This window comes from Eurypyga helias, unplaced genomic scaffold (assembly GCF_000690775.1).
Source record: "Eurypyga helias isolate BGI_N326 unplaced genomic scaffold, ASM69077v1 scaffold8899, whole genome shotgun sequence".
Lineage (NCBI taxonomy): Eukaryota > Metazoa > Chordata > Aves > Eurypygiformes > Eurypygidae > Eurypyga > Eurypyga helias.
This window is the reverse complement of record NW_010270125.1, coordinates 18135-71983: the sequence shown is the minus strand read 5'-3', so window position 1 is coordinate 71983 and position 53849 is coordinate 18135. Positions and strand designations below refer to the sequence as shown.

At 39.1% G+C, this 53849-nt stretch overlaps 1 protein-coding gene across 1 annotated transcript; it reads left to right on the top strand.

Moving 5' to 3' along the window:
- The first annotated feature begins 13665 nt into the window (after positions 1–13665).
- Positions 13666–49270, top strand: DENND4A (DENN/MADD domain containing 4A). Its single transcript, XM_010158329.1, has 30 exons — positions 13666–13997; positions 14623–14872; positions 16450–16519; positions 18058–18227; positions 18909–19150; positions 21330–21396; positions 24628–24686; positions 25338–25482; positions 26064–26239; positions 28045–28145; positions 30061–30279; positions 30523–30668; positions 35401–35534; positions 36295–36430; positions 36674–36880; positions 36972–37100; positions 37367–37511; positions 37837–37956; positions 39506–39646; positions 40540–41633; positions 42510–42693; positions 43759–43853; positions 44931–45106; positions 45196–45342; positions 45767–45977; positions 46223–46477; positions 46998–47115; positions 47775–47937; positions 48855–48919; positions 49134–49270. The coding sequence occupies exons 1-30, from the start codon at positions 13690–13692 to the stop codon at positions 49268–49270; spliced, it is 5610 nt and encodes a 1869-aa protein (XP_010156631.1). The 5' UTR covers positions 13666–13689.
- The last annotated feature ends 4579 nt before the right edge of the window (positions 49271–53849 follow it).

Here is a 53849-nt window from a genome sequence, read left to right as displayed (position 1 = left end):
GCTGCTCGGGGCGCAGAGCCGCCTGCGCCTTGGCCGAGCGCTGCCTGCTGACCTGCCATGTTACAAAGACAGGGCAGGAGCGTGTGGCGGGCTCGGAGGGCTGCGCGGGGAGAAACCGGCCCAGCGCCCCAAATAAGCGTGCGGGTCTTCCACGCGGCGTGGGCTGCGCCAGCTGGAATTGCACAGGTAGCGTTCAGCCTTGTGCCTGTTCTCAGTGCCACTTTCCCTTTGGCTCCCGCAGCCTGGGTTACTGTACACCTGGGTTAATGCGGCACGATGGACACGATGGTAAAAGTTACTCCTGACGTTTTTATCTTTGTTCTGTCGTGATCTCGGCGTGTAGCCTGAGTTTCTGGCCAGGGCATGGCGATATTTAATAACTTCCTAGCAATGGTTGTTATTCTGGGTTGATTTCAAAGGGGCTGCGTTGGAAAACGTGCTGCCTGGGAGAATGTTGATTTGCTAAAAAATGAGGGCTTGACTTGGCGCTTTGTTCTGAAGCTCTAATTTTTCTGAATTAACTGAGTAGAAGCGTGGTGCTCTCTACAGCTTTTCACTTCGTTTCACAATTTTTTCTGGAACTGTTGCTCAACTAGAGGTTTCCGTAAAGAGTGTTACATTACTGTAGACAATCTTTCACTTTCTGAATGATTGAACACAAATATTTAATCTTGGCAAGTTTCTGTAGTGGTTCAGGAAAACGAATGGAGTTAGTCTAGCCAAGGAAGGTCGAGGGGGAGTAAATGGATCATTTCTGGTTTGTGTGTCTAGCATGTAAGTCTTACTTGGTAGGAGTGTCTCATTTCTCTCTTTTTTAAAAAAATAATGTATTCATAGTATTAGTGAAACTATTTTGCTTTTAAAGTATTGAGTAAGATGGAGTAGGGAATGAGTAAGCTCATTCACAGTGAACATTAAAGTGGAACTGTTTCTGGTAAAGGAAGCGAAGTTTCCTAGGGGTGATCGTGATGTGGCACTGAAATTGTTTAATTATCAAAAAGAGAGCATTAGAGTTTTTGTGGCTAGCTTTTGGGGAGGGGCAGAATTGCATGGAGCCTTAAAGACAGAACAAAAAAGATTAAGCTTCTCTGGAGCCTTAAGAGCTTGTGATGTACATATTTTACTTACTCTTGAAGTATTAGGGTCCAGCTGGATGAGGTACTTCCCTCAAGTTTGAGCAGCTTCTGCTCCTTTGGAACAGGCTTTACCCAATAGCCTCTTCTAAACAGTTAATTCACTAAAAAGTAGCACCAAACATAAGATGTGTTTCTGCCAGCAATAAGCCAAAAGGCACTAGGACCAGTTTTTAAAGTACAAGCTGACTTAGAAATGTTTTTCCGGGATTAAGGATGTTCATACATGTGTTTTCCTACCTCCTGTAGCAGTGTGGTTCCAGGTCCACGTTTCTGGTAAGCGGCTTGTTCTGTACGCTGTACTTGGATGTAACACTGGTATAGCACTTAATGGAATTTCTATGTGTGTTAATGGCAATATTGGCAATTTTGTAGGTATGTAGCCAGAGTTAATTATTAGTTAGTAAAAGCATAAATATTGACACAAACTGGCACATAACTGTAGGGCTCAGGTGAGTGTAGTTGACTCAGGTCGACCATTAGGAACAATGTAAATAACCTGGTTCTATTTAAGATACGTGCTTAAAAGGGAATGTAGCAAGGTAGAGAGAGAGTAGAGCCTAGCTGGTGCTCTAAGGAGAACGAGGTTGTCTCAGGAAGGTGTCTACCTAATACTACAGTTCTGTCACGCCTGCAGAGGAGCTGTGGCCACCACTGTTGAGAAGGCAGTCTGGCAATTTTTAATCTGCAGGATTTTGCTTCTAAGGGGTCTTACTAATTTCTGGGTAAACTCCTGCTGTAGTGCGTGATAGAGAAAACTGTCTTGTGATTCTTCAGAAGACAAAGAGGATATCTAGACCAAGCTGAATAATGATAATGGGATTTGTTAATCTTGAGGTTTTAAAACTGGAAAAAGAAATTTGCAGCGTCACTTAAATATTCAACATCCCTTTTTGATTTCCATCATACTTCCTAGCAACTGACTTGGAGCTAATTTTGCAAGTCATAGTGGGTTGAAAGGCTTTTTATGACAGCGTCTGCAGAAACAGTTGCAGTCATAGTCAAAGACCAGCAAGTTGTGGAAAGGGAATAGTGCAGTAGCTACTTACTTAAAACCTCTCTCAATCTTAAATATCTCCTGAAATTAAGACTTGCAGAAGCCTTCTTTCCATTCATTGTCCTTTACTCAACTTTGACCTTGTTTTTAAATATGTTGTTGGCATGACCAAAAAGTTGGAGTCTAACATGTTGCACAATTTATACTGGATTAAAAAAAGGTCAGTGTAACCTTGCTCAAACATCACGTTTCAAGTGTCGGTGATTTCCAAGTATCTTCTTGTCTGACAGAGGGTTCAGGGTTTGATACATCTGTAGCTGTGATTTTATGCTATTTGTTCTGAAGTTTCCTAGAAAGAGCTGTAATACTTCTTAAAACAAGGGGGGAACGACCAAAAAAAGACACCAAAATAATTTCTCTTTAAGTGCCATAAACGCAGTTCATGTGGATTTGTGTACTGTAGGTTGAGCTTGCATAAAAAGCAAGCATAGAGGTGTGGTTTAGTGGGCTGAGTTGTACTCGTCCCTCATCCTTCTGCTGCAGCCTTGCTGGGTGGTGTTAGGCAAGAGCACAGAAAAAGCCCTGCCTGATATCAATTCTTTATATGAAGTATATTTACTGCTGCAGCACAAATCATGGCAGAAACTTTATGCTGTACTAAAAGCAGCCATTTATGCCCTGCTTTAATTGAGGATAGGAGGTGAATACGTATAAACAGGGAATGCATCACCACTGTTCAACTTTTTAAAATCAGCTATTTCTCCCAGTGGTACTGACCAAGCAATTACTTCAAGGGAACAAGGTTCTTTGCTCTATTGCATAATAAACCTTGGGCATTTTCTGCTGTCCTTCAGTTCAGGCTTAGTCTGTGCCTGGTCTGGAAGCTTGGTGTATGAGTGATCTAGAAATACTCTGCTGATGAACGTATGCTTGTGAAGTGCCCCCCCAGACTAGACAGTCAGAATGAAAACGCACAGTGACGGCTGTGCGAGGCAGTGACGCTGGGAGGTTTCATCTAGAGCAGCCTGCGGTGCAGAAGTAGTCATTGGTAGTTCCCTAAAGAGCTCAGAAACAGTACCGGGAGGAGATTGTGGAGGAGAAGTGGAAACGAAAGACTTCAGGAAGTGTCGGCCCGACTCTTTTAAATGGCTTATTTCTACCTTTTTGAAGGGTACTTTCATGTGTTAGATACAGGGTTACTGCAGAGGCTGACACAGAGTGACATTTAAGTAAGCAATAAAGGGAAGGGGGGATGAAAGAAGGAGGAACTATGGTACAAAAATAGGATGCAAAGGGTAAGGAGGAATGTTAGAAGTAAGTTAGCCAATTATATCCTCTCTAATTTTTACTTCAAGACTTTTATTTGGGTTAGAATAATTATTACTAATTAACCAAATTATTTCAGTTGAGCCATCTGAAATAAAAGCGGGTAAGCAGCAAGTGTGTTGTTGTGAGTTGTATGTACATATATGCAAATGAAAAAGTCCCAAGAGGAAACCCCCACTTCTTGTGTGTGCAGGCGTTATGCAAACGAAGTGAAGGGTGTTGTGAGCTGGACTCTTGGGAGTTGGTTTTATCTTGAGCATCAGAAGAAACTTGTGAGCTTAAGGATTTATTCTCAGTTGTATAACTGAGATCAGGATCTGGTCCCGCTCTGGTAGCTTCCCTCTGTCAGCAAGTTTGTCTGCATGATATTTTGACTATAAAATTACAGTGAAAGAGACAAGGCTATTCAGGTCCTGATAGTGCTAAAGTAATCAGCTTGGCACAGCACTGTCAGTTAAATCCCGGCACAGGAGCAGTGTTCTAACAAATTGTACAGCTTCGGAGTTACCTTGTGTGCTGGTGTATACTCCTATTTAGGACAGCGAGACTTCATTATATAGAACGCCAGGAGCAAACCTTTTGGCAAGTACTTTTCTTGTCATCTTTAGCACATAAGGTGACTCTCCCAGGCTCAGTATGCTCCAGCCTTTCTTTTAAGGTTCTGGTTATTTAATAATTTTGACCCAAAAGATGGGGAAGGAGTTTTAAGTTATGTCTGTTCTAGGTTACAAAGGTATTTTGAGCTGACTTTGGAATCCTGAAGCAGTAGTTGCCTGAGCATATCATTTCACTTCAACTAATGCACTGTTGTTGTTGGGGGGGCGGTAGCCAGCAAAGCAACATAAAGCAGCGTTACACTAACCTAGCCAGGAAACTGCCACAACAATAAGGTCTAGTTGAGAGAGAGATTGGTAGCGGGACTGGTAGCAGTACATTCACACTTACTTTCCTGTGGAGTAGATGATGAACGCTTTGCTAACTGGTTTTAGAGATTTACTAGGTGAAGGTTGTATTAGTCAGGGTTATCTCTCCATTAAATCTTTCCAGTGTGGTGTAGATGATGTGCAGACAGCAGTTACAGCCCTGCAGTTGCAGTCTATGCATGTCGTCCACTGTGTCTATAATTTGCAGCATGGCTTGGTCCAGTTTTCCTACTTCACAGGACATTTCTGCTGGCCAGAGGAAAAAAAGAATGTCAAATATCTAAGTCACAATTAAAGTGTGTTTGTAAACATAGTAAAAAACCCCATTCAAAATAGGTCCCACCTGTTTTTCCTTCTGCCACACCATGAATCCAAACTTTAACTTTGGATTTTGGGCTTCAAAGCTAAGCTGAAGTTGACGCATGTGTCCAAAAGTGTCTGGGTGAAAGTAGGCCACTTCTGTCAGTCTTGGTTGATGCACTTTGACGTTTTCAGTGGCAGATATTGGGTTTGAAGTTCAATATTGGATGACTTGCTGCTTTCATTTGCCTTTATCTACTGTGCCAGGGAAAACAGAACATTCTGTTTGGGGGACTTCTCCTTTTAAAAAGTGGTATAATAAGTAGTTGTACAAAACCCATGGACTAGCTGCCCTCCTGAACTGTGCTTGGGATGAAGTAATATTTACATTTTATAGTGCTTACCTTGGCTTCTCTCCCCCTCATGTGCTATAAATTGTTTTCTACATCCCTCCCTACAAATACAGTTGTACTTTAGAAATTGTTTCCATTCCTTGCTTGTGCTTTTTGGCCATAACTACTGTCATCTAGAAAGAAAAGTGGTAGTTTTAAAACCAGCCTTGTCCAGATTTGTCTCTGTCATGAATTTTGTGGGATATTTGAAAATCACTTTCCTGAATTTTTGTAGTGAGGGTTGAATATTGTGGGATTTTGCTGTGGCACAAATGGGATGAACACCTAAGTAGCCTGTGCCTTGTTAGACCTTCTTAGTCTCAATAAAATCAAAGCATTTACTAAGCCGCAATGAAGAACAAGCAAATGGAAGACCTGGTGAGTAAAGGTGAAATATATAGAATATGTAGAAAATGCCTGATCTCTCCTTTGGGGTGAAGTCTGTTCCTTCTTGCCTCTCATCCAGCTATTATGCTGCTTCTGCTAGGTTTTCGTACTCTAGATGGCTAGTTCTTGCTCATTGACTGCAGTGATCCCACTGAATCTAGATTAGCCTCTGAATTTAAGCCTGATTTTTCTTTCTTCCTAGGCATTGCTGAACACTTCTGCTTGTTCCCAGTTCTTGGCCTGCATTCCAGTTTTCTGTTCCCAAACTCAGTCTTGTGTTCTGTCCCTGCGCTCTTACGCAGCACTTTTCTGTTTCCCGGGCATCTCTTAGAGCTCCTTTGTTGCCAAGTTTTCTGGGCTCTCTTGATTTATCTCCTCTGCTGTTTGGATGAGAGTGCTTCAACCATGACTTGGTACAAATGATTGTGAATGGGCCTGTGAAAAACTTTTGAGAGCAGTTCTGACCTACTGATGTAGGGACAGGACAGTGTTGGGTTTTTCCTTTTTGTTTTTGTTCTGTTTTGTTTTTTCATATGCCAATATGTTTCTTAGTACTAGTGCTACTATTGCTGCAGCATCAAAATTGAGGCCTCTTATTAATTACTGCGTTGCAATTGATCACTTTAGCCCTGTTTGTTAGCAACTTTCTCTGTTGCTGTTATTTGTCATTTTGTAGGAAATGTAAAGAAAAACCATAGGTAATGTCCTACAATAAAACAAAAATGTTCTGTGAAGTTTTGGTTGTATTGGGGTAATAACGTAGGTCCTTTGCACCTTGTTTCTTGAACAAGTTCTTTTACTTGATAGATGGAGGACAACAAAGTAGTTATAAGTATGTTCTACGAGCTTCACGTACACTGGCAACAGTTCTCACTGTGTTCTTTGAGATACATAAATGCATATTTTTCTTTTAACTCTCCTCGTTATCTTTCTAGGTAGGTGACTAGGAAATATGGTTTTTTTGAAGTGTCCATGGGGAAATTATTCATGTGTTAATGTTACTTATTTCTTAGGCCTTTTGCAGCTATGCTTTAGGTCTGTGGGTGATGCCTAAAATTATAGTTGCTGACACTCCTGGAAACTTTATATTACAGATCAGGTCATTGTACATAAATATGTAGTGCTGCTGCATGCTCTCTTTGTAGTTTTGTGTAAAAATGTTCTAAGTCAGTTACTGGAGAGTAACTGGCTTTAACTGGTACGAGTCCCTAGTCCGTATGGGTTAGAGACTTGTACCGGGGGTTCTCTAGGCTGTCACCCCCTGGCTCTTTGAACTAACGGTGCTGATTGCTTCTGCGTGATCTGAAATAAGTTGTCTTGTATTTGGGGTTATGAACAGAACCTTGAACTTCGCGCTCCCAAAAATATAATTCTGATAATGTAGTGTAGGGTTTTTCCACCAAATTGTTCTGCTTCAGGAATGGAAGCAAGTCTTTCATGGTTTGCATAAACTCTCCTGAGATGTGTTTTTCTCCCCAGCCTTGCTTGTTACACGTTGTTTTCTGAAGTCTTTTCACCATACTCTTCTAAGAGTGTTCTCCAAGTCTTGGCAAATAGAGGCCTCATTTAGACAAAGTTTATTTTTGACTACAGCCTTGCTGATGCTAATGAGCCGTTCTGGGAGATTGAAGTCTGAGAGTGTCTCCAGTGACGTATTTAGTCCTGTGGTGGAAAGCCGTTTCTTCAAAATGCTTAAATGTAGAACAGGCTGCCTGGCTTGTACGTATCTCCCTGTAAAACACAAGCTCAAACTGTCTGTGGTCATAACGATGCTTAGAAGTGGTCATGCTCATGTTTAGCATAGCTGAAGAAAAGCAGTGAACTGCGACAGTAAAGGGGCAAGAAGGCTGTAATGCTAGGTGAAAGAAGGGGGAGATGGAACAAGGTGGTTATATGGGGGAGTACCTGTGTGTTGCCGATTGTGGAGAAAGAAGGATCTGCTTAAATATCAAAATCTTGCAAAGAGGAACAATGTTTGAAGTAGACTTTGGAAGGTTATTGATCTAAAAGAGCACTTTGATAGTTGGCTAGCCCCTAGGAATAGACGTGGAAGGTATGTGTCATCAAAAAAGAGTGGAAGAGTTGAAATAGTTTGGAGTGGCTGGCTCAACTGTTTTAACATTAAATGTTGTTTACATTGTTAAAATATCAGTACAACATAAAACTTGATATTCTGTACCTTAAGTTCAAAGTCTGGTTTCATACGCTTTTTAGTAGCTCAGTGACAGTAACCTGGTATAGACAAGCAAGTCCTGCAACAATTCCGTGTTCGTTTAACGTGCCTGGTGTGGTGGACTCTGCAGTACGTTTCAACAAATGTGTACTTTGCTTAATTTTTGGTTTTACTGTTTCTATAGGGAATGAAACTTTAACGAGAAGTCTGTGTTAAAGCCTGGCTGACAGCAAGAGAAGCAAAGTGTGGAAGCAATGCCCTGATGAAAAGGTAGGGAACACAACGGTAAGGTTTCCAGAAGGCTTGTGTTCTGACTTGAGAGAGTTCCTGTAATATTTGAGGTGCTTCTGCTTTGCTCCCAAGATTGTTTGCTTGCTATGAAGAAAATATTGGGAAAAGGCTTGTCTGTCACTTTTGCCAGGCAGCTTTGGAAGTACAGGGATGGGGTGAAGGTTTTTCCCGGCGTAACTACATTTATTCACGTGTTCTCAAGACTGTTGAGCTCCCACGTGATGTGCACGGTGTCGTGGCTGAGGAATGGTTCTGCGTAGCCGTGGCAGGTCTGGCTGATGCAGCTAACTTCCCTTGGCTCTTGCATGACTAGCCTCCACGTTTCTGTGTGTTGGCAGTGTACCTCAGCAGGATCATGCAGCAGTACACATAGGAGGCTGAAATGCGAGGGGCTGATAGAACTTTACTGGCGACTTTTAAAAATTGGTGACTGATTTGTCTGTCTGTCTACTCTTTGTGTGTCATCAACAGAAGAAAGTTCTTGGAATGGGGTTATATGACAATGCTTTAAAAAAAAAAAACCACCACCATTTTTAGGAAGCTCTGAACTGGTTTACAAATGGTGTGTTGCAGTGCCCTGTACTGGTTTTCAACCTACTCTGGGAGTCATCTGTTCCTTGTTTACAAACAGAACATCCCTTTGGAGTCAGGCTAACAAAGTAAAATGTCACCCTCTTTAGACAGCAAATGGACCTAATAAGGAACTCAAATTAATAAGCGATTTAATATTCTCAAAGGAAAATGCAGGAAGGAATTGGAATGAAGGCAAGGAAGATTAAAGGATTACAAGGCAGTTGTTGTGTTTGTGTCTGCCAGAGGTGGGCAGAAGATGGAGTCGGGTGGTCCTTACTGTGGTCTTTCACAGGTCATATGTCTCCTGCACAAGTGGAAAGCATACTCCTAAACCCTTCTGCTGTCTGGGAAAGCTGGCTCCTGAAAAGCAGCTGGCACTGCTAGAGCAGTTCAGTTTGCAGCCCGTGTACAAGTTACCTCTACGCAAGTCTGGGTAGGAGCACATTGTACTTTTTTTCCTTGGACATGGTGTAGTGCATCTGTAGTAAACTCTGCACTTCATGAAGCGTCATGTCTAGTGCTGCTGCCCAGATGGAATGTACGGCGCTTCCGCATTAGTTCTGGTCACGCAATGGGGAAAAAACTGGTGTGAATTTCCCTCTTAGAGTATTTGAATGAAAAATGTGATCTGTTCAGCAAGCTTGGACACAGTTTTAGTTGATTTATCTGAAAATATGCGAACTGATATAAAATCATGCCTTTTAATTTTTGTTTGCTTTCTATAGACAGTTGCAGATAGCTTATAACAAATAGAAAAAACTTTGTTGGAAGCAAAATAAGTTAAGAGTGTATGCTCTGCTTTCTGAATTCAGGGTTAGATCTAAGTCTCACCAGTATTTTATCACAAAAGGTCAGCTACATGGAACTCCTGTAAAGCTCCTGATCATCTTTCTTCTAATAGATTATTTTGCACTTTGCAGCAGATTGGTTCTCTTAACACTAGCAATAGCTAACTTTTCAGATAAATCTTTTTCACACTTGCTAAAATGCCTGCACCTATGACTGACAGACAGTGAAAAGTATTAATCAGTGTTTCATAAATGTTATGAAGAAATACAGTGATATTAAAAGTTTAAATTGAATAAACAATGAAGCTGAGTTTACACTTTGTCTTTGAGCAATCAAGCTAACAAGTCCATTTGCTGTCTAATAACTTGTGGATCTGTGGCAGGATTGTATGTTTCCCCTGTCCCCATATTTCCAGATATGACAAAAAGCCATCTTCTCCGACATCTATATAGTCGTGGTCTGCAAACTCTGTGCGTGTTTTCAATCTGTTCTTACAAGTCAGCTTGTTATTTGCAAGGATGTTTTGTTTCTTACTCATGTTCATGGTGTTTAATTTATAGTGGTGTTAATTACGTGCAGTCCATTAAAAATTACTGCCATGAGATGGCTCAAAAGCCATTTATTGCACTTTTGTTTCCAGGGACTTTTGTAAGAGTTTAGTGTTTATGATCCCATGGCATTGTCTTCAAAGCGCAGCCTTTAGCCCTCAGTGACTGAAGTGTAGAGAAGCAATAGTAGCTGCTTAGCGTGGCACTGTTAATGTTGAATTTCACCTGGGAAATTGAGTCTTGTGCAGTGTCAGTTTTTCTGTTGTGAGGTTTTTTTCCTTGGAAGTTGACTTGCAGTACTGTGTGATATAACTGGAATATCTTCCCAGTAAGAGTTTCTACAGAAATTATTCAGATTGCCAGTTAACGTGAAATGGCTCTTCACAGAATGATTGTCACTGAATCAGCTCACATTATGTACCTTCTTTCTGGGGTCTGTTAACATAAAGTTTTCATAATCTGCTCTCTCAGTAAACAGATGTTGAAAACTTGCTCTCACAGTGGCTCTAGTAAAGTCTGAATTGGCTTGTTAGCACTGAATTGTTTGGTATCTTTTGCAGTTTATCCCATTTTTAGCTGTAAGCCTTTGTATCAGAAGGCAAAGAAGGGATGAAAAAAAAAAAGCTGCATTAACTTATGAGAGTCTTGCTGACTTGTGTATTACTTGCTATAACCTTAGGAAGCAAATTTGTGTGATAGCAGGTGTTTGCATGTAGGGGATTCTAATTTTAACTGGCTCTAAATGAGGAGAGCTTGTCCCAGTTTTTCTTGAAGGTGCTTTTGGGAATAAATGAATGTTTGAATTTAAGACTTTTGGTATAAACTTAATACCAAAAAAAACCCTATAGTGAGGCTTAAATTGAGATAGGTACGATTCTTCTGTGTGATGTGTATATAAATCTTTCTGTTTGTTTGTAGTGCTGTCTTGGCTAATTAAACAGGAATAGTGTGCTGCTAATACATTGAGGTTATAAGGCTTACTTGCAATTTTAACAGTCATAGTTAATATAATTTTTGATTACCGAATATTGTTTTCAACTTAAAGGGCATTGTGAAGCACTTGAGATTGGTTGCTTGATTGGTAGCTTTTACACAGCCAGGCCTTTTTTCCTCAGCAGATCTTGAGAAATATTTTGGTTTATATATATATATATACACACATACGTAACTTTAATCCACTCTGTCTTCTGAGCAGTCTTTGCCCATAGCTCTTTTCTGATATATTTTATGAAGTATTCTTTTTTTCTTTCTGCATTTCTTGATGCATTTTCAAATGGTACAGCTTTTTAAAAGTGACAGCTTATGCTTGTAATTTTTTTTTAACTTAAGATCAAATGCTTGCCCAGTGTACTACAGCTTTAACACTGCTGTTACAGCTTACCTATTGGTTTAGTGTGAGTGATGGTTGGTAAAGTTTCCATGACAGTCAGAATGTAGTGTCCCATAGTGAAGCTTCACAGAGAATTGTTAATGTTTACAAAATATTTAGAAGTTCAGTCATGTTAGCTAAGAGATGTTAGTGTTTGGTCTTATGTTGGAGTTTAAAGATGCTACATGAAACATCTTTGCCTCCCCACGCATTTGTTGGTAGCCTGTTCTGGATTTGCTGCGGCCAGATGTACAGTGAAATAATGGGCAACATATGCAGTGGTTGAATTTGTGTGTCTTTGGATGTATCACTCAAGCAGGAGCTTGAGTTTTAGCTGTTACTCATATACTGCTAATTAAGTAACACATTCCAGATTTTTTTTAAATAACTGAATTTCGGATAAATTAAGCTTAGTTTTGTAACTGTTTTCTCTCTCAGAAAAAACCTGAACATTTGTTTATAACCTATTACACTGCTATATGTTGATGATGATTCCAAATAATCATATGTTCTAAAGTGTCCAATATTCCTTATTAACCATTTAGAAAGGGAGAAAAGTCTGATAGTTTGGGTTTTTTTTTCTGACATTTTCTGGAATAATGTAAATAAAATGGAAACTGTTACTCATTTCTTTGCACTTCTAGAAGCTAGTCAGGTCAGTTACTGCAGCAAAATAGAAACCACCTACAAAATAAGAGCAGGAAGCTGGGGAGGGAACTTTTTACAAGGGCCTGTAGTGACAGGACAAGGGGTAGAGGGTTTAAACTGAAAGAGGGAGATGGAGATGGGACATCAGGAAGGAATTCTTCCCGCAGAGGGTGGGGAGGCACTGGGACAGGTTGCCCAGAGAAGCTGTGGATACCCCATCCCTGGAAGTGTCCAAGGCCAGGCTGGATGAGGCTTGGAGCAACCTGGTCTAGTGGAAGGGGTCCCTGCCCATGGCAGGGGGGGGGAACTAGATGGGCTTTAATGTCCCTTCCAACCCAAACCATTCTCTGATAAGATGGAATTGTTTCTTGCACTGGTGTGTGAGGTTGACAGTAGTGATCAGGCAGATGTTGACATTCTTCTTTCTTGAGCAGGGACTGGTGCTGGAAATCTGAGGTCAACTTGGAACAATTTGATTAAATGCATGGTGTCAACTTAGGACATAATTTCACTAATTACCAGTGAGAGATGTCGAAATTTATTTTCGCTTGTTTTCACAAAGATTTGCTGGTAAAAATCCAGGAGTCATGATGGTATGAAGTTTGATAAGACTTACTACTTTCTACCTACAGCAAAAATAAAGGGAGATAAAGCAACCGGAATGATGATGACATGAAAACTGAAGTGTTGTACCAACCATTCAAACTGTTACAAATTGTTTGTTGAGTTTTTGAATGTTAGCAAGCTCTTGAAACTCCTGTGTTGTAACAGTTTCTCTTGCAATAAAATTTTACACCCAAACAAAATTCAACAAAAGGGAGTCTTTAAATAGCCTGTCTGGTTTAAAAAGTCTGGAACCTGATGATAGTAAACTTCCTGAAGGTACTTCAGTGAGGTTCCAGCGCATATGGGTGGCTTAGATAAACATTTTTAGCCCATTTATCCATGTTCCATGAAAGAGCAGGAAGTATTTTCTTTCTTTGCAAAATCAAGGTGTCAAGCAGGACATGGGATATGTGACTTGCAGAGGTATTCAAGAGTCTCTGACAAAGCAGAAACCAATTCTCCTGATACGCAGTGCACTGCACTGTTTGCAAGGCCATTTTTTCATCCTACACCTACTGCTTTGTCCTGTGTTGAAGTTAATTTACAACATTGGCAGCAAATACTGAAAAAAAACCACTATACAGAAAAAAATCATGTTTGTTTTTATCAATATGTTTCGGGAAGAAAGAATGCCATTTCCCAACATATTTTGACTGAACAGCAGGACTGTATTCCTTGTTGTGTATCAAGGGTCTGAGCCCCAAAACACTGTAAAATAAGATGGAGTCAACTTCTAGCCTGCAAAAATACTCCAAGAACATCTGACTTTGGTATCTGATCTAAAATCCCATAGAGTGAGCTGGCTGCAAATATTATAGTTGTATTTCAGAATAATCAAGAAAGCCTTAGCATATATGTTTAATATTCAGGAAGCCAATCAGTTGCAGATCATGCCTTAGAAGATCCATTGTCATGGTGAATAGAGTGCAGTAACAGTCTGTAGGCAAAATATGCGGGAACTACTTTGTAGCTCAGCCTGGAGCTTTACGTAGTGAACTATTTGCAAAACTTTGCATAGTATTTTGCTGTTGCTGTTCCTGATGGTTCAGCTACTCTAGTGTGTAAGTGAACAAAAAGGCTACCTGGGCTTTCCGGTTTTTTTTCAGTTATATTATTGCAAATTTTCTGGTTTTGTGAGTAAGCATAACCTTATTATTTCTGATATCTGATAATTTCCTTTAAATATACTGATGCATATTTCTTTCTTACCAGTTGTAACGTCTTGTAATGGAAGATGGAAGACAAAGGGGCTCGTGTTGCTGACTACTTTGTTGTCGCAGGATTAACAGATATTTCAAAACCACTAGAGGAAGAAATCCACTTCAATGATGCTTGCCATAAAATCGCTAAACCAAAAGAACCTATTACAGACGTAACAGTAATTAATAAATCTCTGGGGGAGGAGGTTCCTCAGGGATATAAATGCATAGATGTTACGCCCTCAGGATTGTCTGCGGATCTCAATAACGGCAGTCTTGTAGGGCCGCAAATATACCTTTGTTATCGCCGAGGAAGGGATAAGCCCCCGCTTACTGATCTGGGGTGAGTGGTTTTTCTGTTCCAATAGCGACTCTGGCAGTTTTATTTGACTAATGAGGAAATAAAGAAGGTTTAATGGCATATTGTAATTTTAAGATACAAGTCAAAACTCTAAACAGGAAGATGTTTGTTGTCTTGAGCATACTGTAACCGTATATGGTAGGAAAAATGCATGCTGAGTGCATTTTAGTGACAACCATAATCCTATGTGTTTTGGAGTTTTCAAAGACATTTATGATTTTCAATATATGTATTTGGGTTGAGATATGATGCTTATCCTATTTAATACAGATTGAAGAGAGGTGAGTTCTTAGGTGACATTCTTAAGATCAGGCAATGAGTCTTTTAATAGAAATGAAAATAAACAGTATTGCAGTAAACAAAACTCTTAAAAGCAATTATACGTGAGGAAAACTAGTACAGTTTCTTCACGAAGCTTTTCTGTTAGAATGCAGTTTGGTATAATGTGACCTGAACTTTTCAGTACAAATGTTTTGATCAGAGATGAGGCAAGAGCTGGTGTTCAACTAGTACTATTCAGTTATAGTTCTTAGCACAGTATTAATATTCAAAGTGTTGTAAAAAAAATTATGTGTCTTCTGACTTTTGTTCATCCATTTTTGACCAGGGTGTTGTATGATGGGAAAGAAAGAGTAAAGCAAGGTTGTGAAATAATTCAAACTACTCCATATGGTCGTCCTGCTAACATTAGTGGCAGTGCCTCATCGCAAAGAGTGTACATCACTTACCGAAGAGCATCCGAAAACATGACACAGAACACGCTGGCAGTTACGGACATATGTATAATCATACCAAGTAAAGGAGAAACGCCTCCACATACGTTCTGCAAGGTTGACAAGAATCTTAGTAATAGTATGGTAAGATTCAAAACCTGGATTTTGAACACTTGATATTCAGTGATGTAATGTTTGTGGAGCATTTGTGACAGTTCTCAGACTACCTGGTTAAAAATTTTGATAAGCACTCTCCAAACATAAATCCAATCTTGGAAGAGTTGGAGGATTACATTTCTTTGTTCTGCTTGGAACAAAGTCTTTTTGGAAGTCTTGGAGGAAATGGTCTTTTTACTTCTGACTTGAAAATGCTGACTTCAACACCTTTGGATTAGTCCTTAGAACCTGTTGTGTCACCATGTGTGTATCTGGAGGTTTCACAGATGTGGCTGTTTCTGGCACTGATTTTATTGTTGTGATGGGAATTCTGTACCCAAGAACTGCTTTCTGGTTTGTTTTTAAACTTCCTTATTACCTACAGTGCTGTTTCATAGATGTCATCCTCGGCAGTTTCACAAACATTTCCTCTGAAGAAATTTGCATGGAAGTGATGTTGGATGCTGTTGACTCTAAGCCTGTTTAAATGCTTAATATGGTTCCAAAGCTAGACCTGCTGAAATGCACAGGCCTCCCAGCACTTCGTTTTGCAGAACTTAGTATTTGGATGTCTGCTAGTTAAATGCTGTTTTTTTAGGGTCCTCAAAAGGCAGCATGCTGATGAGGATGCTGACTGCATGTGTAAATGATGTCATGCAAAAAAGATCATAGAAGTGACCTGTACTTGGTTTTAAATAAATGTCTGTAAACATTAACAGATTTTTTCAGTCTACCCATCCTTGTATGGGCTGGGTTATGGAAGTGCTGTCTTACGAAAGTTGCTGTGTCTTTCTCCCATCCATAAAAGCTTTGTGTGCTCTCAAAGGGTACCCGTCTTTTCCATTCTGTGGCTTTCCATATTCTTATTGTCATGTCCAGAAATGGAGAACTTCAAAAACATTTGAAAACATTAACAAGGCCAGAAAGGAAATTGTTATTTAGAAGCTGCAAAAACCGTGACATTATGCTGCAGTGTTTCACAGACTGTGAAATCACAGAGGGAAGAAGGAATCGGGCTTAAAGAATAGCATGAATAAAAGAAAAATGCAGGCACAAAAGGAGCCTGTTGAGTATTTAAGGTAAAGTAATACACAGATGTGGTTAGTGACAGACACATTGCACTGTGTGTGTATACATATGTGTGCGTGTATCTGCCTACATAGCGTTTAAGCTGGAAGTTTAACAAAGTGGCGAAAGGTTTAAATATTTCTACAGATGACAAGTGTACTTAAAATTCTGTCGTTGTGTTATCAAATGTTTTGGAGAAGAATTTAGAGATGTGGTTCAGTCTAGAAACCAGTTCTGATTTGGACATCAGGCTGATGCCTGCCATGGGTTGGTTCGCTCAGGCCTAACAGGGCTTCTCCTTCAGTTTTATGTTTCTGGCTGTTGTCAGAAAGGAGAGTGTAGCAGGCCCAGAACTCCTGTACCTTAATGCTCTGTGGTTTTGTGCATAGGTTATGGTCCTTTGTAAACAAGGAAGAGGAGGTTTTCCTCTGCTCTTTTCTGCAACCTCCTTTTGTTACACTTCATTGCATAATCCAGTTATTTCTTTTGTTTTACAGTGGGGCTCAGCAGTATATTTATGTTATAAAAAGTCTGTGGCAAAAACCAACACCATATCCTATAAAGCTGGTATGTAACTAGCTGTTTTATTTTCAATTTAGCTGTTTTATCTTCAGTTCAGGTTGTATAGGCTGATTTGTAATGTCATGCATCTTTTTACTGGAGTTACTTGACAAGGACTGTGTTGGCATTATCCAAAAAGGAATCTTTCCTTGAAGAAATCTTTTAACATAATGTCCTAAAATCAGCCTTAGAATTATGTATTAAGATATTTTGTTTTAAAATTTGCCCCTAATGGGAATCTCGGTTGTGTTTTCATGGGTTTCTACACCGCCGTTGTTATTGTTGGTAACTTATGGATGTGTGCGTATGTATGCAGAAGAAAATACCACGGACAATATCTGAGGAATTTTCATGATCACTTTCTTTAAGAAACATTTTGAAAAACACTGCAGCAGTGCCATTTAAAGATGATACACAAACCAAAAATACCTATTTATCTTGTTTTATTTATAAGACAGTGTTAGATTGGCTGTGGCTCTGAAACATGTAGGGTTGGTTTTTTTAAAAACCCTGATTTTGTTTGAGTGCAAGTCATGAGCATGATTGAGACTTTAGCTTTTGTTCACTTATGTCCCTTTGAGATGTTGCTGTCTGTAAACAACAGTAGTTTAGGACTAACTAAAAGGTGGACAATGTATTTGTAAATAAATAAAAATTTCTGAAGGCCCCACACCTGGTAGTAGCTTGCACAGAGCTTTGCTTCTTGCAGGGAAGAAAACCCACTGCCCTTCTTGATTACCAATTTTTATTGCTTACTGATATTTCACTGTATATTAGAAAAGAATGTGTAGTGATTGTGTTCTCTAATGCAGAGAAATCTTAAATCCCTTCACGCAATGCTCCGTCTGAGTTTGGAGTCCCCTGTGTGGGCGGTAAGAAAGGAGGGATTGCCGCAGCTGTACGATGTAATTGAAGACCTGTATATTAAGAGGTCTGCGTTATTCTCTGCGTCAGAACTTCATGTTTTACGGCTATGTTTAAAATGAAGTCAAAACACATTAGTCTGATAGCACATTAGCTGAATCCTCAGCTGAGGTGGATCCACATTGGTTTGATTCTATTGGTATTAGAAATCTATCCAATATCTAACATTACCAGATTTTTTCAGGAAACTTCTGTTGGCAAGAATTAATTGTTTTCATAACTGAAAACATCAGTCTTCTCAATTATTCAGGCTACCGTTTTTTAACTAAATTTTATATCTTCACACATACTAGTGATGAGTGTGAACTGTTGTAATAAGAGCTGAGATGCACACAGCCTGCAAACAGGAAAAGATAAATCAGTTATGAATAGTCTGTAGAATAGTAAGCAGGAGTTCAGTCCAGTGTTTTAGTCAGCTGGTTTCTCCTTAGGCCCTGGAAGCATGCTGCCCCTTTCCAGCTATTTGCCATGCCTGGTTATTTACAGCTTGCCTTTACTGCTCTTCTGACGTTCATGTGTGCTCACGTACAGTTTTCTGGTCATGCTGTTATGGAATGAGCTATTCCAACTGTATTTCTGCTGTTCCTTACAGAATGTCTCTTTACGAATTGCCTTTACAGGTTTAATATGCAGATATCCCGAAGAAGATTATGAATCATTCCCATTACCAGAATCTGTGCCTCTTTTTTGTCTACCTATGGGTGCAACGATTGAATGTTGGCCATCTAACAGTAAATACCCTCTCCCAGTTTTTTCTACGTTCGTACTAACTGGAGCTTCTGCGGAAAAGGTATTTTGAAAGCTTAAAAAAATCATTGTTAATAAGTAAGAAAAGATTGGTTGTTTATTTGTTAAAATATGCATTATTTTCATAGACAAACTGGAATCTATCCCTTTGGGCATAATTCAGAGACTACTTTAAAGAATGACTTGCAGTTATTTCCCAGCTGGAGTGTTGATCATATAAACCTGTACTCCTTTGCTTTCCCATCATGTTAGCCTGTGAAACTCCAGAGCTATAAAAATTCTGACTGCATACACATGCAAGTATACTGGTTTTATTGCAAGCGTGGAAACAGCCTTGCATGTGTACACTTCTTTTTAAAGAGTAAATTGAGAGGAAAACTGCTTTGAGTTGCTTACAAAAGATTCCTAAAATAGCTTTTAAGGCAACTGCAGGAGCTGTTGACTGTAGTTGTACTCTGTAAAATCATTATTTTTCTCTCACTTAAATAATTTCATAAGTTACTCTTTTTCATATGACACCAAGTGTTTTAAATAAACTATAGACAGTCTGGATTTTTACAGCCTTAAGAATATTCCAGAATAGATTGCTTCAAAAGCTGGTGCATTAATGTAACTTTCCCAACAGTAACATAGACTTGATTTTCCTTGCATGTCTAGGGTTTGCTAGATTGTTTTGAAAATTGAGGCAGATTTATTGACCTCAAATCAACAATGTTGTTTGCAGGTATATGGTGCTGCTATTCAGTTTTATGAACTGTATCCTGAAGAGAACCTCACAGAGAAACAGAAATCTCAACTGGGATTAGCAGCTGCTGTTGAGGGGAAGTCAGACACATGCAGAACAGTTCAAACAAACAAATGCATCTGTCTGCTCTCTCACTGGCCTTTCTTTGATGCTTTCAAGAAGTTTCTTACCTTTCTGTATCGTTACTCCATTTCTGGTCCACACGTTCTGCCCATTGAGAAGTAAGTAACTTCAGAAATTCATAACAGTAAGTTCAGTTGATGAGAGCTCTTATTTTTACTTCTAACTTTCCTATCATATCCGTTCGATTTTGGTCATCAAACATTAAATATAGTGGTCACTCTAGGTGAAGCACTTTTCTCCATTGAATAAATGTATCTTTACCTACTTCCTGAAGAAGTCTAGATTTTTATTAGTGATTTAAGTGTCTGCAAAGGTATCTCTGAAAGCCTTTTTTAATTACCTTTGCACCCTTTAGCTTAGAGATTAGGAGGAGCAAGGTTATAAATCTTTCTTAATGTTGTATACATTAAGTTAGGAGAATGAACTATGTAGTTTTTCATTTTTTCAAATGCCTATTTGTTGTGTAATGAAAGATAATAAAACAGATTGAATTTTTTGCACTGGTAATCCTCCTCTTTGTGATAAACTTTCTTTCTTTCTTACATAAAGATTTCACGTTTTAAAATGCAGAGGAAACCTTTACATTGGTGGTTGATATCCATAATTGATATATAATACTGTTTAACATTTCTAGTCTAACGGAATGATTTAACACATAAAATTTCAAGTGCAGTATTTCCTTTTTTATTTTATTACAGTCCAGTGTTTTTTCTGATTAAACTTCAGTATTGCTTTGTGAGACTCTGACATTGTGGATAAAGCATTTTTTGTTTATCTACTTGGTTATTCCACTTTGTATCTACTATACTTGTTTTAAATTTCTGATTGTGTAACCTTCCAATAATGAAAAATCTATTTTTTTTTAAACAAGTAAATATAATTAATGCTTTTATTGGTTTTGATTTTACAGATTTATTTGCTTATTCTGATTTTTCTCTGATTTGTAAACTGATCAATTTACTGTGGGTAATTTAAATATAGCTACACTGTCTTGCATGAGGTTAATATAGCAGGTAGTCTGGTTTCTTCGGCTGTTTTAATGATGCTGAAGGTTGTCTGCGCCATTCATGTGTACGTGAACGTTTTTGCTCAGCTTCTGCAAGCACCAGGCCTTTCTCTGTTCGCTGTATGTCCCATATTTCTGCCACCACCTTCGTACGCTGGTAGTAAAGACAAACCCCCAAATCCATTGGTAGCCTGATGCCTTTCCTGTTCTCATTGCCGTGTGGCTGCACGGACATTGATGCTGATACAAGGGATGTCAGTTGAGTGGTGAAGGGGAGGCACGAGAGTGCTTCTGGTTGATGCAAGTTATGTGATTATAGAACTGCAACAGAAAGTTAAGCCTAGCATACCTACACACGTAGTTAAAAATAGGGGAAATTAGGGTTTAGCATACATCTATTGGTGTAATACACAGCTACCATGAAATACATGTATGAAACTTTTGATGAGAAACATAAAAAATGAGTTTGCTGTATAGGTCAATGCTTGTTTGTCACTTTTTTTGATTCTCTTCAAAATTTGTTGGTTGTCTGCATCATCATGATAATGGCTAAAGTTGCAGAAATGGCAGTTACGTATGTGCTGTAGCATGTAGTTTAAGATGGATTGCCTGTTTCTTCCTGAGCTTCTACTGATTGTGTGTAGCTTCTTTTCATGTGAAAGTCTGTATTGTGTACAACTCCTATCCTTGTACAACTTGTAAGTTTAATCAATTTTATAGAACTGAGAACTTACTCAAAGGTAAAACTTTTTTTTGGAATTTGCAGTATATGGAAAAACTTAAACACTTCTTTCATCAGAAATCTTACATACCATTTTGTATTTGGAAGTGAGGAAAGTGGATGAACTTAATGACTTTCCTTGATACTCAGCTCTGAGATTTTTTTGCAACCAACCAGTGCTGGTCTCTGAGGGATAGTGCTGTTTCAGGCCAATCTCAAAAGCATGATTGTAGAACGGTATTGTGATACTCAAACATCAGTATTTCTTTACAGATTTTTTTAAAGTGCCTTGTAATTTTCCATTCTCACAAAACAAGCTTGCAGTCTGAAAGGTAACCTGACCTGCCATTTTGGTTGTCCCTAGTAGAAAAATAGGTTTTCAAGGTCAGAATATCCCTGTAGGATTTGGGGCTGGTTTTTTCTTGCTTTGTCTTTTCAATATGTGTGCGCTATTTTTATATAGTAATTTCTTTTACTGGGAATAATTTTGGCTTGAGGTAAAGCAGTTTAAGCTTATTTCTACTAAATCAGTATTTTTCTTTTCCTCTAGACACATTTCCCATTTCATGCATAAGGTTCCTTTTCCATCACCTCAGAGGCCGAGGATTCTAGTTCAGGTAAGTGTAAATTTCTTATTAATCTGTGTCTTAAGTGAAGGGAGAACAGCTGTTGAAGAGGCCAGTAAATGGAAAACAAAATTTTTATGGTCATGTGTGTTTTGGGGATTTTTTTTTTCCCCCCCTTTAAATTTTTTTTTTTCTCCTAAATTCATACACTTGTGTTTATAGATTTCTCACTGTTCTGTTTCCTGTTCAGTTAAGGACTTCAGTGAGATATTACAAGATACTGTTCAGTGAGCTTAGAATGGAAATTTTTTTCAGAGTATATGGACGTTAATGAAAAACTACTCAAGTTCGCAGCTGGTCTGAGTTTTGCAATAATGTTTTGAGCTCTTTTCCTCTTGCTACTGTACGAAGGCTGAATGTAAAATAAATAAGTAAAATCAAAGGCAGATGTGAAGTGTATAGTCCTGATTACCCGTTTTCCCAAAGGGCTTCGCGCTGTCCCCTAAGTAATGGATAGCTTTCGCTGACAACTGCAGGAGCACGTTCAGCAGAGGCACGCTGTATCGCACGTGGGCAAACTCTGTCCTACCTGCCAGACTAGCGTGTTGTGTTTTACTGTGTGTGAGTGAAGCGGTGTAATTGCTAGGGTTAGGCTACCTGTTGTTTGAAATTTCACCCCTGTCCCTGTTGGGAGGGGAGAGGAAATCCCTATCTCAAACACTTAAGTGAAGCATTACTAAATGTTGATGGTTTTCTTCTTTCTAAGAGGCAAAACAGGTAGAGACGTTAAAATCTATTGCTGATTAAAGACAGCTCGCTCTCGGTTGTAGTTATCCTACCAATTCTGTGCTTTTGAACAAGTTGTTACAAAATGATGTTACTCCCTGTAACAGAGAGCCCTTGCAGTTTTCTGTCTTAATGTGCTATTGAAGTCTTTCACAGTAAAACCAATCTTGGCTTCTCTCTTTGTAGAATGACTTGAATATTAAAGATCCTCTTTAACATACTTGCATATTCTAAAGTGACATTCATTGCTGTTACTGAAAAAGGGTTGGAGAAATAGGTAAACTGTCTCTGACACTTCTGTCACTTTTGAATTGCATTTTAGAATCATAATAAACCCTGTACGTTTACACCTTGGGGTTTTTGTGTTCACCTTCAATAAAGTATTTGTGTTAGGGAACACTAGACACGTTTGCAAAGTGTGAAGTGAGTTTAGAGAAAAACGTTTACCTATTTTAGTCTGAATTTTTAGGGAACTATGTCAGAGTGTTCACGGGTGTATATTCTGGAACGAAGTCTGAGGGCCTAGATGTAATTGATGTGAAATTATGTCTGTTACACCTTAGTATCACAATGCTGTATGTATCAGGTTAGTACAACTTCAGTAGCTGATAGCACAGATGGAGAGTGCACTGCTTTTAAAGTAGGCAGTGGTAGTGGAGCTCTAGGAGTACGTACTTCCTTCAAGCTGCTGTCGGGGACTTTGTGAGTTGTGTTTGATACTGCACTGAATAAAATCACCTGTGACTTTGTTTTCCCAAAAATAGTGAGGGAAATGCCTGTGTTCTTGGAAATAGGATTCCATTTTGGTGAAGAAATAGTAATTTCTCTCTAAAGCTTGCTAATTTAAAACATGATAGTCTTTTGCTAAATAATTAGTGTAGCAAATCCTTCTGAATGTGTGCTGCTGTAGAATATCTTGCAACCTGTTGTGACACAATATATTTTCGTAACTGCATGTATGCCAGTCTGGATGTGTAACCCATTCTTAGATCCTTCTTAGCATCTGTTACAAATGAGAGGGAACATGGCATGTGTCTGACTTAAGTTTCAAAGAAATCACATCCATTAGTAAAACATTCCTGAATGTTCCTGATGGCTAGTTTCCAGCTGCTGTAGTTGATAAGTTGTTTCTGATTTGAAATCTGCTTGATTCTGTTCTCCATGTCCTACATCCCCTTATGACACAGATACTCCTTCTCTAATGATGTGTTCACAACCTGCGAACAAAGCAATACATTTCTCCCTCTGAAGGATGAGGACTGTAAGTGCCTCTTCTGCCCAAGGGAGACCTGCTCTTTGAGTAATGTTCATTGTGTTTATCTGCTTTTGCTGAAACACCAAAGTCATAGGACACTAGGCTGCTGCTTCCTTGCTGAGGGTAGTTTATGAAGGTTATCTCAGGCTGAAAAAAAAAATAATTGAGTTCTTTGAATTGTTCACTGAAATGGTGTTTGTTGGCCCAAGCTGACTTACCTGTAGACAAATCTAGCATGTAGAGCGGTGTGCCCATTCTCATTTGTCACTGAAGCATTAGCCTTCCAAAGCTCTGTTATGTGGAATACACAAGGAAGCAATTCTGCATCAACTTTGTGATGTTTTGTGTCTGTCCAGGCACAGCGATAGGTGTTAGTGCTTCAGCATTAGTGTTACTAATTCATCTGATCATATCACTTCTGATGTCTGGTCGTCTGCAGTGGGGTCTGAAGTGAAACAGGCTCAGAAATGAAATGTTACTAAAAGTTATATAGGTAGAAAATGCATGACCACTTAGCAGGGAGGATTAAGCAAACTGGTACCTTGTTACCTTGGATTTACTGTGCCTGAAAATGTCAGTTGAGCTTTGATAAATTGATTGTGTATCTGTATCTTGCTCGTTTGAATCCTCCTATTCGTGCTGAGTATGTGAATGATTTCTCTTGAAGTCCTATCACTCTAAGAAAGGAATTTGAATTAATAAAGTCTTTGTCTTGGATCTTTAACTAATGCAAATTTTAAAGATTTTTATCAAAGAGCCAAGCTGTTTCTACCAGCTATGAGCCTAATTCTCATGTCTTCCAAAGAAAATATTACTTAACATTCTGATCTGCCATCTCTTCCCTTCATGCATTTTATCCGTCTCTTTCCCCCTAAATCCAAAAAGGACCCACCTTGGCCCCTGAAAACTGTGTGAACGATGGGTCCTCGCTTCCCTTAAAATACAGAACGCTTCATTTTTTAGTAGTTAATGTATTCATTTTTTTGCGGTATTAGCTAATTTAAATTCCTCTTTATGAATATGCAATGTACTCAGTTCTGACTAAGAAAGGAAGAGCATGCTTTGCCTTTTCTTAGTAAAAGATACTGATGGATAGCATTGCATGCCACTTCTTACAGTGCTGTGCAACTGGGCAATATAATGTTCAGCTTAGCTTAAATTTAGTTTTTAGCTGTTCTTTGTCATAGTAAACATTTCCAAAGTTCAGAATAAAAACTATGTATTTTAAACCCTTTTTCTAGCTATCTCCACATGATAACCTGATTCTTAGCCAACCAGTGTCATCACCCCTTCCACTGAGGCAAGTAGCAGTATCTTCTGTTTAATTAAAAAATGTATTCTGACGTACGTAGTGCAAAAGGTTTGGTACTTTGAGTTGTAATTATGCAAATTACCTTGTTGTTGTCTATTGTAGCTAGTGTGTCTGATGTTTATTTATGTGATTAGACTTGTGCCCTGACAAGGATACATACTTAATGAACAATATCTGTGTATTTTCAAATTGGTTTAGTGTTCTTGAGGCACACTACAGATTGTTACATCCCTTTTCTAAGAGTTGGTACCTGGGCTCCCAGGGCAGTGCAGCTTTTGTATTGCAGGGTAGCTGAAGGAGTTCTGTCTGAACTTCCGTGTCTTGGTGCAGGAGAACAATTAAATGCGTGTTGTCTCCCCGTAAATTGCTTCTCAAAAAGACAAGTCGTTGTGCACATGTCCTGAAAATAGTCTAGACTGAAAAGTCTCAAGGAGTCACAATTACTGTTGGGAAGCGTAGCCATTCTTCGCTGAACAGTCAAGTGTACCATGTAGTCTGCCTTGCAGTCATCTTCGAAACAAAGATTTGCAGGCTTAAGTGTGTAAAATCCTACTCCAATGCCTTGTTTTCTGTTTTGTTATTGAACTATTTTTTTTATGGTCCCTTGTAACTCACCAGTGTGTTTATGTTCTGTAACAGTGGAGGCAAGTTTTCTACACTACTTCAGAATTTAGGACCTGAAAACGCAGTAACTCTACTTGTATTTGCTGTGACGGAACATAAAATTCTCATCCATTCATTGCGGCCTTCTGTCCTTACTAGTGTGACAGAGGCATTAGTCTCTGTAAGTAATGTTCCTTTAATCATATACCTTAGGGGGGAAAAGGAATGCTTTTTAGATAAAATCAAAGATAAGTGGTGGTGCTGTTAGGCTTAAAAGGTTACTTAAAAATAAGAATAAAAATAAAGATCATTTAGAGAGAAGGATTTACATTGCTGATATCCGATGAAGGCAGAAGAGTAACTGTTGTTGATTCTTTGTGTATAAATATCATAAATAAGCATGCTGTTTGGTCATCACAGTGCACTGAGTAAGTGTTCCTGGTTTTCCAACATAGCACTGTATTCTCTCTTGCAGATGAACTTTAAATGTATGTTCTTTTCCTCAGTCTTCATTGTTTTCCTAGCTCTACTATATAGTGTCTATTATTCTGAAGAGCTTTCTTTCTACAAATTCAACACGTTAAATGTTAGAGAAATAAGTACATTTTTACATTTAATAATCTGCAACTAGATTTTTAAGTAACAATTACCTGCCAGGTTAAATAATTTTGAAGCGGCAGTTAGCGAAGTGTGGTTTATGTACTTGCATAGACTATATGATATATGTTTCACCTATGTTTTTGTCTCTGCGTATTTCCAAAGATGATATTTCCTTTCCATTGGCCTTGCCCATATATTCCTCTCTGTCCCTTGGCACTGGCGGATGTGTTAAGTGCACCGTGCCCGTTCATAGTGGGAATTGATTCAAGATACTTTGACCTCTATGACCCTCCACCAGACGTTAGCTGTGTTGACCTAGATACCAATACAATTTCTCAGTAAGTATTTATTGACAATTTTACTCTGTGTTAATTTTTTTGTTTCCTGTCTTCAAAGGCAAAAACTATCTTTTTAGCAAAACTTCAGGGGGTTTTGTTTGTTTTAAACCTCTGAACTATGCAATATACCATCCTTCTTGAAACGAGGATGGCAGAAATGATCATCTGTTCAACACAGCAGAGTGGAGGTACACTCCTCATGGAACATTATTGCCTTTTATTCTGTTACATTAAAATATTATTGCACGTGTTGGCACATTTCCTGGATTAACCACATTGTGTCTCACTTCATTGTCCCTGGAGGAGAATAGTAACTTTTGTTTTTCCTGATCAGCTTTCTTATTGTTGAAGAAATGCTGGCATCTGCTTGAAAATAGTAACAATTAAATCATACTCCATATCAATGTGAAGCATAGGAACTCTATGTTGAGAATTAGAGATGTGAACTTTTATGGGTGGGAGTCTTAAGACGTAGAATCACGCCATCGTTAACAGACTGAAATAACAGTATTATAATATTTCTCTTTCAGAACTGTAGAGTACTATGCTTTTCTGTAACACTAATTGTCTTGTACCCAAAGTACTTTTAAGGGATAGCAGTGCTCTGCTAAAACCATTGGGAAACAGTCCATATTGTTATGATACTCAGTACAAAGTATTGCTTATGTTCTTGTGATGATGTGATACAAAACCAGAAGAGGATGAGATTTCTAATTCGAGATTATAAAACCCACTATTAAACAAACTTGTATTTCAGAATTAAACTTTTATTTCAGCATCATGTTTAATATACTCGGTACATGCTCAGTGTAACTTCTCAAAGTCTTGTCAGTTGTTTTTTGTATCGCCTGCTGTTGTCTTCTGGCATTATGATGCTGAAAACTAGAACCATTTTTTCTTCCGAAATTTTCTTATTTCTGGGTTTATTTTAGCTTCAGTAGTTCTGTGTGGTTTTAGAGAAGATTGTATATAAATTATGTGTAAATAAAAACTTTGAAGGGTTTTATGCTGATAGCGAGTGTGTATAGCAATTCTGCTCAGAAGTTTTTAGGAACTAGTTCAAAGTAGACTATGATAACTTCAGCTGTGCTTTCGTTACTTTTTGGGTTTGCATTTCTTCTGGTATTTGTCTAACTAGCTGCATATTCTTTAATAGAAAATAATTTATTTACAGTTATTTCTGGCTTCATTCTACTTTTAGCTGATTTTCTGTGCACATTCTTAAACAGGTTAATTCAGTTTTGTTGTATGGAAGAATGTTTAAATAAATGCTCACAATCTTTGCAACTTTGATTTAACAGGGTCTTGAAACTTGCTGATGCCCCCCATTGTCAACATTAATTTTTTTCATCATGTTAATGATACAGTGAAGTCTGTATGCACTAAACCCAAAGCAGTTATCATAGCAAATTGATTTTGGGTTACTATGAGCATTCTAGTCATTATCTCTATCCTAGTTTAAGTAATTACAGCTCAGAACATTGCACAAGCAACCACCACACATGCTATGGCAGGTGCTTAATACTATTAATCCATCTTTCCGTGAGTTCTTAGTGGATTGATTTCAGTGCTGGAGTGTGGCTGCATAAACATCATCCTGAAATACGGGGCACTGGTTGGATGGCTGTGATCAAATCTCTGTATGGTAAATGAAACTTGACTTGGTTGGTTGGCTTTCAATCCTGCTCAGTCCTATTTTGGTGGAGCAAATCATAGATATTCTCCCATTTTTTTGGGATAGAAAAATCCTCTGAGTATAGTCCTATATACACATGTCTAAACTCATACTTTTTTTTTCCTTCCAGAACTGGAGATAAGAAAGCTATTGCATGGAAGATCTTACCAAAGAAACCTTGTAAAAATCTGATGAACACTTTAAGTAATTTATATCAGCAACTGGCAGAATGTGAGTGGGAAAGTACATAGTAAAATCTGCATTGATGTAGTGTGCCACATTAGCAGATAAATATAGCTAATGAAATAATGTTCTTAAATCACCTGTAACACTAAGGGTAAAACCTGTGCTTTAAGTCCAGATATCAGAACCTGTTCAGGGGCTTTTGGGGTGAAGGAAACTTCCATATGTATAAGGCAGTTCTTAATAGATATTGCTTTGTACTGATGTTTTCCCTGTACTAAAAAAAACTGCAGAGCTTCTCTGACAAGGGAATAGTAAAGCAGAGTAGGCCAGGACCTAATAAAGACCTGTAGTTTGTCTTCAAAACCTGTTTGAGTCTGCTGATATCTTGACAATTGAGAGAACTTTGACACTCAAGCTGATAATACTTTTTGTTCTGATTCTGTGTTGCTTTGCAAGTTTATCTTGAGGATATTTGAATGTGGTATACTGAGGGAAGAAAGTACCTAACACCTCAACATGGAATTAACGAATGTTTCTAAACACTGGGGTTTTAAATGTATTGCACTGAACATTTCTAAGAAAAAAATGGGCTGTTGATGAATCCTCAAATATTGCAGAACAAGGAATATTGAGCCTTGATGGGGAAGCGGAAAAATGGGTAGACAGGATGTTAGTGAAAATCTTTAAAACAAAACTTTTGGAAGTGTCAGTGTAAAGGCCAGCTGATAGCTATTAGGCTTTGTGAGGTGGGAAGGACATCCATCAGCACACTGTGACAACACCTGTCCGCTTAGAAGATGATTTCCATAGAATTGTAAAATCAAGTTGCTGTAGCAGGACAGCAAGTAGTTAAGACTTAATCAGAGTGTGAAAAGGATGGGGTTCATCAACACTGCAGTTTGAGGAATAGGTACCTGGAAAGCGCATTGCATAAGACCTTGGTAATTGTCACCTGGATTTAGGGCAGTTGTTGTTTTTTTTAAAAGCTGTTTACACCTTCTTGGCTATTGAGGTTACTAGTATTTAATTGTTTCCTGATTAGAATGCACAGAAACAGAATTTTATTGGTGTGTGCTGCACGAAAGTGTATCACTGATAGGTGATGAAAATGGTCCGTTGCATCAAAATTTTGATATATTTTACTGTGAGGATTTCCTTAGGAAAAAAAATTAAACCTTATGTTCTCTATAACCTATAAAAATACTGATGCTGGTTTTAAATTGTTATTACTGAGTAACCTGCTTAAACATGACATCAGTGTAAGGTTGGCTGTAATTGTGTGAAAGACTTTAATGAAACCATCCTTTCACTGTTTGGAGACATTATTAGAATGTTACCATGCTCTGTGTGTAGCAGTGAAACCTTAGCTAGAGTTTTGATGGCTTTAAGATGTTGATACAAGTATCTACGTTAAGAATAAGGCTTTTGCTAGACCTTTTTTAAAAATGCCTGCTATCTCTCTGTCAGCCTGTTGTGTTGTTTTGATGGCTGCACTTTGGACTGGGTGGTTTTCTGTGTATATAGGCACATGGTATGTATAGTCTGCTTTTTGGGAACACTTGGAAATAAAAGGCACTGTAAAAGAAGTGATACATCCCATCTATGTCTCAAAAATACGCTTCTTTAATCAGCTCTTACATAATTTTTTACATTTTTACGAACAGCTTACTTTGGGGGCTTTTTATAGTTCTCGCTGTTGCTGTAGTAACTAATGTGCTGAAAAGGTAAATGTATCTTGCTTTTCATGTTATCCAGAGGTACGTGAGTTGTGTAAGGTCAAGCCGAACTCATTGTCGCAAGTCATGTTTGAATTTAACTTAATTGTACTTTAATCTGTTCCAAACTTAACAGAGCTCAGTATCAGTGAACCTCGTAGGATAAAGAGAAATATTTTTATCATAGAATTTTTACCACTAGTGAGGGGGAAGTGTAAAGTGTATCATGTTGGTTTTGTTCACAGTGCAACAGAGACCAAGAGAAGATGCATTAATGGAATTAGCAATGAATGACTACGATTTTAATTCTGGGAAGAAATTGCATCTGTTAGATTTGGAGATCCAGGAAGCATTTCTGTGTTTTATGGCCTCCATACTAAAAGGCTACAGGTCTTACCTCAGGCCAATAACAGAGGCACCCTCTGAAACAGCCACCGACGCAAGTTCTCTCTTTGAACTACAAGGTGAAGAGTTACAAATTCATTTTATGTGTATTAATTCATTATTTTAGATTCTCTCATTTAAAGAATAAAAGCATTTGCAGTGTTAGTGTTGGGAACGATGGTAGAAACGTAAGTGCAGAAGGACTGCATAGTATTGGCAAAGGTTACAGGAAGGTTATCGCTCACTGGCAGGATACCTGCTGACTTTGGGTGAGGGCTTTTCAGTTTCCGGCGTTCTTCCATGGTTCTGATTTCTCTTTATAGGTTTCCTCAAAAGTCGAGACCGTTCACATCAGAAGTTCTACACGCTGATGACCAAAACTCAGATGTTCATCCGCTTCATTGAAGAGTGTTCTTTCGTCAGTGACAAGGACGCCAGCCTTGCGTTTTTTGACGACTGCGTCGATAAAGTAAGCACGTCTTCACCTGCATGTCAGCTTTTAACTTCCGCTGGTGCTTACATCATCTGCTCTCGTACAAGTGGAGTATGTTTGAAGTGCAAGTTTATTGCTGTTTTTAATTTTACTTCCTTTCTTGTAGTCACTGGAGCCTTCCATTTTCCTTTTGTGTTGGCCTTTTGTTTTATCTACACTTTCAAGAATTTGAAGCAGAAAATAAAGTATCATGAGAACAGATTAGAAGTGCTAATTTCTACACGTATGCAAGCTTCTGAAATACTGGCCCATAGTAAGAAGTGTAGTATTCTGGCTGTAAAGCAGCAACTTTGAGATTCTTTATCAGAGAATTATATTCCTTAGATGAATCTACAAGCATTTTTAGAGATTGTGTAATACTTCATGCAGTCATTTAGGCATGGAGATGATGAGCAGAACACTGAAAGGTATAAGGTAATCTCACTATTTTTAAATCACTATAAATAGATAGTTCCTTGACCATTTTTTAAGCAATGTGCTGGCCAGTTCTTTTTAATACTAATTCTTTAGCTCTTGAAGAATTTTTAGAAGGCTTGTGCTAAGTGTAAATAATTAAACCCAATCTTTATCACTTGTCCTTTCATTCATACTGCTGTCACTTGCTTCCCCCAGTTCAAAACCAGCTTGCTGATGTAAATATTTTAAATACAGTGGTTATATTGATGCTCTTCTCCTTAATACTTTCTAATGACCTTGTAATCCAATATTGATGGATATGAAATGTACGGCTTTCTTAAAGTAAGCAAGATTTATTATGGTGTCACACACAAGCTTTGCATAAGCTGATGTTTTTTGTGGGTTGTTACTCTGTTGTCGTGTTTGTGTTGCAGTAAAGGGACACCTTGCTCCTTGTTGCTGTTCTTGTCTCTCGTTCATAATGAGAAGGAAAGGCAGTTGTTATGTGATGAGTGTGCAAGTGCAACGTGATCACAATTGGCGTTTTTCTTGAAATAAGCTTAGGAGTTCTGCTGGACCAGAGCTTGCAGAATGTTGGATTTCCCAGTCCAAAGCAGATCTCTTTTTTTTTTTTTTTTTTTCCCCCCCAGTTATTTGTAGAAGTACCACTCAGATTTTTTTTTTATCAAATCCTAAGATGTTCATAAGGTCCACAGTAGTATAGTGTTGAGCACTATGAAGGACTGTTTTCTAAAAAGGACAGGTATATTCACTTCTGAAAATTCGTAGTATTTTCAAACAGCAGAACTGAAACCCACCCACAGTCTTACACCCCTGTTTGCTTCTTTTGTAATATGAAAGAAAACTTTATGAATATTGTAAGAAATTTCACGCCTACTTGTCCTCTTACTGGCTACCTGTACCTCTGTTCTGGGGCACTGATGTTCAAGTAATGCGTATGTCTAGGATTTCCTGTAAAGTAGGTCACCTGCTGTTTGCTCCCCAGGAATTAATACTGCAGACTAGGAAAACTGCTGTTTACAGTTTCTGTTTATGGCTATTTCTGCTGTGAGGGTGCAGAAGGACTAAAAGGAGTTGTTGCTTTGAAAACAAATTTGAAAGCAGTTAAGTCTGAGAGAAACACAAAAGCATGATCTAATAGTACTTAATGCTCTCCATAGGTTTTGCTAGTCTCAATATGTTAGTAGTAGCAGTTCTCAGAAGTGTGCTTCAAGGTTCTACAGCATGATTTGCAGGTATTCCTGGGTTGCAAATTTAATTAATTACTAACATTTCTGCAATGTTCCCTCGATTATCTTATAGTTCAGTTAAAAAGCCTTTGACACATATTGTTTGCTTTACTGTGTGCCAGTTAGTGTTTAAAAACAGAAGGTCTCGTAGTCACTGGGGTATATTCCTACCTAAACTGTGTAATGTTTCATTTTATAGAATGCTTTATGAGGGCACTAAGTCGATGCCCCTGCTAAACTTACCTTGCCTGGGCATTCAAACAGTTCTTCCCAACAAGTAGTGTGTAGGTTGGTGATGCCGCTGTGAGCCTGCACATAATGTGTGGAGCTGTTGGAGCTCTTACCCTTTTCTAAAAGCTTAGGTAGCCACTTGGACAGCTGAAGCACACACTCATCTGTTCTAATGCCAGCTGTTTTGCTAGTTGGTGCTGTGGGCAGCTTCTTCCCACCGTAAAAACAATGCACATGACAGCACAGTGAGAAAAAGTTATTCTCCAACTTGTAAATCTGCGAGTTTTATTAACGGGACAAATACTTATGCCAGGGATGACTGAGGGGAAAGTGAGACACTGGAATTACTATGCATTTAGGGTTTGCCATGGCTGTAGAACTGCTTGTGTAACTGTTTTCACTGACACAAGGGAGTGGGTTCCCATGTAGGATTTCTTTGAACAATGATACATTTGCCTAATCTTCTCCTTCCTGCATCTCTTTGATTGCTCTTATTTCTCATACTGTGCTTAACAGTAACACACAAAGTCAAAATATTGAGGTATACCAAGGACTGCTGTAAGCTAGAGATGTAGCTAGGATGCTCTACTTTGACCAGATGTCAAACTTGAATGATTCCAGTAAAAGTGAATATTTATGTATATATTAATGTCTTTCACTAGGTGAACCGGTACCTGAAAAAGTGATGTCATGGGTTGAAAAATGATACAACACTTTCTTATGAGTAGTTATAAGCCACTGGGTTGATACAGTTTTATGTACTGTGAAATTAGCTGTCTATAAAATATAATCTAAGCCCTGCCTCAAATAATTTATAAGAATAGTTTAAGATGAAGAGTAATCTCTTCTGCATGTTATTTTATCCTAGACAGCAGCAGCAGAGGTTGTAATTGATTGCCCATTTTGTCTGCTGAAAGATGTGGTGTAATTGCCTCCCAGGTTTTCATTTTTCCAGGAATTCAAGAGTTATCTCAATTCAGTACATACTGAAGCTACTGGCTTTATTGTATTTGACTGGTGAAACTTGTAGCTGTGGGGTTTTTACACCCTTAGAAGTATTTAAATTGTCAAGCAAGGTTTCATTTATTTCTCCTTTCCAGGAGCCATATGTTCTTGCTACTTGTCTGATTCAATTTGCTAATACTTTCCATCTGTCTCATGCAGTAAAATGTGTAATTAAGAACACATCTTTGTATCTTGATCAAGTTTTAAATATTCAAAAATTCTACTGAAACTATTTGATATGTTTTCATCTTACTGGAGGGAGCAAACTGTGGAATATGCTGCTTTTTGTACATTAATTCTCTGTTGCTAAACTCTGAAGGCATGAAGAACACGCATCCTTGGGTTCCACAGGTTGCTTATTCATTTGGCTGTCATTTGTTTGCCATTTAAACCACTTGAATAATGGCTACAAATGTAAACTGTGACAGTATTTGAGCTGAAGGCTGGGGCTATCGATGTGAATAAAAAGCACGTGCTGTGCGCCACAACGTAAATAGCTTCTGATAGTGCCAGCGCTTTGAGATGGAGCCGCGTCTCATCCTGCAAGCAGAAGCAGTGCTTGCGAGGTGTTGGAGGAGACACAGTTGGTGACAGAAGATCAGAGACCAAGCAATACAAATACCAGTACAAATATCAAGTAAAAGCTCTCAGGTGGAATGTAATACATGTTATATTTGCTCTGTTCCTAGTGGTTTCTGTAATGCAAACAGTAGCAGTAGGAAGCCTGTAGTATTGTTAAAGGCTTGTGCTTTGTCTCAAAGGGAAACAGTTCAGAGTTTCCCAAGATCTTATTTGGTGTGGCTGAGTTTTGCTTTGGTTCTTTATTTTTGTCTCAAACAACGCAACAAAAATATTTTGGTTAAAGTGTTGGGCAGTTTTCCCCCACTTGATCTTGCAGTTTGCACTGAAATTTGCCTGAAGCCTTGGATGTCTGTGCTGCTGTCTTTAAAGCAGGGGCATTAACTGGGGAAGTGCAAATTTATACTTCTCTGCATCAGCCAGGCTAGCAGAGTGAAGATTTATGGTCAAATTGCTGTTTACAAAGCTGAAAACAAAACAGGTGCAGATGTAACTTATGTTTAATTGTACTGTTATTACAAGTCGACTCTGATACCCATGAACTGAATTTATATCCTAGCTGTGGGAGGACAGGACCACTCAGTGCTGCCTTTTCACACATTTAACTGTTGAGTTATTAGAGAAAAAAAATCATGATGCTGCCCTTCGCCTTTCAGATTGCTTTTTTTGGTTAAAAAAACAAAGTTACTTCTATTCCTCTTTAATTTTAGTGAGGTCCCAGGTTTTTATTCCATTATCTCTTTGAATGAATGGGTATTTCTGCAATCTCTGCTAAGCAGCATGGCCTTAATGACTCTCTAAGTGACTGAAATTGCTAGATAGTCTTGTTTGTGGATTGTGTTTACATAAGGCAATTGAATAAAGCTTGTTACTGTTTTCAGTGCTGAAAATAGAGGGGGGGAAAAAAGCTCTTATTTTCATATTTAAAAATACATCTCAAGTTACTGCTGCAGTTGGAAACACAGTTGTAGGAATGGTTGTATTCAGAAAGATTAACCTCTTGTACAACTCCTTATGTAATATTTAACTGAAAACAGTCAATTCAGCCTATATTGTTAAACATCGATTACTGTGTTGGGGTAAAGTTTACAAAAACAAAGCAACACTTACTGTTGTCATTATAACTTTGCAAGGCACCCTTACTGTTAAGATGCAGTCCTTCGATGCCCTGCTTGACCGTATAGCTTTAACAGCAGAAAATGCAGTAACACTAGTAACTACTTTTTATTTTAATGTAACTTCTCCAGGTAGATACGGACAAAACCGGAGAGACACGGCTTATAGAGCTGGATGAGTCATACAAGAGTGAGCATACAGTTTTCATAACACCACCTGAGATCCCTCATCTGCCAAATGGGGAAGAGCACCCTCTGCAATACAGGTAACCTAAGGATACAGTAGGATGTTGAGCAAAATCCTAACCCTTTATTGAAGTTGTAATGATTCTATGTGTGTGCATACAGAGGAGCACTGACACTTAAGCTGGCTCTGTGTTCACATTACCTTGTCCTAGCTGCTGACACTTTTTAAGGTTAAAACTGGAGTTAATGGACCCAGTCTGTTGGCCTGCTGCTACTGTCGATAATGATACAGGCTGTACATACTGTTTGGGAAGAGAGAGTACATTTCAAAGAATTGCTGAAAACTGGCATTACTTACTTAGTCATTATGTCAAATGACTTCGTCCGTTGGCTTTTTCAATAATTCTGAGAAACATTTTTAAATCTAATTTAACTTAATCTTTTAGATAGTTTGATATTGTTCATAGTGATTTTTATAAACTACTCATGTGATGCTCACTAGGGACTAAGCCACACAGTTGATTTTTTTTTTTTATTAACTAGAATCAATCCTAATGTGTTTGACACATTAATTAAAGAAAATGCTATGAAAGTAAATATATTTATCAATCCAAGTTGCTTACACTGAGATAACAGGTTAGGAGTCTGTGCAGGCTTATGAAATCATGCAGATGGATTAGCAAACCACTTTGTCAACGGTGTCTTTAAAGGTTTACTTTGGTGTTTTCTATTTCCTGCGTAGCTTCTAGTGCAACTGTGTAATTGATTTAATTTGCTATTATGTGATGTGTTTACCTTGCAACTGCCTTACAGGAGTTAAGTGATGCCTTTCTTTTACAGCTATAATGGATTTCCAGTATTAAAACTAGATTTGTTTGAGCGACCTGAAGGATTTCTCACAGCACCAAATAACAAACTGTCCTCAAAAGCCAGTAGTCCGAACAGCCCATTGCCGATGTTCAGGAGAACTAAACAGGTACTTGCAGACCAAAAATAATAAACATCAATTTCAAGAAATGCAGGTTTTTAGGAGGGAAATGTTGGTCAGAGCTGTTCTTGGTATCAGTCTCTGCTTTCATTTTCTTTCCTGCTTGGAATATTATGTTACTGTGAATGTTGTGGTTTCTGTAGGTGTAATGATACATGTTCATTTTTTAACACATAGGTTTGTGTAATCTATGTGTAAATATACACAAATAATCTTTATGATTCTTTACAGGAAATTAAGTCTGCACATAAAATTGCAAAGAAGTACTCATCCATACCACAGATGTGGTCCAGGTGTTTGTTACGTCACTGCTACGGTCTTTGGTTTATCTGCCTTCCTGCCTATGTGAAAGTGTGCCATTCAAAAGTCAGGGCTCTGAGAACAGCGTATGATGTGCTACAGAAAATGCACACCAAAAAAATAGATCCGCCTGATGAGGTAAAGTAACAACCCCAGAAGCAGCCCCCGGCTTTTCTTGGATGGAGTATGTGTTTTTAGAATCAGAACACTAACTTGGGTGTATTTGCAGGTGTGCTACCGCGTGCTCATGCAGCTGTGTGGACAGTACGGCCAGCCTGTGCTGGCAGTGAGAGTGCTCTTTGAAATGCAGAAAGCTGGTGTTGACCCTAATGCCATTACTTATGGCTACTACAATAAGGTGTGTACTTTTGAAAGGGGAGATGGAGGTGGGAAAGGTGTTTTTATCCAGGCAAATAGAAGCAAGCAAATAAGGGAGCAGTTCAGGTGTAATTCTGTCATTTCTAGTAACTGGAAGAAATACAAGACAATAATTGTGTTGGTTTTGGTTTCGTGGGCTTAGAAGTCTGCTTTATAACTGCCAGTGTAACTCGATTGGAAATTTAAGTCAGTGATTTCATACCTGACTGTTCTTTAAGATAACTTTATTTGGTATTTCCAAAATAGGCCGTTTTGGAAAGTACCTGGCCTTCAAGTAATCGAGGTGGCTATTTCCTGTGGATGAAGGTCCGAAACGTTGTTTTGGGAATAGCACAGTTTAAAAAAGCTTTGAAAAAGCTACCCGCAAGCACCTCGCATACAGCCATTCCTGGTAGAGTATTCACGTCCTGTTCTTCTTTATTTTCATGCTGATAATAAAATGAGTTCAAAAGCTTTCTGTGGTGAGATCAATGATAAAACCGTTTTAGAGGAAAACAAGATTCTCACTTCCATGTTTATCCTGTAAAAGTGTAAACTTTTTTGTGGTAAAATGTTCAGTGTTAATTGGAAAGCACTTGATAAATGTTCAGTGTTAATTGGAAAGCACTTGATAAGAGGCCTTTGAATTACTGTGGATTTTCAATTTGTTCTGTTTAACAATGTCATGCTATTAAATACCATAATCGTCTTTTTCTGCTGTTACCCTGGTATGACAGCGGGACTTTCGGACTTCGGCAATAACACAGCATGCAAAGAAGCTGCCAGGCAAGGGAAAACTTGTCTTCAAGACATACAAGAACAAAAAGAGGACAAGAGAGAGAGTGACTCCAGTTCTCGTATGTATTTGTGAATACAGATATCTAGTTCAATGCGGATAAACAGGGATTTTGGCAAAAGCCAAGTGGGGTAGCCGATTTTCTCTTTTACAGTGAATGTATGTGATAATGTCAGTTTATGCCATGCCTTAAGTTCTTTAAATGTAATTTCCTGAATGTCTAATGGTTCAACTTTTGAAAGTACAGGTCTTGTTTTCCCTCCTGTCTCACAATAAGAGATTTTGGCAATATAAAGGCTTAATGATAACTACAGCTTAATGGTTTTGTTTTTTAAAAAAAATTAAATAGCTTTATGGGCATAATCTACAGGAAAGCCTTTCCTAGCAGTCTGTTTTCTTTACAAATCCCGTGAGGAGAACAGCTGAATTTTGGCAGGTCTCTGAGAGCAGGTCTAAAACACTCAGCTCCCTGGAATTCTCAAGATTAAGAAGATGCATCCGAAATGGAAGGGCTTTGGATTTGCTGTAAAACCTGAGGAGATTGACATCTGCTGCTCATGATTACCTTAACTGCATCCGAGCAGCGTAGATGTTACTCAAGCATACAGCAGACCAGCTTGCGTAGTAAATATATACATACTATAGGTTCCCATGCACATTCATTGAAAATACTCATTGTAATAAATCTTCTAATAATATAATTATTTGTGTGTTTTCCATGTGCTTTCCCTTATTTAACTATCCCCTTGTTAACTGGAAGTGTTGTAAAAATATGAGAAGATATGGAACCAGAAAAATTACTTCAGTGTTTTCTTTTCACCACCATCCATCTTCCCTCCAGCATTAGCATCTCTTCCTTCCACTTGCTTGAAAATTTGTGTGCCAGTGTTACCCACGGGCATAAAAATGGACCCGTAAGAGGGCAGGCAGGTTACTTAGGTTTAATGAAACCTTTGAGGACACAGAAAACGTGAATTCTGCTGAAGGCTTGTACGTTTTCAGTCATAACTAAGACAAGTTTGTGGCGCTTTATAGCAATATTATGTGCTGAAAATGTTCATACTTTTGAGTACAATTTGATAATATGGAGTTTCTTGAATTCCTGTGTTGAAGTAACTGTCTATTTTGGGTATCTATCTGACAAAAGACTTAGAACCTGTCATCTAAGAGGTGAATATAAATACTGCATTTCTCTTGTGGTCATGAGCAGGGGGTAATGAGGTCTGTACAAAGATAGGCTCGTTGACCTGGAGCTCTTGCAAAGGCAGGAGAAAATGCTCTTAAGCCTGTCCTTTGCAGGTGAAAGAGGGTGGTCTTAGTCTCCAAAACCACCACAAATTTTGGGATGCAAGTACTAGTTACCTGGACTCTGTGTACAGAAGCTTATGTAAAGTTCAATTACAAAAGCAATGCTGGAAATCAGATAGCCATAGTTCAGTTGTTCCAGCTGGAAAAGCTATGCCCAAATAGGTTTCAGCCTATGGATCAAGGGATGTGTACAACACGCTGTCGCTTCATCCTGCATAAAGTGTCTGATAGGTAAGGGAAACATGAGGTGTAAACGAAGATGCTTTGTTTCTAAGGAACTGTCTGTCCTCTTCTATGTACAGTGTCCGAAGTGGAGAGCACAAAAGGGAGTGGCGACTGCCTACCCAGACTAAATTATCAGAACTCCAGTAATGCCAAAGCGGCTTCTAGCATAGTGCGGCTCAGCAGTACAGTTGACAGTACTGTAGCAGAAGCTAGCACAGGTGAGTAGAAGAGAAAATGGATTTTGATTCTTGTGCAGTTCTGCCAGTACTCCATTTCTAACAATTTCTGCTTCTCTAAGCAGCGTGCCTGAGTTTATTTTGGCCACAGAATAAAAAATATTTTATTGGTGTAATGACAGTGGCTGATGAAGTGTTTGAGAGCAACTTTGTGGGAATTTAGGTTGGAGTCTGCATATGCTGTGTCAGGGAAATACATCTGAATATTCTGCAGTTCCAGATTTTTTCCTTGTTTGCCTTTTTTACTGTAGTTAACATCTGCTGTCAAAATCCCAGTTCATGGGGTTTTCTATTATAACTGCCAACAACTAGTAAATTCCTTCAGGATGGACAAGAGGTTTCTATGCAGCATAATTAAAAAACCAGACATTTTCACAAGTCTTTATTAATGTCAAATCTGGTTATTATAATACTGTCAGCTGTGCTTGAAATACTGTAATATCGTACTTCAACGTCTGCGTCTTAATGCTCTGGTGAAACAGTGGAGACGTCTCTGCCAGTAACTCCTTTTGTTTACTCTGTGTCTAGTTCATCAGGGTAGAAAGTGTTGCCTTTTTTTTATTGCCATTTCCTAGATACCTTTGCTGTCCCTTTCAAACCTGTTAATAATGGAGTATGTCCCCAAAAGAGGGAACTAAACACATGAGACTTGTCTTGATGGTGTCTCTCAAAGTATTTGAGTTGTATGATTTGATTTCCTTCTAAATGTTTTATTGTCTGACCCTTCCTAAAAGTTATGACCATGGTCAACTCAGCTTTTCAACCACTAGCACAATACATAATGAATTCTATCTCTCTTGTAAACTATTTGGAAGATGAGACAAATTTGTGTTGTTTTGTTTAGTTTAAAGCACCTTGTTTCATGTGTTTTCCAGAGAGTTCTGTAGGATTGCTGTTTACATCATCTTTTGAGGATGCCAGTGAAGCAGAAGTTAGAAAAAGTAAATTGCTAAGAAAGAGACATAAAAGCGCAGTAGAACCTGACTTAAGGGAGATACCCTGGGAAAACAGGAACCGTAACCTGAGTGGCGATGGCTTAGTGGGACTCATGATAAATAGAATAAATCAAGAAGCAAACCCTGGAGAAATGGTTGAAAAACTAGGAGCTGATGCCAAAATCCTATCTAGTGCATTACAGAAAAGCATAAGGCCAAAAACTCTTAATATCAGAACTTCCTCTTTAGACTCTAAGAGAGAAAGTCTGGAGAAAGAATCTAGTGATGAAGATGCAGCTTTTGATTGCAGTTTTACAGATAAAACAGAGTCTCCTGTTATCTTTGATCTGGAAGACCTGGATGCGGAACCTGAAACATCTACAGCAGTGAAATCCTCCAGTGAAAAACCTAGAAGGCTGCAAAGAAAGAGCAGCTTTCCAGTAAAGCCAATTGAAAAGACCGATGTTGAAACTGGATTTGATCCACTGTCTCTTCTGGTTGCCGAGACAGAGCAGCAGAAAGAGGAGGAGGAGGATGATGATGACAGAAGTGTTTCAACTCCATCTGCAAGACGAGATTTAGCTGAAGAAATAGTTATGTACATGAACAACATGAGCAGCCCTTTGTCTAGTCGTGCCCCAAGCATTGAGTTGCAAAAACCCTATGATGACAGAAATGCTAATAAAAAGAGCCCGACAATAATCCAACCTTGTAGGAGATCCAGCCTTCCCCCAAACTCCCCAAGACCATCCAGTCTTAGCAAATCCAAGAGTTACCATGCAAAAAACGAAGAAAGGCCAAGAGACAGACTTTGGTCCTCCCCAGCTTATTCCCCAAATAGTCCAGCCAAGGAACAGCCACAGGATGCAGCTAGTGCATTAACACTTGTGTCTTCACCGTCCTTCAACTTGGATACGCTGCTAACGCCCAAGTTTGATGTTCTAAAAAGCAGCATGTTTTCTGCTGGAAAAGGGGTTGCAGAGAAGGCTAGCAAGTGGTACTCAAAGTTTACAATGTATGCTGCATCCTCAAAGGTAAAATTTTATAATTACTTTTTTTCCCCCCACAAAACCAAAGTTCCTATAAATTAAGGAAAAGTCTTTGAAAAGTTTTAAGCACTGACCCCGTTTGATGAATCCCCCATTTGAATGACATGTGTCGTGGTAGGCTGTGTACATTGAGTTGTTTTAGTCATGTTTGAATTGCCAGGACCCTACTTTTATGGTCCTGAATCAAACAAAACTTTGGTGTAGCATGGCTTCAGAGTATACTTAATGGAAACATGGAAGCAGACAGGGCAGACACGACTGCTCCACCTTCCCTTATTTACCTAAAGAAAAAAAGTTCTTAAAGTTCTTAAGTCTTTCCAGCTTTTAAGGAAAAAAAAAAAGAGGGAAGCCAGCTTGTGGTGATTACAAAGTGATTTAAGGCTAATTTTGAACTGAGGTCATTTGGTTAGAATGTTCTTTGCTCCTACCAACTCAAAGCAAAACTCATTTTGCTCCCAGCCCTTGGGAAAGAACATAGATGCAGTTTGCTGTTGGTATGTTGTCTTAATGTACTTAAAACCAACCTGAGACTAACCAAAGTGCCAGTGATACCTTGCCCATCCTAACATATTCCTATGGCTGCTGCTAACTACTATAGCAACAGTGGGAAAAAGTTAGAGGATTAAAATGTCCGTTTCCATATTTTTATTGGAGGAATCTTTAAAGAATTCTCGTGTAGCTATTTAACTCTGTGTGAAACTCCGTGTGTCGCATCAGTTGGGAATACAGGTCTGAGTTGAATGATTTTTCCAAGGAGGGATATTCATGCCTTGAATTTATTGAGATGAAAAAAGCTGCCTCTTAATTTTCAGCAACACTTTTACTTTCCTTTTCTCCATGTAATATGTTTTCTTCTCTCAGGATCAAAACTCGGACCGAGCAAGTGTTTCATCTCTTGGAGCTCTGGACTCTGAATCTACTTCTCTGACTGATGAAGACGTCTGCAATGATTTTGAAAGTGCTTCTCCTCAGGAGAATACCACATCAGAAATTAAGGGGATTGGCCTCAGCAGAACAAGCCTGGAAAGCTCAGCTTCCCACGATGGCTCAGCAAAACAATTTGACCATTGCGGTAAGAGGCAGCTTCTGCATCGCATTCATTGATCTGAACAAAGATATTCCAGTTTTAGAAGTTGTTCTTCTGTAATTCTCAGTTTGGGATCATCCTAGTTATTACTCCTTTTTCTGGAAGAAGTAAATTTTTGTTTTGCTACCTGCAGCCTATTGCTCATATCCATAACCTTGTTTTGGCTGTTCTTTTTGGTGGAAAAACTCAGAGTAACATCCTGTCTCCGAATTAGTTTCTCGATGCTATAGCTATGCAAATAAGAGACCCTCTGGGGTCTTCAGCATTCATGCAATCATCTGGTTTGTGTAAGCTGCACAGTTCCAGAAAACGTAAAGCTTTCAAACGGTAATTCTAAAAGTAGTAAAAATATGTTTTGGACTATTGTAATTGTTTTCTGTAAGCCAGTGTTGAAGCTGGTTGTCAGACAGACTGTAACTTCTTCATAATCTCTGACTGTTACATCAGCTTCTGTGCTGTTGCTATTACAGGGCACAGTTGAAGCTGAATCAGGGTGAAAGGAAGGTCTGTCAACTTAGATCCCTCCACTTAGCAGCTAGAAGAGTATGCCCAGTTGGCTCCCCAGATTGTGGGCTGTGGAGGAGCTGGAGAAGGGCAGTGGAGCCCGCCACCATGGCCAGGGGACTGGGCATCCTGGGGCTGAGGCTCATTTCGTGTGGCAAAGAGAAGGGTCAGGGATATTTGCAGTCAAGAGCAGCACTGCTTGTCCTTCCTTAGGTTTTGTCCAGACAAAGTGTGGGTATAAATTACTTAGGCTGTAAAACTTGTTTCCAAGCTACCAACTGTTGTAAAAGAAGAAAACTGAACATATGGAAATCCTATGTTGGTAGATTTTATTTTTGCTGTTGTTGGTGCCGGGCAGATGGCAGCCTCACGCTCCAGCTTCATGTTTCTGAGGATATCTGATCTGTTGCATCTCCCATCACACATTTCATAATTGCAGTATTGTTGGACCAGAAACAGAGTCTAGTAAAAATGCATATTCTGAATAACTAATACCTTTTGGGTTTCTTCTGTTAATAGGTTCTCTTTCAAAGTTCCCTTTACCTGACAAATCAGAGTTGATATCTTCCTGCAGTACAAGTAGTACCAGTGTGTTTCAGAACTACGCTATGGAGGTACAGGATGATTTATTGATTTTAATTGATATGCTAAAAGCACATGCCTTTAAATATAAATGCTATCTGAATCTGCGTTCAAGTTCCAAGCTTAAGTCTAAGCCACTCAAAGACAGATAAATATTTCTCTGACAGAGTGGGATCTAAATCGTGCTCTAGAGATGTCTTTATTGCAGTCACATCTTTTCTTAAAGCTGTACCAATGCTGTAACCCCATCGTAGACGGCCACCAAATTTTACAGGCCCAATCTGCCCTTGGTGAAGCCATGTTGGCTGTCACCAGTCACCACCCTGTTCTCCATGTGCCTTAGCATGGTTTCCAGGAGAATCTGCTCCATGGTCTTCTTGGACACAGAGGTGAGACTGTCTGACCTGTAGTTCCCTGCATTTTCCTTTTTTCCCTTTTAAAGATGAGGGTTATGTTTCCCTCATGTTTTTTGTGTCTGAGGTTGTCCAGGAGCTCCTTGTTCATCCACGCTGACTCCTCTTTGCTGGGATGCATCACTCCTGAGCTTGGAGGAGGTGGTCCTTGAATATTAACCGGCTTTCTTGGGTCCCTCTTCCCTCCAGGGCTTCATCCCCTGGTGCCCTACTAAGCAGATCCCTGAAGAGGCCAGAATATTCCTCTGCTATTATGTTTGCAAACAGATTACCAGTGACATGTTAATAAAAATGCCGTATAATAACTGTCTGGTTTTACTCTGGGAAGCCTTAAAAGGATCACCTAACACACTTAGGTGAAGTATATTTATTTTGCGAGCGTAGTTCCACGTCCCAGTCTGCTTGCTACAGTAAAACAAAGACCTGTGTTTAAGTTTTTCAGGGAATGTTCATTCCAGTCATTTACCATGTCGGCTGTCTGCTACAGCAGTTTTAAGATTTCATAGTTTTTGAAATACCTGTGTTTAAACCCAGGTGTTCCAAACTAAAGCCTGGGAACAGATATGTGGCCAAACTTGCATACAGGTGGCGAGCAGTATTTGTCTAAGGGCAAAGATTTTGGCTATAGTTTGAACTGTTTTTTAAAAGAAGAGTTCTGAGAACGTGTAACAGTGGAGTTCTGTCTGCTGTATGCAGGTCCTCATCTCAAGCTGTTCACGATGTCGAACTTGTGACTGTTTGGTTCATGATGAAGAAATCATGGCAGGTTGGACAGCCGATGATTCAAACCTCAACACCACGTGTCCTTTCTGTGGCAATTTATTTCTGCCCTTTTTGAGCATAGAGATCAGAGATCTTCGGCGACCTGGACGGTAATACCTTTATTTGACTTTTCCTCAATTCTGACTGCTCATAATTGCTTGGTTTTTTAGATAATCTGAAGCTTTTGCTTTCCCTGCAGTTATTTTCTGAAGGCCAGCCCTTCTACAGAAAACATGCAGTTCCCATCACTTTTTGCTAATCCGAGTGGGAAGTCCTGTAACACTGCAGCCGCTGTTGGCCTCGCCACGTCTCTGATGTCTGTTCAAGAGGATATGCATTCGAATAGGTAATTCTGCACAGAGGTTACTCAGGTTCCCTGTGGATGTGCATGTATTCCTTGTAACAGAAATAAATGTAATCGGATACTGTCTGAAGAGGAGAAATTGATTTGAGAGAGGATCTCCTTGCTGCCTTTCCTTTGTCTCCGAGTTGACCGCATCGTGATTTTTCAGCATGGTGCTTACCATTCCATCCCTAATATAAAAATTCATGTAGACATCTCTAATTCTGCAAATTTTATAAACTATTCTAGGATGTTTGTGTTAGTTATCGGTGCAAGGGAGAATAAAACTTGCACTGTAGCGTGAAATGAGTGTGGTGGCTGATAAGGAAGAATTTGAGGGGTTGGATTGGTTATTTCCAGTCTGTGTTTGAGCACTCAGAGTAAAACAAAGAGCTGAGGTTAACTTTTTTTTTTCTCCTACCCCTAGCAAATCTAAGCAGCATGACAATATTTGTGCCAGAAGTATCCAGATCCCCTCGGGAAGAAGACAAAATACCTCTGGGTCAGAATGTACAAGTCACCCTGTAGCAAGGAGTATCAGTACTTTTGGTCCGTTGGAAGAAGATGAGAAGGAACACCAGAAGATCAGCCATATCATTCCTACTGGTAGCCTGCCTGCTACTTTGCAAGGACCAACAGTGTGTAGTTTTTCTATCTTAAATGTCATTTTTTTGAAGTGTGTGATAGAGTAGAGAAACAGCATTAATTAGGAGAAGAGAATTAACCATCCCAAATTACGAGAAATACTGGGGTTTGTTATTTAAACTCATGTTAGTTGTAGCTTTTAGATATTGATGTGTCTCACAGGTAACAGGAGCATTCAGAAGACTTCGTAAAGATATTACATTCCAACTAATGACACATTTTCTTTTTTCCCCCCTAGGATTCCTTGGGCTTAGAATGGCGCTTACCTAGTCCTGATCCTATAACAGTTCCTTATCTTAGTCCTCTAGTGGTATGGAAAGAGCTCGAGAGCTTGCTTGAAAACGAAGGGGATCATGCAATAACAGTGGCGGACTTTGTAGATCATCACCCTATTGTGTTCTGGAATCTGGTGTGGTATTTCAGACGCTTGGACTTGCCCAGCAACTTACCAGGGTTAATACTTTCTTCTGAGCACTGCAATAAAAACTCCAAGGTATGGAATCGGATGGGAAATATTGACGCATGAGAAATGCTTGTTTTCCCATACAGGAAATCCTTAGGTAATTCAGTAACTCTTAGGAATGTGTCTTACAATATGCTGGGCCTAGTGCTGAATTGGTAAAGAATGTGTCAGCTGAGGGAAAATACATGTAACTCTTGAACTCGGGCTCAGCAGCACTTGCGTGGGATCAGTGTTTAGCTCTTAGGAGTCATGCTGTAATTTGTGATCCTCACTTACAAAGAAGGTGAGTTCCTAAATGCAGTTTGACTAGTTGAGCAGTAGAAGGAGGAAGAAGTTATGTTTTTAGGACTGTAGAAAGGATGGGCAAAATACTCCTCTGCTGCATCATTGACATCCTGTTCACATAAGCCTTTCTCTGTTTTTTATGGCAGTTTTTAATATTAAGCTTTTTCCCATGAGGCCTGTAGATTTGAAGATCTGCTTTAACTACTGAAGTCCTCTGTTGTGACTTTGTAATGTAATATCTTTATGTGTGCGTTCTCCTGTTCAGATTCCACGAAACTGTATGTCAGAAGACAGTAAATACGTTCTTATTCAGATGCTATGGGACAATATGAAATTGCATCAGGATCCAAGACAGCCACTCTACATTTTGTGGAATGCTCAGAGTAAGTTTTGTTTCCTGTGTTTTTTTAAAGATCAGTTTTCATTTTGACCCACTGAAGAATGTGTTTTGAAAAAGAGATTTCTTTGTGGATAGTTCACGCAAGATCCGTAACCGTGTTTTGATCATACTGCTTTTTTGTCTTGCAGGTCAAAATCGCACTCTTTTGTTTGAGAGTGAGTGTTAAGTTTGGTGTTGCTATTCTGAGTTCATGTGACTTGTTTTGGGAGGGAGGGTGGTTGTGTGTTTAGCAGTAAACTGCCTTGGCGAGTTCATTTTCCCAGCGTATCCATTTGACCAGTATCTCCAACGGCTTTTTGTTCATTGGGAAGGGAAGAGTAAGAGGGAACGTGTGTGATACACTGACCTTACATTGACAGTTCATCCATTCAGCTGCTTCTATTATTTTTAGAATTTGCTTACTACGAATTTTGTTGCTGGTGTTGGTTCATATGCCTGAAAATAGCCCATGACCCATTGCAGTTTCTTACGTGCTTTTTGTGCTTCCTTGTGTTGATATTATTTGCCTCTGTTTATTGTTCTTTGTTCACTACATATATGTCAACATTTTCAGTTTGTGTAGCCTCCCACCTTTTTATAGTAACTTTCTACATGTTACACGAAGAATGTATTTATTCTTACAGCATTTCTAATGTTTTTCAGCCCAGAAGTACCCAATGGTCCATTTATTACAAAAAGATGATGACTCTTTTAACCAGGAGCTCTTGAGGAGTATGGTGAAAAGCATCAAGATGAATGATGTGTACGGACCAATGAGTCAGATATTGGAGAGGTTGAACAAATGGCCACATATTAAAAGGCAGAGGTAAGAGTAACTGGAGGAAGCTTGGACAACAGTAGTGTAATATGAATTATGTTTTCATACTGTGTTCAAGAAAAATCACTTTTTTAGCAGTGTTCTCAAGTTTATCGCTCTGGTAAATATTTTTCTTTCTGTGATAAATTTCACAAACTTTATTTTAGAAAAAAATTGAAGAAACATACGTTCACCTTTCCCTCTTCAGTTTACAGCCACTTCTTTTTCTTCTTACGTGTGAATAACGGGAAATCAAATAGGGAGCGTGTATGTGTGTGTTTATTTCATCAGTAAATGATGTAGTTTTAAAATGTCTTTTAAATCAAAGAACATCCACTTGTCCCTAGCATGCATGGGTGGATTTTTTGCTTGCTTTTAAGTTTCCACTAGGGAAAAGAAGGGCAGCTAGGAAGAGAGGGTGGTCTCATATTTAGGAAGGTTTTTTCCATTACCAGTAGAATTAATAAAAATTATTTCCTATGAACTTGTATTTCTTGCCTGGATTTACTGATGAGAAGAGATCTAGCAGCCTATTCAATAGCTGGAGCATTGACAAGGCATTTATTTGCTTGTCTGCCTGCTTTTCCAAGGTCAGGCAAGAAAGGCAAGCTCCTTTACCTGCTTGTCCAATCTGGTGGAGTTTGGTTGAGTGCCCGAAGTGCACGCTTCTCTGCCTGTGTTTAAGTACTGATGTGCTGGATGTTGCATCAGCAACCTGCCACACGTGATCTCCAGAGAGCGGGGGAGTCCATGGCATTCTCCAGGTGTCGGAAATGACAACATTCTGGAGATGGCAACGGGGAATTACTTTCAAAATGCTGCTATTTAAAAAAAAAAAGTTGCAATGCTTCAATCTGTTTTGAATATATTTGTTTTGTGGTATATTGTTGCAGTAGATAAGCTGACATTTGGTTTTACAATTTCAGGAGCCTTTACAGAGAAATACTGTTTCTTTCACTTGTTGCCCTAGGAAGAGATAACATTGATATAGGTAAGTTGTTATAAATTACTCAAGCGTAGTTGATAAATGTATCCAAACAAGATTTTCAGCTTAAAAAAAGATCCATAGATCTGTGTGCCATTCTGTGGTAAGTGCTGAATAAGAAGGACTTTACAGTTGTTTGCTGCTGCTGAGTGTACTAGCTGTCGTATCTGGGTTGTGGTTTTGAGCACGGTCTGTAGAGGTTGTTTTTCTATTTCTGCAGATGCCTTTGACCGAGAGTACAAAATGGCCTATGATCGCCTCACAGCTAATCAAGTGAAGAATACTCATAATTGTGACCGACCGCCAAGTACTGGAGTGATGGAATGCAGAAAGATTTTTGGCGAACCGTATCTTTAAGTATACCTAGATAAAGAGGTGATATCCAAGATGTGAACCTGTGTAAAATAGCCACTTCAGTCACAAGGAACACCTGAGTCTTCAGTGGCCAAGAACATACGTACGAATGTACTGTGGCAGAAGGCCTTGGAAAAATTTAGGCCTATCTACAGTTGTGGAAATGGACGGAGTGAAAAAATGGGCCAAATGCTATTTCCCTGTCCCTTGTCCTTTCTGCAAATCCATGTGTAGAAAGGAAGATTCTAAACAAAAATGAGTTCTTTAACTTGGGACAACATATTGCAGTTCCCTTCTTAAAAATTAACAGGTGGACAGCAGAAACAATGCACTGAAACTAATGTGAGCGAAGTAAATTCTTCAAGATCTATTGTTTACATAGAATATTCATTATGTTATGAAGAGCATACAAAGTTGTATTATACATATTTTAAATTGTTTATAGTAAGTTGATATTTTTTTAATTTTTTTAAATTACTGGAGTGGATTTTAAATGGACTTGCTGCATAAGCAATACAGTGCTTATTTTTTTTGCCGTACACTGCTATTTATAGTAACTTATCCAGTTACTTTTTGAAGAGTGGTTTGTTTTTAAAGCAGAATAGAAAATGTTAACCTTCACCTAGACAGAACTGTAGATACAGGATTCCTCTCAGCACACAGGGAAAACGTGTTACCACAGCAGTCGGCAGGAAGGTATGGTAAAATTCTGTAGAACTCTACTAATGACCCTACTGGTGTCTCTGTGAAACACTTCTGTAGAAATCTCCTCCTCTTCCCTCCCTGCTCCCTAGTAAAGAGAAGGTATATTGAAGGTCCTACGGGTTATGTTGTGGCATCAGCCCGTCAGCCGTTGGCGTTTGCTAATGGTGCAGTACACAGCGAGTGACAGCCTGCAAGATGTTCTTCACAACCGTGCAGTGTTCAGAGTTTTGGTGGGTGTGTTCGAAACACACTACAGACGACATGTACATAATGCTAATCCAAAGCTTTTAACTAAGTACACACAGCATACTTCCTACAGGGAATATATAGGGAATGTAACCTATTGGGTCATATTGTGCATAGTTCAGTGTTCCTGGAATGTTTGCTCTGTTTCACAGGCAAAGCAACTTTTTTTTTTTTTCTGTGAAGCAAAACACTGTGTCAGTCCTTGTGGTGGAGTCACAGCTTTTGACTCATCTTCTCATGTTCTGGAGATTTAAAACAATGTTCTGTGTGCTCAGACACGTAGCCACTCCTCACGAGAAGGTAGGCTACAGGGAAAATACCAGAAGCCTTGTATGGAGGTGGGAAAACAGACATTGAATTGTATAAAACACCCTAAACAAATTAAACCAGGCTTTAGCAAATAGCTTTATTTTAAGTAATCTTAATGGTTTTCTAATTCTAATTTCTTTTAGTTGTTGCTGTTGTAATGCTTCCAAATACTCAGCTGTTACATTAGATTTTATATTTTGGTCTACAGACCAGCAGGTATTTTTTAAAGTCTCTTTAGTTTGCAAGTGTAATAATACAGCAATATTTAGGCAGAAAGGAGATAAACTTTAAAGTTCACATTTACTTTATTAAATGAAATGGAGCGAGCCTGTTGGGCTTAAATGAGACGTAATGCTGCTATGAAGCTCTGTGTAACCTCCTCCCAGACCTCTGTAAAGGAGTAAGAAGATGCTGCCCTAAGGAGAAAGGATTTAAAATTTGTAGAGCTGCAGGTATATGCTGGTGATAATTGCAAGATGCTGTCTTTTTGGATACAGCTTTCATTGGGTAGTACCTCTTCTCTAATTTGCTGCTAATTTTGTAGCTGACTTCTTGGAAGTATCCCCCCCACCCCGAGGTGGAGCTAGTAATGCTACGCTTACCAACCTTTTTCATATTTAATTTATTCTTACAATTTGTGATGCTCTCTTTTTGTACTGCCACGCTTGTGAAGTATTCCCCGTGCATTAAATACAGCTACTTTTTCACCCAGGTACATGGCGAACAGTGTATCGGTGTCGGGTGGGTGCACAGCCCCCCTTCATCCTTCTGAACTGTTGTGAAAAGCACCAGGTTAGTTTTCACATCCTCATCGTAAGTACCTGTTAGTGTGGACGCACGCTCTGCGCCGTGCAGCAGGTAGGCTGTATTTTCCAGGTAAAAGCCACAAACGGTGGTTGCTGTGTATATAAACCATACGTGTTTGTGCGGTGTGTAAGGTAACGCTCCTCGCTTTTTGCAGTTGCTGCCCGTGTGGTTCACCACCTGGGGCAGCCACTGTTTCGTAGGACCTTCAAGCCATGAAGGAGGGCAAGTGCTTTTTCCAGAGCTGCCGTGGTGTGTTAGAGGTGCTGAGCTATGAAGGAAGCTTCACACTTCCTATTTTAGTCTGGCAGAAGCGACTGAGCCCGGCCTCTAACCACCCCTCACTTCCTAGGACACAACGCTGCAAACTGTGTGCACTGGCACGGGGATAGGGGCAGCACTTGTAGCACACCCCGCTTTCCCCCTTCCAGTCCCAGCTTAGTCGTAAGTATGTCCAGCTGTCGTCAGACTTGTGAAGTCTGCAAGTTTGCCACTTCGTTCGAGCATCAACAGTCCTGCCAGTATTACCGCACGGGCATCTCCTGTACCATGAAAGGGATTGTATTCCTTCAGCCAAACGGTCTTGCGGTGTTCTTGTGCCCTCAGGGCGGCGCTCCTGTTCATTGGGGTGTGCGTTGACGTTACTAGATCATGTAGGGTTCATCAAGTGAAATCGTTACACTTAATGAATTGCTTTATAAAGTCCATTGCGAGTCATTCCACTGTAGAAATGCTCTTACAATACAGTTGGAACAGTGAGAAAAGTGGAAAATGTTCCTCATTCAAGTCATAATGTTCAACGTGTAGGCCCCAAGGTGGATAATTTTTAAGCATCGTACAATTCAACGTGGAAACAGTTTTCAAATCATGCTGTCCTTTATTAAAGTGATTTGAGTATATTTTCCAATACCACAAAGATGGATAAATAAATATTTGACACATATTTTCAGTTTAAAATTTTGTATGAACTGAACTTTCTCCTTTTGTGTACTAAATAACGCTTACGTCAGAAACCTTAAACAAGGTTTTGCATTTGCAGTGCAATATATGTTTTGCTTTACCTAAGGTTCCACTGGAATAATTATTGGAGATGAAATACTGAAATGTGAATAGAGCTTGTGCTGTTTCTCTGACACTGCTAACTGTTTCCCATTTTGAGAAGGTTTGCTGTTGGTACAGTCACGGCCTGATGAATTAGAACTTCCACTGGCAAATGAAATTATTTGTACCCCAAGAAAGAGAGAATTCCTGCATGTAAAATCTTTGTATAACAAATGGGAGGTGCAAACAGTAATATTAGAGGGTATTTCAGGTATTGGCTCACTGGGATTTAAAAATGGTACTTTGTTAGTCTGCAAGCAGCACTTTTTAAATGAATGGTTGTAGATTTGTAAATATGTAATGTTTAAATTTTATTTACCCAAAAACCCCAGTACGTTGGATGTTTGCTTTGGTTTGTAGTTCCTTTAAAATATGCAAAGTCAGTGTTCACAATGTTACTTTTTTTTTCCTCATCCAAAAAAAAAATTTTACAGTGAGTCAATAAAAAGCTTAAAATCTTTCTGGTTGTTTTAATTAACATTTTATTGGATGGATTAGAATGACAGAGATGTCTGCAACTCTTAACTACACTGTTTGCTCCCGTGAGGCGCTGTTAACAACCGCTGAGGTGGTGGTTGATGTCAGGGGCATTCTGTCGCAGGGGTTACGTAGAAAACGGTGCTAACGACACGAATTGGTGCGGGGTACAATGATCTGTGAAGTAGTGTCAGGATGTAGCAGTTCAACTTCTTGTTGTAGTATTCCTGGGTTTAGTGTTTATTAGTGAATTTATCCGTTCAGTCTCCTTACAGTAAGATGCAAATGATGTATGACATCGCTCTTGTCCTGGTGGCACTTAGCATGTTTTAGGGATCGTATTGCAGGATCAGGTACAGATTTAGTAGGAGCCATACGGGGAGCTTTCAGGATTGCTGCGCAGCTCTCAAATCCTGTGTTCTGCATGCAGAAGTAACTCGTGCTGCTTTGCTTTTTCCGTGAAAACCAGAGTCCCACATTTCCTGCTGTCTTGAGAGGGCCAGCAAAAAGTGTTTCTTCGGAAGCACATCACGTGTTCTTGGCTGTGTGTGTGGAGTACCACTTGTAGGGGCTTTACAGTGAACGGGTGGAAACAACCTCTGCGTGAGGGAAGTCGTGGCAAACCAGCTGCAGCACAAGCCTTGACCCGCTGCGTGGTCGCTTTCCTGCAGCGTGAGGGGGTTCGCCCCTGTGATGCGGAACGGTAGTCCACACGCTGATTTAAGCAGAGTAGTTGTGCAAGGGCAAACCGTAGAGGTCTGAATCTGTTCCTCCTGAAGTGAAGCTCACTGATTTGAGGGAGTTTGAGCAGGTTACCAAGTAATTTAGTGTGTGTTCCTGAAAATCCTACTAGAGTGAATAAACATTCTGTGCTGAAAATCAGCTTTGTTAACTCGAGAGGATCAGCCTTACTGAGAACTTCATGTATCCCTCTCGTATC

What these genes read in the sequence shown, in the direction of transcription:
- DENND4A (XM_010158329.1), top strand. Translation starts at nt 13,690, where the DNA reads ATGGAAGACAAAGGGGCTCGTGTTGCTGACTACTTTGTTGTCGCAGGA. An exon ending in ACTGCAATAAAAACTCCAAG is followed by an intron (nt 46,478 to 46,997) that starts GTATGGAATCGG and finishes TCTCCTGTTCAG; the next exon opens with ATTCCACGAAACTGTATGTC. An exon ending in CCACATATTAAAAGGCAGAG is followed by an intron (nt 47,938 to 48,854) that starts GTAAGAGTAACT and finishes TTACAATTTCAG; the next exon opens with GAGCCTTTACAGAGAAATAC.